This window comes from Tigriopus californicus, chromosome 1 (assembly GCF_007210705.1).
Source record: "Tigriopus californicus strain San Diego chromosome 1, Tcal_SD_v2.1, whole genome shotgun sequence".
NCBI lineage: Eukaryota > Metazoa > Arthropoda > Copepoda > Harpacticoida > Harpacticidae > Tigriopus > Tigriopus californicus.
Window position 1 is genome coordinate 12859393 of NC_081440.1, and position 61553 is coordinate 12920945.

The 61553-nt window shown below is 44.4% G+C and overlaps 7 protein-coding genes and 1 non-coding gene across 13 annotated transcripts; 3 read left to right on the top strand and 5 right to left on the bottom strand.

The window, feature by feature from the left end:
* Positions 1–4306: 4306 nt before the first annotated feature.
* LOC131886658 (protein HEXIM1-like) lies at positions 4307–6384 on the bottom strand. The gene has a single exon (XM_059235058.1). It carries the CDS (start codon positions 5950–5952, stop codon positions 4669–4671), a length of 1284 nt encoding a protein of 427 aa, XP_059091041.1. The 5' UTR covers positions 5953–6384; the 3' UTR covers positions 4307–4668.
* Positions 6385–8646: 2262 nt separating this feature from the next.
* On the top strand, positions 8647–12137 carry LOC131886605 (dynein axonemal assembly factor 5-like). Of its 2 annotated transcripts, none has more exons than XM_059234995.1 (10): positions 8647–9344; positions 9421–9604; positions 9688–9842; positions 9917–10152; positions 10219–10440; positions 10499–10649; positions 10710–11054; positions 11374–11646; positions 11711–11899; positions 11966–12137. In XM_059234995.1, exons 1-10 carry the CDS (start codon positions 8753–8755, stop codon positions 12106–12108), a joined length of 2490 nt encoding a protein of 829 aa, XP_059090978.1. In that variant the 5' UTR covers positions 8647–8752; the 3' UTR covers positions 12109–12137. The 2 variants fall into 2 exon arrangements, with proteins under 2 accessions (XP_059090978.1, XP_059090986.1); XM_059235003.1 differs by having other exon boundaries at positions 8648–9344; positions 10219–10428.
* Positions 12138–12670: 533 nt separating this feature from the next.
* Positions 12671–25304, bottom strand: LOC131886631 (myc box-dependent-interacting protein 1-like). Of its 4 annotated transcripts, none has more exons than XM_059235024.1 (8): positions 24730–25301; positions 17095–17230; positions 16348–16645; positions 15105–15267; positions 14830–14986; positions 14224–14403; positions 13882–14024; positions 12671–13247 (listed from the first exon to the last, which is right to left on the bottom strand). In XM_059235024.1, exons 1-8 carry the CDS (start codon positions 24865–24867, stop codon positions 13164–13166), a joined length of 1299 nt encoding a protein of 432 aa, XP_059091007.1. In that variant the 5' UTR covers positions 24868–25301; the 3' UTR covers positions 12671–13163. The 4 variants fall into 4 exon arrangements, with proteins under 4 accessions (XP_059091007.1, XP_059091015.1, XP_059091023.1 ...); XM_059235032.1 differs by having other exon boundaries at positions 12671–13244; positions 24730–25300; XM_059235040.1 differs by lacking the exon at positions 24730–25301 and adding an exon at positions 21033–21252.
* A 413-nt stretch (positions 25305–25717) lies between these two features.
* Positions 25718–28813, bottom strand: LOC131886622 (uncharacterized). Its single transcript, XM_059235013.1, has 7 exons — positions 28472–28813; positions 28179–28392; positions 27703–27986; positions 27426–27633; positions 27165–27320; positions 26356–27095; positions 25718–26270 (listed from the first exon to the last, which is right to left on the bottom strand). Exons 1-7 carry the CDS (start codon positions 28628–28630, stop codon positions 25917–25919), a joined length of 2115 nt encoding a protein of 704 aa, XP_059090996.1. The 5' UTR covers positions 28631–28813; the 3' UTR covers positions 25718–25916.
* Positions 28814–29576: 763 nt separating this feature from the next.
* On the top strand, positions 29577–30333 carry LOC131877651 (ORM1-like protein 2). Its single transcript, XM_059223398.1, has one exon. The coding sequence runs from the start codon at positions 29697–29699 to the stop codon at positions 30162–30164; it is 468 nt and encodes a 155-aa protein (XP_059079381.1). The 5' UTR covers positions 29577–29696; the 3' UTR covers positions 30165–30333.
* Positions 30334–32474: 2141 nt separating this feature from the next.
* Positions 32475–36540, bottom strand: LOC131877638 (glycogen-binding subunit 76A-like). Of its 2 annotated transcripts, none has more exons than XM_059223387.1 (3): positions 36354–36540; positions 33378–33753; positions 32475–33149 (listed from the first exon to the last, which is right to left on the bottom strand). In XM_059223387.1, the coding sequence occupies exons 2-3, from the start codon at positions 33737–33739 to the stop codon at positions 32591–32593; spliced, it is 921 nt and encodes a 306-aa protein (XP_059079370.1). In that variant the 5' UTR covers positions 33740–33753; positions 36354–36540; the 3' UTR covers positions 32475–32590. The 2 variants fall into 2 exon arrangements, with proteins under 2 accessions (XP_059079370.1, XP_059079361.1); XM_059223378.1 differs by lacking the exon at positions 36354–36540 and adding an exon at positions 34138–34874.
* On the bottom strand, positions 35046–35127 carry Trnal-aag (transfer RNA leucine (anticodon AAG)). Its single transcript has one exon. It is a non-coding gene; the product is annotated as a tRNA-Leu (tRNA).
* A 3935-nt stretch (positions 36541–40475) lies between the features above and the next one.
* Positions 40476–60636, top strand: LOC131893107 (bromodomain adjacent to zinc finger domain protein 2B-like). The gene is made up of 16 exons (XM_059243054.1): positions 40476–40671; positions 50756–50867; positions 51651–51836; positions 51971–52232; positions 52346–52794; positions 52859–53300; positions 53371–53528; positions 53790–53971; positions 54043–54476; positions 54563–54731; positions 54905–55223; positions 55292–57178; positions 57245–57594; positions 57839–58672; positions 59054–59476; positions 59540–60636. The coding sequence occupies exons 2-16, from the start codon at positions 50774–50776 to the stop codon at positions 59672–59674; spliced, it is 6324 nt and encodes a 2107-aa protein (XP_059099037.1). The 5' UTR covers positions 40476–40671; positions 50756–50773; the 3' UTR covers positions 59675–60636.
* The last annotated feature ends 917 nt before the right edge of the window (positions 60637–61553 follow it).

The window sequence follows — 61553 nt, forward strand, 5'->3', positions numbered from 1 at the left end:
ACTACAAAGCTTCGCCCCTTGGATTCACTGTTCTTCCCTCCTTCACAAGATGCTTTGTGCCTGTGGAATGAAAAATAACCACTTCGTTGACCGAACTCCTCACTTTTGACATAAGACCAAGAGCAATAATATGAAGGTCTATGATGGTAATTTCGCAAATTTATTGGTTCAACACAGTGATTGGAGCTCATGGATACCACCATCAAATTAGACTTATTCAGATTGAAAACTTTTAGCGTAGGCACTGCAGTGTCCTGCACATCATTGAGTGAACACATGTCTTTTCATTCCTGAAATTGTGTTTTTTGTCAGTGAGTTGGATAGACCAGCCTCTCTCTTCATCACTGCGACGAAATCACAAGCCCTCAACGTAAGCTGTTCCCTTCTAACTCGTAGAGCCCTCCTTTGCAGTGAAAAAAGAACTGCACAAAGGGAACCATCATGGCAATATCAATTCATGAACATGGACCACTCATTGAAACCGTCAAGCTATCAAGAATTGAGATTTTTCGTGAGAGTAAGATGAAGATTTCTTTCTTGACATTACTCTAATATGTAGAACTCTAACAGCGGTGGAAAAACGGCAGCTTACATACTCGCTGCTAATCCCAAAGTTCTGTCAGGAGATGAAGCTTTTTTAACAACTTCAGGGCTGGAGAGATATTGATTGAAAATTTAATTACATCGAAGCGTCACATACGTCCATATTTGTATAAGGCAAAGTTAAATTCAGCGGGGACCGAAAGTCACTCTCGGATATTTATTTTACTTCACAAGCAGTTGTGATTTGGGATTTGGATTGCGATCTCAATATCAGGCAGCATCTCAGACACATAAAGCCTTTTAAGTAGTTGGTTCTCCTGCTATCGTCCATGTTGTTGATCTCTTGACATCGACGAAGAAACGGGTTTTGGGGGCTAGGGGTTGGTTTGTACATTGCCATGGGGCTCGGTGCTGTTCGAGCACACACTACATAAAAGCTCTCATCTTGAGCTCAACATGGACTTGGAAACAGTGGCGCATATGATGGTTACCGATCAATAGACTAGACGTCAGCCCAATGGTTGGAGTTTCAAACGCATCAAATTACGAGCTTGGCATTCTCTGATATTTAGAAATTGTGGAAAGATCATGTTGGTAAGAGATCTGTGTACTAGATGATGGCAAGAAGTTAAAATAAGAAAGAGTGTCTCTTTATTTGTGTGTTTTTGAGACAAACATTGTTTAAAAATTACAGATTCAAAGCATCTTGTATGGATGAGAGAACATGGTGCGACGTTATTTTTGTCTGTCTTCTTCATCTGTGAAGCCATAGTAACAAGGGAGGCAATCACATGTCAGACTGCATGCTGAATTTTAAAAATAAAGCTCACGTTTGCATTTTTGTGACTCGTCTATTTCAATCGATTTCGATTTTTCCCTGAAGTTTTTTTTGTAGAACATGTTCAATATTGAGTTGACACCTTTAGAGGAGTTGTCTTCTTGACAGAGGAAATTGCTAATTGCAAGCAAGTTTAGAACTATCATTGATTTAGAGAGGGTTTGAATGGTGAATTGGCGATGAGAGTGCTAAATAGAAATGTTTTAGGGGCCATCACCGACGGAAAAGCGAATGAAAAACGGAGAAAGTGATAATTTACAAAGGAGCTTACTTCTTTCGAAAACTTTGTTTCGTATTCAGCACTGAAAAAGCCCTTCAAATGATTTCATTGAAGAATATAATATTTGCGCAAAAGTGACGCGCAGATATTCATAGTTGTTTATCGTACAAGTTCAAGTTCCTCTTCATTGTGAAGTGGGAAAGGTTTGATGTTAAAAGCGAATACAAAAAGAGATATTATGATCAATATAATACTGGATTGGGTACGAATTTGGACCAAAACGCCCTGGAACCAAGAGGCCTCAAAGAAGCCACATCCACTTATAACTTTGGTGGCACAACTGGTCCAACTCCTCGGACTTTTGCTCCATAGGAAAGGAGCGAATGGTGCAACGTTTCTCGTCGAAGATATCAATTTTTAACAGATCATGCGTGGTTCACCATTCGTTTATTGGATCATGCTATATCCATTGAAATCAACAAACATGAAACATCCATTTGATTTGCAATGTTACAAATGAAATGCCTTCGGTCTCAATCGAAAAAAATCAAAGACATCTCAAAGTCGAGTATTGCAAAAGTGTGAGAAAGTCTTCACACACTCAGTATGAATTATTTTGATCAACGATAGAATCAATTTTAGAGAATTCAAATAGTGACTCCGTGTCAGCTGTTCTGTAAGAGACATATCATTACACAAAACTATCAAATTGCACACAAATGTTGGGAAGTCGAGTATACACTACTGAAGTTGCCATGATGTAATCCAGGCAAAAAAGGTTAAACATTGCTATGTTTCCCTGGAGGGCTGCACGTTGTACCGGCTGTGAAAAAGTTATTTAATGTCTAACCAAAAGTTGCGGTTACTTTGAAGTTGATTAACTAAGAACTCATCGGTATATATTGCAAATGTAAAAATACTGCTTTCGAGTATTCATTTGAGACAAAAAACGTGTTAAGCATATGTTCTAAGTCTATACCCATGGTATTTAGCAATGATGACGGTTTAATTAATATTCACAAATATAATTCTTAGATGAGCTACTTCGTAAAACCGTACAATGCGATGACTTTTCTGTACGCAAAAATTGTTGTCGCCGACATTCATGTTAGAGTACCTACTTCAGTGCAAACGGAGGTTAAGCGATTTCTTCTCTCAAAATGATCACATCATTCACGTAAAGAGTGCACTAAAAGAAAGGAGAAGTTTGGACGAGGAGGAAACTCATCAACTTGAGGCTATCACGCATTCTAAACCTATGATGTTGTTAGACACTATCGTAAAGTGTCTTTACCTTTTTAGATTTAGAAAGCCGGCTTTCCGTGTTGTCCGGAAAAACGAGTTGACCCGCCCGTGAATGATATATGACTGAAGTTTGGTCCATCTCTGACTATTATAACTCGTATGTCCAAAGAAACTTATTTGTTATTTAAGGTAATAGAAAACCAATAGTATTCTTTACACATTTTAGGCTCAAAAATATATCAATCGTGATCCGACGAAAATTCTCATGTTGTTCTCATCTTTGGTTTTGGAATAGAACTGCGATCTCTTGTGTTCTTGCATCAACTGCATTCTGATGGGTGCATAGTTTTGAGATACCTTCATGGAGGAAGTTTTTAAACGCCGATCACATTCTTTTCAGAGGCAGTACTTTAGTTAAGAGTTTTTTTTCCAAATTATGCCAAGATAGATCAGTGACGGGACGGAGAGTGAACTTGTTTTGGAAACATGTTTTCAAGTGATGTGTGAAACAAAATGTTCAACTAAAATACATTTAGTTGTTACTGTCGTTGACGTCGTCGTTCTCAATGAAACTCTTCAAGCCGTTTGTGCAAATTGTTCAAATGAAACATAAAAAAGCCCTTTGAAATATGTACGCAACTTCAAATCTGATCAGTGAATTTGATTTTGGCCCAACTGACATCTTTAAGTGAAGGACTAGTTATTGCTTTTCTTTTTGAACGGCCGCTTTTCACCTCTTGCTCTTTACCTCTTCTAAATTTAGGAGTGCCTCACTTTATTCAATTTCTCGTCTACAAGATAAAGTAAAAAATGGAGTTTTTATTGTACTTGCAGACATAAATTGTGAATTATAGGCGGTACTGTAGTACAGTAGAGCGCGGTTTTAAGGACTTTCTTCGACTTCTTTGTTGACTTTAATAATTCTGAAGATGCCCTCACCAATTGAGTCAGTGGATTTTACTAGCTAACTTCCATTTCGTATATTTTTCTTTGATTTGAAGGCTTGGCAATTCAATAAATTTTATGCATTGTACACATGTGCTTGAATCTAAGTATAGTGTCAACTAACCCCATCAGCTAATTTCAATGGATTTTATTAGTAATTGTGTTACGCTATTGACGTCATATAATCATGAAATAGAATTCTCAAAGTTTCATTATGGAAAATTTCTTTTTTTTTTATTCGGGCTTTGTATTTTTCAAAATTGTTGAAATTTATTCTGTATATGTTCTTGTCGGTGGATTTGTAATGCCACATGAGGGCAGGAAGGCATCAAGCCTCACGGTGACGACAAAAATGTGTTTGAGGTGGATCCACTGTGACTGATACAGCATTTGCTTGGTTTGCTTCAACTTGACTCGTAGTATTCGGCCGGGTAAGTGGCTTCAATATCACACTTTGTAGTAGAGATCACAGAAGTGGGGAAAGAGGTTATTGAAGCAAATTCAAACAGCACGGGTTCAAACAGACTTTTATCAGAAAATAATATTTCTTAATCATGAATGCAATGGCCCAGAGAGTGAAGTCCGGGGTTTTGGCATTGGCTTTGTACCAGATTCTCGTTCTCCCAAAAAGAGAGAAAGAAAGAAGTCCATGTGACACAGCACCAAATGGAACACAGCGCTTGGTTTGGGAGACAAAAGGAGGAAATCGGGAGAGGGGAAAATACACAGGGATTTTAAGGGGGTCTTCTTGTTACATTAAGCGGTGGTGATGATAATGATCATAATAAAAATAATAATGATGTTGGGGGTACGTACATGAGTAATTAGTCGAGATTGAAATCATATCATTGGAGAGGAGGACAGCGTTTGGCCTTGGTTATTTGTCGCTTTTATTCTCATCAGTGGTTTGGTCAACGCCGCTGTTGGAAGTTGAGGACACAGCAGGGTGAGGATTGGCATGGTTTCCACTTTGTCCACTCTCGTAACCGGTGTCTTGGGCATTTTCATCCAATTCAGGACTAGATTCCAAAGCGTGATAGCCGGTAGGGGCTTGTTGAGCGACACGATCATCGCCGCCATTGACATCATCGTCATCCGAACTGGAGGACTCGCTGGACGACGAAGACGATGACGAATCGCATGTACTACACGAATCCTCGTCATCGTCGTCGTCCTCAGAGATGGAGCTGGAAGAGCTAACGATGCTCTCCTCACCATCCAGTTCGTCATCTAGGCCCAAAGCCTGTCTGCGTTTTTGTCTGAGTAAGGAGAGGTTTTCCAATCTGAGGTGATGGTTGTCCATTTTAAGAGCCTGGATTTCTTTCTGGAAATTCCGGATCCGATCCATCATTTCCGGCGTGATCTGCATGGCCAGTTGGGCTGCGGCTTCCGCATCGCTCTTCCTGGCCTCTTCTCTTTGCCTGGCTTTGACCAAGCGGTCCTCCAGGATGTCAATCTTGCTCTCCATTTGGATGTACTCGTTGATGAGGTCGGCTTTATTCAACGTGACTAGTCGATCCGCTCGAGCATTGTTATATTCCTTGAGGAACTCATTATTGACGAACTCCTCTTCATCTTCCGGGGAGGAGTAGAAATAGTCCTCGTCCGAGTCCAACGAGAAGCTCGAGTCCCGAGCTCGCGTGATTACCTTGGTGGGTCCATCACATGCATTCGGGTTTCTCAGGAAGCTTTCGGGAGTAACCTTGAGTTTCTTGTCCAAGTACTGAATAGTGTCACCATGATCGTTCATGATGAATTGAGTGGTATTGAATGGGGCGTCCGGTTGGGCAGTCCTCCCCTTGGGGAAAAAGCTCCCTCCAAATCCCGAGTCCTTCTTGTTCTTCTTCCATGTCTTGAACTTCTTCTTACCTCGGCGATGTTGCTTCTTCAAGTTGTCTTTCTTGGGTGCGAAACGTTTCTTCTTCAGTGGCGGCGGCAGGGCGGCTTGCCCACTTTCTTCCGTCTCGTCGTCCGCTAGGAACGGCTTTTGTTCTTCTTCGCCCAATTTGGAACACGGGGTTAGTTTTCGTTTTTTAGCGCGCTTGCTCTTCCGATCATCTCTTCGGGAACCGTGGCCGTCGGGGGCGGGATTTGAATTGGTTCGCTTCAACAGAGGCAATCTTGTGGGCTCTGATCCATTCAACACTTGCACAGAAGTCATTATTCAGCGATGAATGGGGGGTGTCACACATGGGGGCGTGTCAAGGGACGGGATGGGCAGAAAAAGTATGATTCGACGAGAAATCACACTTTCCGGCTTCTGAAGACGTTGACGGTTGCCTTGATCAATTGCCAACGTTGTCTAGGTAGTGTATACTTGTGTACTGTGTACTATTCACTATTGACGTCTGTCCACAGTACGAACCTTCTTTCTCGGCTTGCAGAGTCTAACTGAGGATCCTCGTTGATCAATCCGGGTTACTTTGAACAATCTTATTGCTGTCGATATCGTTGTCGCAGGGCGACTGAACTTCGGAATGAGGTTTTGGGATGAGGAAAGGCGTTTCACAAAATTGGAGATTGCCGTTCCCGGCGTGCCCACATCACCGGCCAACTCAATGCCGACGAAGCTCTCTATGGCGTTGGCCACCACCCCGTCAAGCCTGTTGGGTCTACTCTGTGAGTTCCTGACGGATCGAGGAGAACAAAGCTCCATTCCCGACGCTTTGCGAGGACTTGAGAGGCGCAGTTCGTCCTCTCCGGACGATCGGCGATCATGTACGAGTGAAGCCAGGAAAGAGGGCCAACTCCATACACCCACCGACTAAGAATATTGTCCATTGGAAACTTGTCGATGGCACATGTTCAGAGCTACGCTCTTTGGACACGGATGGAGAATAGATTGTTCGGCAATGTATGTCGACAGGATCAGAGCATTTTATGGATCAAAAATTAATAGGATGTATGAAATTGTTCGGATAGAAGCGGATTCCAGATGGATTCTTGCGTTCCTGATCCATAAGAGTGTAACAGTGGCAAAAGGAACATCGTTGAAAAGAAGAACGCATGGTCGAGGGCGGCAGAACCAAGCAACCAACCAAGCAAACTGCGACGAACTCTGATTTGCCTGGAGGATTCTGGATTGAACGAGCTAGCCCTGGATTCTGGCCCGTGCTCAAATATGGGTTCGATGCTTATATATGGCTTGACAGTCTCACAAAAGTAGGGCGTATAATTCCACTAAAAGGGGGCGAAATGATGTTTAATCCTGCCATAGTTGTGAGATGCTCTAGTGCCATCCGTATCTATGATGTGTACAATCTTCTTTGTTTCTAATGCATTTTGGCCTATTTTGATTTACAATGCCTAAGTCTGATTTTGAACGAACTGTTACTTGTTTTGTGAAGAATGAATGAGGTTGGTTGTTAATCGCCATTCGTTCACTCGGCAAAAATGCCCAAATCCCAAATGCGTCAGATTACCGTTCGTTCTACAGAAGAAAATGCAATGAATTAATGCCATCAGAAAAAAGGACTCTTTTAACTTTTGTGCAAAGGTGTGACGGTTCGTTATGTGTGAGCTTGAAATGTCGGTCTTTACCTTTCCTCTTGTTTACGAGATTATTAACAAGAATTGAAAAAAATACGGGACCAAATATATATCGGTACATACAATCCAGAGACGACTAGAGTATCTAATGAAATTAGTATTCGTAACTTCGTAGTAGTTAGTAATTAGTATTAGTAGCAAAGTAGTAGTTAGTAAAGTAGTATTAGTAATTTCGGTATTTTACAAAAAAAAAAAAAATTCTCTTTTTGTAGATGTCCATCAAGATGTAGATAGATCTTTAAAGATTGGTTAAAAAACGTTTTGTTTGAATCGATCATTTTGATAAGGAATGTCTATTCCGCCCTACAAACTCACATTGTTAGTGTTTGTGGAATCAGAGCAGACCTCTACAGCGAGTTAGATGGCACTACCTCTATATGCCGAAGTTTCGCCTCACAATTGTATTTGAATTAAGTTTACAATCATTGAACCAACTTACTACAATCTCTTTTTTCAATTCTAAGTGACCCTGTTGCCTTTGCCTATCCTATCTAAATGATATTGAAGGCTAACTAATGGCGAAAAACCGTTTTGGACTTTTTGTTCTAATCTTTGCCCTTATTTTATGATGAACCAGGAAAAATGCACGACTTTAAAAATTTCCATTAGATGATAGCCAGGCTGGGGTGGACTCAAAATTGAACGAAAAATAGGGGCCAAAGATCAAATTATGCATGTAGAAATGAAATCAAAATTAGCTATTCCCTATTCTTGCCAATGTTTGTTATTTCTAGAGCGCCATCTTTTCAAGAAATATTAAGAATGATTTTTAACTCGAAAATAGAACAGCCTTCTAATTTGGCTATTTGCTTCCCAGTCGAACGTGAGATAACAACCTTGAGGGAATTGAAAATAAAAGTCCGACCACGGATATCTAGAAATATGGACAGTAAACTGGTTTTCTGATAAGCTTTTCGGGCCAGGGCATCATAGGTTAGTCCCTTCTCAAATATATTGAAGTAAGAAATCTAAATCCTTGCCATTAAAGGCAAGCCAACTTGATGCAATTAATTTTGTAGCGATTCGTTCCAAAGTAATAAATTTATTAAATGGACATACTGCTGACCAAGAGGACTTTGAAGATTCAAATATATGCAGTCTTCACACTATAACTTCCACTACAACTCCTGAGTTTCTAAAGTCAGGTTTTCAACTCCAATCTGGCCAAGTCAATTCATTTCACCAGATCTTTCGATCACATTAATTGCCAATCTGGAATAAAATGAATGGTACAGGCGGCATTAAAGTTTCTCTTCTGCTGTTAGTCCAAATCTCTATAAGTCCGTGGATCGACATAAAACGGCGGAACGTCGCTCAGACATCCAAACAAACCTACTAACGTTTGTGTGATCGATGCCGGAGTCTATGACTCAATCCTAGAATAATCCAGAAACAGAACCATTTCTTGCCACATGGAAGCCTTAGCCCTGCTGGTCGAGGACTTGAACCATACGAACAAGGTTCAAAGGAAGCGAAATCTGATCAAAATCAAGGAGACACTTGAAAAACTAGATGATGATAATCTGGAAGAGCTGTGGAGTCATCATCAGAGGGAGCTATTCAAAACGCTCGAGGATGAGAGCGAGCGATGTCGGGAGATTGGTGGGGAAATCCTTATACTTGTCCTTTCTCGAACTTCCTCCAACCTTGATCCGGGAGCCAATGTGCTGATCCCTAGAATCAAAATATCCATCACGGTCGACCCTTTCGAGCCTTCCGAAGAGGTTCGGCTCATTTTGGTCCAAATCTTGACGCAATTGTCGCAAAAACGGTTCGAAGGACAAATCAGACCCTTTTTAGATGACTTGATGAAAATTCTTCAACAATTGTTGCTGGATGCTTTTCCACAAATCAAGATTCAAGCTAGTCAAGTTATTCAAGATTTATCCAATGCCCTGAACGCCGATTTCCACTTAAACGCTGGATCAGCACTCTTGCCAAATCTGATCAAGAACCTGAATCATCAGCAACAAAAGGTCCGAATCGCTACCATTAAGGCCATAGGTGAGGCTGTCATGTGATCCTCGATTGATTAATATTATTTTTTGCTTTTTCATATCAAGATGCTTTTCCCCCTTAGGATGCGTCTGTCAGCATGGTTCAAGCGAGGATTTCAAGCAAGCGGCTCCACAATTGGCTCAAAGGCTGTTCGATCCAATCCCGGGGGTTCGAATGGCCGTTGGCGAAGTATCCGGATCACTGGCAGTCAATTGGAATTTTAGACATGTTAATGCACCCTTGCTTCTGCCACTTTTGATCACAGGGTGAGTGTTCCACAAATCAGCGGATCTGAAAAGCTTTGGGATCTTGATTCTTCCGAGCAGTTCTAAAAGTATTCCTTGTTCAGACTTGAGGATGAATATCAAGACAACCGGCATCGCGTCCGCGTTTTGTGGGAAATAGCTGGAGAACAATGGTTGAGAGAGGAAGTGGTACGAGATAAACGGATCAAAGAGGCAGTGGACTTTCCCAGCGAAGCCCCTCGTCATTACCCAGCCAATGGTATTTTCAATGAGCAATTCCAATTTTTCACGTTTTTTTGTCGCCCATTGCATGTGTTACATTTCAATTTCCAGTGGAGCGTCGTCCATCATTTGGTTGTCGTTTATGGATCTCGCGGAACTTTTACAAGCTGAAGGAAGCTTTGGCACACGATCTCAAGGATTGGTTGGTCGAAACTAGAGTCAAAACCGCCCAATTGCTATACATCCTCATTCTACATATGGAGAGTGAAATTGTGGCATTTGCTGAGAATGTCTTGAACTTGTTCACAACTGGCATACGTGATATCGAAAGTCCCGTCCAAGACTATGTAAGCCAATTTTCCGATCTTGATGTAGCATTTGTCCAAAAGTGTGTTGAATTATTTCTTTGGCAGATTTGCAGATCAGCCAAGCTTTTCGGGTATTTTGTGCCACCTCGTCATTGGCTCTCCTTGGTCAGTGCCCGAATCCAAGAAGATCCCAATGTTCACGATCTAAGAGTATTATCGTGCATTTTAAGTGGATCGGACCCTGTATTACTCGAAGGGCATCTGGAAGACCTCGGGCTATTTCTGCAGGAAGATAACATTTGTTTAAAGATGGATGTAAGATCAACGGTGAACCATCCCATATCCCATTCCTTTTGAATTCTGTCATACAATGGATTGATTTTAGGATCTGCACCAGAAAGCGATGTTGGACGTCAGTAATTCTCTGATATCCGTGTGCCAACACAAATCTTCGAACATTCAATCCCAATTGTTTAAGATCCTCTTCTGTGTTCATTCCCTCGCTCAAGATGAAGCCCTCAAAGCTAGTGGAAAAGGTGAGCTTGTCTGAGTTTTTACCAAACTAAAACCGACACATCTTAAAGCTTCCTTTTTAGAGTTTCTTGTTCATCTGGCCTCGTTATTTGGTCATGATTCACTCCAGACCTTAATTAAATTGGAAATGGGACCATTGCTGAAACAATTCAGGAGCAATTGTTCCAATTGGGGATCGACTTCATATGAACTGACCATGTTCACCCATCTTCTGGCTGAAGCTCAAAGTAACTCTGGATACTACACTGAAGATATCCTGGCCATTTTTAAAACAACCTTAAAGGATGACAACCTGCCCGAGATGAAATCACGGATCCTTCTTTGTCTGGCCAAGCAAATGAAGAACTGTCAAGAGACATTGAATTCTCAGAAGCAGTTTCAAAACTATTCAAAAACCGTCATTACAAGTGAGTTTCTCAAATGTGTTAACATATCAACATCGCAGTCAATGAGTAAGGCAACTTATCAAATGTGAAAAACTTTATGGCAGGCCTAGTAAAAGTGGGTTTACCTCGGAATTTGTCATAAGATACATTTTGCTATGTTGCAAATATTTATCATGTTTTTGATATTTATAAGATTATTAGTTCAGGGCCAAAGAAGTCACCAATTGAAAAGGAATCTAGTGTTCAATCAGTGGGACGATCATCATGAAAAAATGCTGAATTGCAAGAGTATTTTTTAAAACATAATGCGTTATTATTTGAAGTAAGTCTTCTTTTTCAGCCTTGGTCCTACCTCATTTGGAGTGGCATGCTGGACAAAAGGCTCAAGCCGTTCGACTTGGGGCTATTTCAGTACTGTGGAGTATTTTCGTCTCCAAAGTGGTCGATCATACACGTTTGGAACCTATTTTGAGCTCGATCTTACTCCATATGAACAAACTGGTTGAGGACAACTCCGACCAAATCCGTAGTTTGGTGTTGAAAGCCTTTTACGAATTGTTGGACATCTTTGGCCGACAGTTTCCCGAGGACAACCTTCTCAAAACTCTTTCAAGTAAGAGCGTGTTTGTGTTCATCTTTTGCTGAGAAATGAGAGGCTGACTCAATCTTTGTTTCAGTTATTGATGAGCGACTAAATGATGTTTCGGATGAAGTCCGATTGATCGCGTTGGAGGTACTCCAAAAGGGTTCAGAGAGTTTCCAAGAAACCCAAAGTCAAAAGTTGTTGGAATATCTGAGTCATCTGATACCAAAGTTGCTGATTCATATGGATGACGACAATGCGAAGATACGTGGTGCATCTTTGGGTACGTTTTGAACCAAGGTAGTAGAGACATTGATGAGTCTCATTTGAACTTGTTATCCTCTTTTAGATTCACTGAAGCTTCTTTGCCGACGCTTTTCAGTTCCTGTGAAGTCGGTTGTGGCTGAAAAATCTGCTCAACACAAGCATCAAATGGAAGTTACTACTCTTTTAGAACATTTGTCGTCATTAAGCATGAATAATGATGTCTAAGACTACAACAAGGGAACCCTCGAATTGAACTTTCAGAATTCATTCTTATTTGACGTGGGGTGGATAGAATTCATGACTAAAGAGAGACGAAAGTGATATGAATGGTACGAAAATGTTTTTTTAAACTTTGAGCTTTGATTCATTTCAATGCAATAGAAATATTTTTTTTTGGGTACTCATCTAAGATATGGTTGATTATGAGATGCCCGAACGTTACTTCAAAAGTAGGGACTGAACTTTCAAATCCATTATCATGCAAAAACGACTTGAATGAATTATGCTTTTTTTATTATAGAAATGTTCTTGTCCTGTTCTTTTGTAGTAGTATGTAGAAATAACGGGATGTTAACAGAACGAGTACTTGCATCCAAAGACTTTTTATACTTGAGTTAGGCGAGATTAGTCGGGGTTTTAGGATAACAGGAGCGATGAGGGGGAAGTAGGCTCAGGGTGGGCAATAAGATCTTTTATCATTTAGGCATTCGCAAGGTTGACCAACCTAATTGCATCTACTATAAAAGTATAAAATGCCAATGACTTGAGGAAAGGTTCGAAATTGGGGTGTTGGTTGTTCTCTGTTCTTATTTCATCACGAACGGACATCAGCAAGGTTAATAAATTATGAATGACTTAGATTGGCATGATTGACGACAAATAATCGCGTCATTGCTACATTCCTGGGAAAGAGATCTTCGAGATCTCTCAAAACCCATTCCACGACATGACTGGTCGATTTGTTCTTGGCACATTTGATTGGTTGATCGATGGAAAGGCTGGTTTTGATTTCTTGAAAGTTAAGAGCTTGAACAAATGGGCGGGGCAAGGCGGGACGAATCCAGGAGTCAGATCGAAATTCAACCTTGACACTCTCCTCTTCCTCCTCAGTATGTACAAAAGGTTTCTTGTTCATAGCTTGAATGGATATAGGGCAACATGGGATTGGGAGTGGAAAGGGATTTAATGATGATGATGAGGATGGATGTGGTGTTGGTGGTAACATGACGGTCAAACTAATCAGCTCTTGAGTTTCTTCCTCCGAGATTAAGATTTGGCCTTTAAATGGGCCGCGTGAAATTGGCCGGGAACATACCCTTTTCGCCTGTGCTCTCCTTGATGCCAGTCAGCCAACCCTCCTCCTGCAACAAGTGGTAAAAGAATGTGAGTATTTTCATTGAACATCTCCAAAAGCAAGATCAGGACAAATGACGGAAAAACATACAGTCCAATTAAATGAGAGAGAGTTGACCATTTGTATTTTAGTATAATATCTATTGAAAGCAAAATTGGTTTTGTTTGCTTGGTCATATGCTTTGGCATCCCATTTTACTCAAGTGATGAATTGTTCGACATGATTGGAGAGGTACATATAAGCGCTTCTTGGTTGACATGTCTTAGTTTTCGCTCTTCTAAGAAACCATAGAAAATCTGGTCCAAGTTTCCCATTTGTATCCTAATTCAGGCTTGCCTAATTGCAAATAAGTGTTATACAGGGGTTGGGGAAAAATGCGGTGGAGCGGCATATTTTTTATGAAACATATGTCTTCTGCAAATATCATTCATCCTTTAAACGAAAGGTATGCGTGTTCAGGACCTAGAGAGTGAATCTCATGAAGCAATTGGAGCTCTCACTTAGAGCATCATGAATCCCCAAAGGAAATTAATTGCAATTATGGTATTTGAAAGTGCAATCAAGACTAAAAGCAAGATACTATTTAGGTTCAATCGCCCGAGTTTTGGCCTTACCCTGTATAAAAGTATACAGTAGCTTCTCACCTGTTCCTCCGGGTCCTCGTATGGGATCACTTGTATGACTTCTCCCACATCAAAATTGAGCTCATCTCCATCCTCAGCTTGGTATTTGTAACTAGCCTTCACCTTGTACAGCACTCCCGAGGGCAGATTGTCCGTGGAAGCTCCTGTCAAACAAGTAAAGAAAATAATCTTTTATTAGCCATAGTCTCTCAGGGCCTCCGTGCAACGGGCTGAACATCAAGTTTACTTGGTAAAGTTACCACACACAATTGTTTGGATGGACACATTTACAATAGCAAACGGGCTTGAATCTAACCATCGGCCATGCGTTGATTTTTATGGACGGATTAATTCGGTACCTACCCACTGGGATGTCATAGGTGTCTTGATTGGAGTACCTATTGTTGTTGGAGCTTCCTGCAGCCCCTCCTCCACCTCCTCCATTGGAAGCGTTCTCGACTTTTTCATATTCTTGCTGATGGAAAGTGCTCGAACCCACGCGTTTAGATGAAGAAGACAAGGAGGACGAATTTCCGTTGATGGCTAGAAGGTTAGAAAAATCAGGCCTCGATGGAGAGATGGAAAGACATCACCAGGATCACAACGAAGGTCGCAACAATGGACTTGAGACAGGTTGGACATTTCAGAAAGAGCGAGCAGAGCAGAGCAAGGCAAACCAAAAGAGATCGGGATGATGACCTTGATCACGGGTCTAATCAGTTAGATTCGATCATGACACCCCAAACCTTGACCAAATTATGGGAAGCTAATCTGATTTCACAGAGACATCTTGCAAAAACACAGGTTAGTTTTGCTTGCAGACTAGCAGCATTCGACAAAGCCAAGCTATGAACTGTTCTTCAACTCCATGATATTGATAAGCCAAGTAATTTGGAAAGATTGGACAGAATTTCCTGCCCCTCACTAGCCTTTGAATAGGCCCCCTGAAGAGCTAATTAGTCCAATTACCTTTCGGAGGCGATGAGAGACTGTTCGAGGTCGGGCTTGAGTTGAATGAGGTGGGTGAGGCGAGGGGCAAAGGCTTGGGCAGAACCTTCCGGGGCAACGTGCCTCTTTGCACCTCCTTGGCGAGTTTGTCGATGATGGCTTCCAATTCACTGAACACCTGCAAGGCAAGGAGCGGCTCAAGTTCAACAAGAGGTGCCCTCCATACAAGTCTGCTCTCTCTTGGGGGCTCATGGACTTGTCTGAGCTTGGACGATCTGACGGTGAGGGTGACTTACTTTGGATGTCTCCGTATGGAACACTTCCTCGGCTGCGAATAACGTTTGCATGTTGGTCACTAGGAATAACGCTCTGGAGTCGTAAAGTGCGGGCAGTTCATCGTGCAGTTCCGAATTCAAGATCTCGTAAGTCCGTTTGGCTAGTTCCATCTGTTCCTTTGCTCTGCAAAAAACGAATGGGAACATTTTGGTGTTCGATTCTACGAATTGACATCGTTCAAGCTAGGGTTTGTCTTGTGGATTTGAGACGAGCATTGAGCTGAGAATCCAAACGATTTGGACTCAATGTCCAATCCAAAGTCTACGTAGATAGACAGACCCTTTTTGGCTCGTTGGGACTACTTTTCTTCACCCACGCTAAAAGAAATTGTCTGTAACTGCTACTTCATAAATGGCAGACCACACCTGTACAGGGATTGAATCAGATTTTTGATCACGTCCTGGAGACCAAATTGTTTCTGCGAATGAATCAACAAAGAAACCTATGCTAATGAAAGAAACTGAAGATAATCTAATAAAAGGGTGATATTCCGAATTGCTAAGTTTGACTACGGACTTCTAGAGATGTGGACTGCAACCCGAGGCAAACATTTTTATCTCCTAAACCGTTCGCTTTATTCTAAATAAGCACTTGAAATAACCACAAAATCTTATTGAATAGATGAAATCACAACATAAGTAGTAAACACAACATAAAATTTGAATTTTTAGGCCTGCTCTTGGTCAGCTACATAAGCTTTTAGCAATATAACTTGGAAACAAGCCACTTTTTAAGTAAATGATGTAAAAATGACCTGCCTTTAATTGAAGAGAACTACCTTGTTTATTTTTTATTTTTTGCTTTTTTTTTGAAAGGTGCCTCAGAGTTGTTCAGACTCGTTCACAGTCCATATTTCTAGAAGTTCGTGGTTTGGCCTAGGGTAACAAGAACGATGAAACTTGCACTCTTGAAAAATCAATTTAAGCTAACACGGGTTTTGAAAAATAAACTCATTTATTTTGCTGGCCTGCGAAATTTGTCGTGGTCTTTACGTTTTGCGTATATACCTCTCAATCAACCATCGAAATATACCTCCACAAACAAGCTCTCAAAAAATTCTCAATGCCATTCCCCCTTCCCATAATATTGATTAGGACTCTCTTCTCAATATATCAATTCATTAATCCCCCTAAATTACCTGATTCGTGATGCCCACATTTAAAAAGACAATATAAATGGTAAATACACAGGATTGGATCTCACCTCGCGAATTTTCCCTCATTTCTGCCCGCACTGTTCTGCATGGACTGAATCACGTGTCGTTCCTTGTCGTAATCGATTAATTTCCGTCCTCGCTTGTCAATCTTCTTCCTCATCTCCGGAAACTGTCCCTGGTAGGTGTTCAATGGGATCAGCACCTGGTCACTCAGTTTATGGGCCAAATCCGCCCACAACATCTCCTGGTTCTGACTTTGCACATACAGAAGGTCGTGACCGGTCCATTGAGATTCGTACACCTCAGCCAAGGTCTCCATGAGATTCTTGTTGGCATTTTGCATGGCTGAAAACCAACAAACGAAACATTTGAACCATTAGACTCACTCGATCGTCCCACTCCAGGACCCAGGAATGTGAGCATGTAAGCATATTCGGAAATGAAGTCATTTCCATGAAGCGGAAGAGCAAGGGAAAACAAAATGCCGAAGATCTGTTTCGATCCCCAACACGTGTGGAAAGGTGAGTCTTCAAATGTCAGAGGAGATGTGCAAAGGCAGTTCATTAGTTATTGCTGTTGCTTCTGTTTTTCTGTGAAAGTGCAATATAAGAAAGTATTTGCAATGCAATTAAAAGGTACTTGGACATTTTACCAAGTTCTCACATATCTTGTATCAGATCCAGAAGAAGTGAAAGTTGGCAAATTCTACCGTACGCGTGGATCAGCGTGAGAGCTATTCACACTTTCGACACACCCTGTTAGCGATATGCGATTTTCATAATTATTACTATTACCTTTGATACATCTTATGTAGTTGCTAATGTCCTTATGGAGACGATTGGCATGGGCTTGCTGGAGATTGAAGTTCTGGAGATGTTCTTCAAAGATATCATCAGTGGTCTTGTCCGCTTTGCCCAGGTTTTGCAGAAGCTGAAAGGGAACGCAAGATTGGTGAGAAAAGAGAAGTCATCATTGAAAATCAATTATAAGCCTCTTCATCTGAACAAGCATCTTCAGCATAGCCTTGAAGAAGGCAGGGAATGAGGAAAAGTAAAAAGTAGGAGGGGAATGATGAGATGGCAAAACCCCGCCTTACTTCCAGAACGAGAACTAATGTGAGTCTAATTTCTGGCATTCCACGGCCTGGTGAATTTCGCAAATCTCGCAACTTTGAAGAAGGTGAGAATTTAGACTATAATGTATTCGGGGTGGTGAATGATTTGCCATTTGAGCCAACCAAAACGAGTAGCCAGAGTAATCTGTCATTAATCCAATCCGTTGAACAATATTTTTTGGAAAGCAGACTCCATGCGATCGATCAATGATCCTTTCAGAGAAATGAGATGATAATCGACATAACCTTACGAATAGCTTGCAAGTGGGCAGATCTAATCTTACAGGGTGGCAGGTAATAACGGCAATTAATTAGTTCGGTATTTAAGAACAAAGCTCGAGAGCAATGCCCGTGTTATGCTACCAAGGTAAGTAAACAATCATCCAAAAAAGAAGTTCTTAGCTTATCACTCGATGTGGCCTCTAAACTCGACCACGATCGGTCTGGGAGGACGCCACACTAAGTTAAACTCGCTCGTCGTGATTGTTGATATTTTCCTGACCAAACGCAACTTATGGTGGCTTGCGGAATCTTCGATAACGGAAAATGAGCATAATCTGTTTGTAAGGAAGCTTGACAGATGACCAAGCTTCAATATTTTTGCGTGAAATTTTTATTTGAATGTTTGATTGCTTCGTTTTCGAACGGTGTAAGTGAAATTGCCATTAATTCTGGACACCCGTTACAATTTCTCGTAGCTTAGTAGCTTATGAAACATCAAAATAAATTGTGAAGTACAAATTCAACTAAAGGTCGGTTAGAAAGCATGCTTGGTTTGCTTGTTTTTTACGGGCTTTTCTTACCGCTACAGGGAATGTAATCCCCAGTACTATTAAAATGAAAGCTTAAAATTCGTCTATTTTTTACCTTTTAATCCTTATATGATATTTGGTCTAACATCGAATTTGAGTTGGTAGACCGAGCTAGTCCTTGAACAAATTTTTAGATAGCATTCCAGATCAACCCTAAATTCAAGTCTGACTTTAAAGATGCAACCGGATCAACAAGGCCTACGTATTCCTTACGAATATTAGAGGGAAGCAAATTAAACAATGAAGGAGCACAAGAAAGAAGAGAGTTGGACTTCATTGTTTTAACTAGCCTGGATTCTCGAGGGCTTGAAGGTGTTCTCAAAATGCACATTAAGCCTCTACGGTCTCTAGAATTGACCCTAAATCCTGGGTTGGGACAAGGCTCATGGATACTTTTAAGAATGTACAGTATCAGATACCTTTCGTACCTTCTCTGAACATTGTACAGTTTAAATCAAGTTTTGAACTATTTCGGTGATTTTTGGGCGAAATAGCTTTTGTACTACTATTTAGTATTTACCTTAAAATCACCTACAACCGAGGATTTTGGGGAGGAATTGAAGGATTTTCTTTATTTCGGGGGAAACTTGAGAAATCAACACTTCCAAATGATATCTTAGATATATCCTGAAATTAACCGAGGGGCGAAAAATTTAAGAATACCTTTTAATCCTCGCATGCTCGGTATTTTTCAATTTTCAGCGAGTTCCTTCATTTAGACCATATTTAGACATCTGACATTAATGTATTATTGAAGGTGAATATCATCCTTTTCATTGGATTATACCGTAACTTATTTGTTGCATTAATGGTTAAGACTGCAATCGAAATAAAAAGTCTTCAAGGATTCCTTTTTCAGGGTCATTTGATTTGTCCTGCAATATATTTTGAACTCAGAAAGCCTCAAAATACTCGCAAGGCCTCAAAATGCGCACCTGAAATTAAAACTCAAGGCATAGGTCGGGTTTGACATTTCACATTGTTCACGTACGTTGATCTAACTGTATGATGATACTTCTCAATCGAATGAGGAATACGAAAATGAAGAGAGAATATTCAGTCAATGTTTGCCTCGTGAAACCACAAGAATACTTGAATAATCAAACGCACTGAAGTTTTTAAATTGTTTCTACGTTTTCACAACTTATTGAGGCTAAAAATGACAGCTTTAAAAGCTATTTGGAACAAAATCATGACTTATTTTCCTGACCCTTGCCCATTACTCATACAACAACCAAAGTTTACAGGCACATTTACGTATTTTTAGATCGTTTATCAGTTTATGTGTCTATTTTCTGACTAGTTACTTTAGTGTTAATGTTTTTTTGGTATTGAGGTTCGAATTCAAAGATGACGCAATATTAAATGCTTTTGTCTCGAACGAGTTCATTGTGGTGGGAGCGAGGATGGGACAGCTTCTGTCGTCAAAAATCGACTCAGTACGTACCAAGCTTTACTCTTAAGTCGTGATTTTATGATTGTAGCCCACTGCAATCTCATTGAAAGAAGTGAGCGACCAGCCAATTCTACATAGCAGAGCCCAACAGAGACCCCTAAATCGTTTCGGTTGAAGAAATCGCTGCTCTTCCTAAAAGGCCATAACACGATATGGTCTTTTGTCTTCTGAGAAGCCAATAAGAGCTGTTCGTTCCTGAGAGTGTTACCTCCTACGCAATGAGAGGCTGGAGAATTTACTCGAGGCGATAAGCTTTAATAATATTTCTCATTCACTCGAAATTGCTTGGAAAACTGATGAATTAGAAGATCGATTGAAACTTGATCAATTTGGGGCTTAATCGGTTCGAGTTCTATTTTCCACAACAGAAAGGTGGCAATAACTTTCGCTGCAGTATTTGAACCAAAATAGAGATTATTTAACAAAGCTAGAGTTGAATGCGCAAATGAATAATTCGTAGATGGCCAATGCTTTTCCTCGTTACTAACTTACCAAGTGTAGAAAAATAAACCAAAACAACATGTGCACTAACCATATCATAGCAGTGAAACAAAACACAGCAGAAAAATTCTGTCAATTTGGTATTACAATAATAGACATAAGTTTGGATGTTTTTCAAACTATGAAAAATGAATTTCTCATGAAGGTTTAAGTATATGCGGTCGCGACAGATACAAGTACCAAGTGAGTGGTATTGTATTGTTGGTACGATGTTTTCTCTTTATCTCATCGAGGAGCAAAGTCAACTAGCTAGACACCCACTCAAAATATCGACGAAGTTCAATCATTGTCCATCAAGGGCGTTGAACCGTTCAAGCTAAGAAAACACTTCATTGTCTTGCAAGTCTTTTCCTTAATGCAATTGTGACCTTCAGTTAAGCTTCATTTGGAAGGGGCATAAGATACAGTATTCTAGGACAAATTGTGAAACCTAATTGTTGAAGTTATTCTTCATATTCATTTTCATTCTTACGAGATATATTTTTTTGCTGAAACATCACAGTGTATTGAACTCGTTTGGTGGTCTGAAACACCCTGTGTTGCCTCAAAAGGAACACACCCTTATACAGACATCCCCTTTTCTGTCCATACCGTTTGTTTGACTGGAGAGTGTTATCCTGATTTTAATCCAAAATTAATCCCCTCCCCTTTAAACTTGAACTATCGCTTGGCAATTTATTCGCTACAATCAGACGAGTCAGCATAGTCCATGTCATAAAACACCTTTTTTTCATTGAGAGGTCCAATCGACCCGAACAAATTGCGAACATTTCTCAAAACAGCAACGAACCCGAACATCGTTTCTCAACGAGCACTGCACCAATAACGGTAAAACGTCGAGCCACGAACCTTCTGGTAGATCCTTTCCACATGTTGCTGACCAACTTTGGGCTTCATGATATTCCAACGAAAGGGCCCTCAAGTACACAACAAACTCGACGAATGAGTGGGCAAAAGCAACCACGATTAACTTGTCACCGAGCAACTAACTCTCAGAAGAGATTCGGTCTTGACTCTTCGAGAGCAAAAACACGACTGAAGAACGAACGAGCTCTTCGTATTCCAAGACACGCACGCGTGGGCTAAAATAGACGTAGTCAAACTGAACGGGGTGCTTCAGGGAGGGATGAGATGGTCTAAGAGGCTCTCAAATCACTGAGACACCATGTGCTATATTTTTCTCAAGAACACCTCTTCGTAATCGACAAAACAGAGTGCGCGGAATGAGATTGGGACAGGTTCCACACATTCTTTTGGCTAACCGTGGCCTATCACCATGTCATTAGAAGCTTGTTCCACGCAAATCTTCGGGTCTGGTCAAAAGGATTCGATTTCAAAATGGATATTGTGTCATAAGCCAATGCATTAAACCTCAAGACTTGGTCAAGCACACATGCACAGATGGTGTGAGAGCGAGAAGGGCCCTTTGTGGGTACATAATGGATTTGCGTGTATGATTAATGACTCGATTTCCCAACTTGGACATGAGTCCATGACGGACATCCTCTTTTTAGGACGGTCATGGTGCATTATTTACTATGGGAAATGGAAGACCGAAATGACAATGTTTGCCTGCAGTTGAAGCGAAACACATCGAACTGGGTCAAGAGGTGAGAATATTGGCATGTGTTCAAAGAAGCTCACAGTCGAGTCTATCAATCCCTTATTTCGGAAGGCTTGATGCCTGCTCGGAACATTAACAGTCACGACTTTGAAGCAACTCTCGTTCCAGTTATCATTGTTGCTATTGTTGTTATCTTGGGCGCAAAAGAGACCAAATCATCTGTCCTATGAACAAATTTGTGAAGAGACAATGGGTCTATTCATCAAAAGTTTCATGATTCATGATCGATAGGTCTTTCTCGCATGGCGACATGAAGTCGCTTTTCGACGGAACAAAAAAAGTAATGTCGGAAGGCATAATTCGGATTCACTTTCGTACCTTTGCATTGACGATTTGTCGATGCTGCTATGGGGAAAGTTTCCGGGAATAATCTCTATCACCGATCTGCAGGTGCGACGGCAACGCAAATTGGCCTTTGTGATATTACATTTTTTGAACCAATGATCAACCCCTTATAACGTTCAGAATGATGCTTAAAACAATCCAAGTCGATTGGTTCATGGTGTCATGCTAATCAATTCTTAGCGCATTCCAACATTCTCGGTCTCCAGGGAGTTCAAATAATGGCTGTTTTAGACTGTCTTGAGAGGCCCCCTTTAAATCACTTAGGAGTGGTTTATTAATCGACATTCGCTCATCCTATTCGTTCCCGTCTCAGGTGCAATATCACCAACTCATTCCCTGGCATTCCGATGTCCTAAATCTCCCATTGACGATTTACTCTGAAACGAAGGGCGAAGTGATTGAACAACAAAAGTCCGAATTCATCGGTGAATTTCTCGTCAGGCGCGATTTTGGCCTCCATCCAAACTTCCCGTGTCCATCCAAGTTCTATCTCTCATCGGCATTTTTCCTTCCTTCCCTGCCTCCCTCCCTCTCCCTCACACTTCATTCTATCCTTTCGAACTGAGCAATTTTCGAAACGCTCCATGTTTCTCCCCATTTGTTTTGAATCATCTGCATGGTTTTGAAGTAAAGTTCAACATGACTTTTTGGCAACATGTGAGCACTCCTCTTCATTTTCCAGACTGACGAAGACCTCCTTCATGGGGCTTCAGGAGCTTCAGTCATTCTCCTGATGGGGCGGGGATCATCCACCTGAGTGTATGTATAAAACCGATCGAGCAACACATGTTCAAAAATTGTTCTCTTTCCATACCTTCCCAACAAATGCATGACGTCATTTTTGTCTTGGGTGTACGTATATTCAGAAAAGGCCCAAACTGGTTTAAAGCCATCCCTTAGGTGGGTTGATGACTCTTCTTTAAGGCATGAGCAAACCAATGGAACCTCTGGCATAGAAAAATTCCAATCAAGGAAAGTCACCTTGGACGCTCACCGTAAAATGAGTGTGATGAGTTTGACATTGTCATTTACTTTGCAAGTGGAAACGTCTCAAAATGAGATCAGATAATTGATAAGATCATCTTGAGTTTCTTTTTGAAATTTGAGCTATGACGATGAATAGCACAAGCTCTTATTCAAGGTCGAAATGAAAGGTCTATCCCCAATGCAGGTACAAATCGTATATCAGAAGAATTTGCCCCCCACCCCCCGGTCCATTGCCTTCTGTTTCAAGTCCTGTTCTTTTTTTCAGCCAGTTTTGGCCTCTTTTTTTTCTCCCACTCATTTCATTCATTTCGGCACTTTGTGTCCCTCAATTCCTGCCTTCCACATTTCTAGCCTTCGTCAAACCCCATTTTGTTGCCAGACTTGGGCATGTTGCTGTTGCCCACATTGAAATAAGGAGAGTGGAGTAGAGGGGGAATGAATTTGGGGTGTAGATTGTAGCAAAACTGCACATGGCGGCAACAAGGCGAACCTTAACCTCAATCCCGTTCAAACAGCAGCAAATCTGAATCAGTTGAGCGTCTCATAAGAACTTGCGATTTGCCTTCCTGGCCAAAATGACCCATTCAGCGTGAAGGGCATTACTGCATGCTTTTTTGCAGGATCTCTAATACTGTCCTAGTTTGTTCCTCCCACGCCTCAAGCTACCCATTGCTCTCTAATCCGTAATGGCCGTGGAGGAAAGCCGTCAGGTGGAAAAGGATGAACAAACTGAAGCAGGGCCAAGACCCTAAATTTGCAACTAAGACTACTGACAAGGGTGTCCAATAGAACGGGGGGCAGTCTGTCCTTATTTTTTTCACTCTTCTGGATCATCGCCAGGACACAGCCTCGGGATGCCCAATCTACGTTCAACGAGGTCTTTGCATGTTGGGCCAGAGCGAAAGGCGTAGTACAGAAGTAGTCCGTCTAATACGGGATGATCTGCCGAAATTTGTGCCTGTTGAGGGGGAGGTGGAACATGTGGGCTGATATGATTGCCCAATGTGAACCTCGCCTTTGGTTATTTGTGAAACAACCTGGCGAAAACGAATTTGCATTGCAGCCAGCCGTTTCCTGGACTTGGTCTCAGCCACAGGAATGTTGTTCTAGATTTTGTATGGATTCCAAATGGAAATTCCGGACTCTTTCTTATCCATTGCTTTAGGCCAATCAGAGCAGCCATACAATAAAAAGGCGAGAGAACACATTTTTTTCGACCAACGGGCTAGCGTGTACAGTATACTATGTATTTGCATGGTCCTATGGGTATGCTTGGTAAATAATTGCTTTGACTAGTGTCAGGGCATTAAAATGCGACCCAAAATTCTTGGACATTGTTGTGAAAAAAAAAAAGCTTATTTCAACATCACCATCAAAACACAATTATAGCCCGCAGTTCAACATGTCCAAATGGGGACCTCCGCCAGTTTGCCAATTTTGGGCCTTACTTCTTCCTGCTTCACCACCGAACTCTTGACACATGTGTGGCGAGTGCCCCAAATTCGACCCTGGTCAATGGCTTGAAATAGCTAGAAATTGCACAGCACCGCTCACTACGAGGACAAATCTCCCATGGGAGGAATGAATTACCTTTTCTTTGGCTCTTCCGGCTTGTTTTTGCACTAATTTGGCGATTCCTCTGGCCTCAGCCATGATTTGATCTGTTATGATTGAACCACCTGAATTGGTACCGTGGACCTGAACGGCGTTGGCGGACTGCTCCGGCATGGACGTCTCCTGAATCCTGGGTCCTCTCTCGCCCTGAAGTCTACGAGTGGCACGTACAGCGCCCTCAGTCAAGAGTCCGTCAGAACAGGTCTTTTGGACGCCAGAGCGTACTTGTAGCAGATGACAGAGTCCTCCTGCCTAAAAGCGAGCGGCTAGGAAACACATTCCAAGCTAGGCAAAGAGCCCTCTAGCGCCACGAGGTCCCCGAATTCGACGAGGAGTGAGTGGCACTTCACACTGGCACCAAATGGGAGTCCCTTCAGCAATGACGATCTCAAGTACCACCACCACCACAAAGTTTGGGTTGAAGTTGGATTCGGACTTAACCCAAACCGAGCAGGGATGATGATGATGACGACGAGGATGAGGACTCCCACCTTTTTCTTGTCTCTTGCTCCAGGAGGCAAGAACGACTGAGTAAAAGATCACTTAGCCGACGTGAATGTGATACTCGATTTGAAGTCGACAAAGGAGAAGTGAGAAGCGAGCAAGGAACGGGGAACGGGGAACAGGGAAAGAACACAGAAACAAGGGAGTTGAGAGGGAGGGAGAAAGAGAGAGGGACGGATTCGTTCGAACTCTCGCTCTGACCAGATCCAAAGACAAGAATTGTACGGACAATTCTTGGGCGTGCTAGTAATTGTACACTTGCCAGATTTCAAGGGGAAAATATCAGTGCCTTGCTCGGTTCTCGGTTTCCCCCTGGCGCTTTTTGAACTCGAGAGGTTCACGTTGACGGACTAGATGGCGACAAAAGGAATTATCTAGTTTCCGTTGGAACACACGCCGCCAGAGCTTTTGCAATAATCGAAAACTGATGGGAATGATGCTCATGCGCGTAAAGTCCATCAACAAGTTACTATCGTTTATTGTTCATAATAACATGATTAGAAATGAACCACATCCTATTAACAAGGACGCATAACCTGAAGGAAATGTGATGAAACAAACTACAATTCTGAAAACTGTTCTGACAATCGCGCAATCAACTCAAATCTATTAAAACAGTCGCTCCTCCTCTTGGATCCATGTCATAGTCTATGGGTGTTTTACACGTGTGCCCGGATCATCCGGCGGTAAAGAACGTAGATAAAGTATACCAACAACGACAAGGTGACCGTGACCACATTGATCTTGGCCAGAATCCTACCTCCAATCACTGTGGTCACGTCTGGAATGAGTTTAAACACGATTCGCTTCCACGTGGACGTCTCCACCTCGTCCTCAGGACTTGGACTTGAGATCGACAATGGGAGAAAAAAGAATGGAATCAGACTCATGAGGATCACGATGGCAAAGTCCATGAAATCGACCACGCGAGCAAGGGCAAACTGCTCCATATTGTTGTTGTCCAACATAGCACCAAACGGGAGATATCGTAGAATGGGAAAATTGTGCTGGATCTGGAAGGAGTCGTCCCAAGTTGAAGAATACATTGATGGGGGGAAAAAAAAAGCAAGGCTAATTTCATAGGTTGATATCACTTACCAAAAGGAAATTGCCACAAGCCGCAGCCATGATACAGATCATGCCGGCAATGTAATAAAAAGTGGCGTCTTGAACCGACCCACTGGACTCGGGGATCAAATTGTAGTTGGAAACAACTTTGCTCTCATCTGGGTTCTCTCCACTTCCCGAGACTCCATCGTCACTCTCGATCTCTTCATCCGGAAGATCTTCTTGAAGAATCACCTTGGCGAACTGCTTGAGGATGTTTACCCCGGATTTCTCGGTCACCAATCGTGTTTGGGGGCCTGGACCGACATCCCCTCCCGCGGGGCGGAACCTCTCCAATTGTGCCAATCGTTTTCGCACACTTTCAAATCGATTCCGCTCGGCCTTTTTCTCCTCGTTAAGATTATCGTAGTTTCTAAGTGACTCCTCCAGCATAGTTTTCGCATACTCTAGTCCTGAAGAGGTATCGTCGGCTAACCGTTTGTGCAAATCCTCGATGATTTCATCATTTAGTACGCCATCCAAGTCGTTCAATTCCTTTTTGATATCTGTTGGCCCCATGGGTAAAGCGGGCTGTTGGAGCACGGGCCCATGAATGGGCTCTCCCAGAGGCGAGCGCCCATGGAGAACCGCCAAAAACAGGGGCGCAATTTCGAACGCACCCAAAAGGAAGACAAACAGTAGCAGATTAACGAGGTTCCCCATAAACACGGGAGGGATATAGTAGGGCAGCTGAGTGAATAGGCGATGAAGGCGCTCTTGGCACGTTGGATCTGGAGAAAAATAGAAATGATGGTTATTGGATACAAACCATTGCAAAAATAAGATCAGCACTAATGCACCTTGAAAACGATTGCCACCCATTGCTCTGCCTGCAAATAGGTTCCGCCAACCTGGACGCCACGGCAGCGGCAAAGTGTACACGTTTGTGCTTTTCTCGAAGGCTTGTCGCTTCGAGAATAATTCCAAATGTTGGGACAGGATCTCTGCGCCAATGTCTGGATCAAGAAAAGGTAATAAATCGGTACATGAGGATAATAATATGCTAATGACACTCGTAATGACCCTCATGAATCTTTAGAATCCACCACCTACTGCCTTACCTTTGTTGGGTTCACAATAGGATATGCGGGTGCGGCAGAGAGGACAAAGCGTTTTCATGGCGTTTTTGCTTCCTATGCGCCTCAAGCAAGGTTCACAAAAAACATGGCAGCACGGATTGGTGTTGTAAGGTATATGTAGCAAGTCCAAGCACACCGGACATATCAGGTGATCCTCAATCTCGCCCAATTCCGGCTCCGCATTCAATATCTAACATCGACCAAGAAATATTCATCATCGGAAAACTTGTGAATTGAGTGACCTGTATTTTGATTCTACCTCCATGAGCTTTTGATTGGCCTCCTTTTCAATTTGATCCTTCTTGTCCTTGGCCTTTTTTCTCCGCAACACGTTCAGCTTCTTTCGTTCCTTGCGGGTCATGGGTCGGATTGTCTCATTGGGACTCAATTCTAACACGCCACTGGTGGACCTGGGCGACGATTCGGGCGATGAAGTAACTGAATGCGCCGCGGACGCGGACATAGACGCATTGGATGAGGAGGACGACGAGGCCGGTGTAAGCTCCTCCGAAAACGACGAGGCTGAACTGCTGGATTCCCAATCTACAATCAGTGGAACCTGGGGCTATAATGGCATGATTTTTCGGTGGCATCAAGGGAGCCTCAACACTTGGAATAAATGCATTTGGGGGCGGGTCCCAGGGGTTATCGTTTGTTTTTATTGTATTGTCAACCACTTTACTAAGGTTAAGGGTGGCTGTGTGTGGGGTCATCCGGGTGGGAGAGATGAGCTACCTGGATCACTGGGCGCGGCATCGGTTTCGAGACCGCCGTGGGCTGAAGTCTCATCACGGGTGCTTCGGAGTAGCTCAGCCAGGTCCAGTTTCACATGCAGATCGACTTGACTCTTGACCAGGTGTACGATATGCTGGCTGCCGCCCAAGAAGTTGAACGCCCCCAATCGGGCCTGGCAATGCGGGCAATTAAACTTGCCCTTGGTCCAGCCGCTCTACAAACAGATTTAGATTGGAAGAGTATAAAAATATCATTGAATAAAATACACCTCCGGTTTCCTCTATCAAAAATACCTCATCAATCTTGTTCTGGATCCAAATGGGATAGGTGCCTTCACCCGTTTCGGGCACCGCAATCACGGGCTCGTCCACGGGCTTGACTTGAATCTCGGGTAAGATTTGGCGACAGGCTCCGCATTTGACGGGCACTGAGGGCACGACAGTATCCGTCATCGAACCGGATCGAACAACGACAATGACCAATGGCAAAATGGGTGCGAAGGGATCCCTCAAATGGCCTGCATATGGCACAGGATGCGGGCGAGGCCAGCCTGGATCCAGGAAGTGTTTGATTTGGGAACAGATGAATGGAGGTCGTCCTCAAACACAGCGAGGAGGAGAGCACACACACACACACGTCCAGCCAGCTAGTTAGCACTTACTAGATCACCCCTCATACATACCGTACATACCCTTCCAGCCAAGTGAGTGGTACCTAGTTTGCCGTATATTTCGCTAGAGGGCAACTGATGCCAGATTAGTAGGGAAATGCCCCCACTGTAAATACGCGTCACAAGGAGATATGTCTGGAATAAACAGCTGACGAGTGAGTACGAGATGGACCAATTTCAGTCAGGCGGCCGGAGTCAGTCAGCCTCAAATTGAACTACTAAAAGAATGTTCAGCAGCCAAGAAAGGACGAAGCGACAGAGAGGAGAGGAGAGACCGAAGAGGCCAGCTGAATGAAGGCAAGTGGACCAAGACAAAGCTGCCCCAGCGAAAGGGGACACACAGGTTGACGGATCCCGCCATGACGTGGGATATCTACCACGGATTGGCCTATGTTGTTGGGGGGGCTTTTAGTACGTGCTTTTATATACTCCATGGGTTTGACTGACTAGAAGACCAGTACTGGAAAGTAATCCTCATTAATAGAAAACGTCAGCTTGATCAAAAAATCAATTCCAGCTTGAAATTAATGTACTGTCCCATGCCCCATTGGCCAATAAGATACGGACGACAATAATTGTCCCAATTCACTTATACAATTGACGGATGATGTCTATGCCGGTGACCGAGCTTGGATCAAAGCCGAATCTGGCGTTGAAGTACGCATCTTATGTTCAAGCCTCGCCACCCTGGAATAGTCAGCTGATTCGCCCAGACAAAACAAACCCCAATAGGCTCTGTATCTAGCTAGTATCTGCACATCTGCACATATCAGAGTCCGACCCAGATCAAGTTTATAGACTTATGTAGTACTTGTCTTGAAAGTGTTGTCCCCTCCCCACCGTTGCTCATGATGATGCCCGGCGGCCATGGGAATGAAAATCCCAACACCAACTACATGAATGGGCGAGGATTCTGGATTTTCTATCTCTTGGTCTTGGGCGGGGTGCACATTATCTTGTTGAGCGTGCCGGTCAGCCTATTTTCCGTAGCCTGGGTCTGGACCCTCACTCACGTGGGACACAATGCCATACAGTTCTGGTTCCTCCACTGGATGAAGTCCCACCCGTGGATCACCTTTGATCAGGGCTCGAACCGCCGGCTGACCCATTGGGAGCAGATTGACCACGGGGTCCAGTACACGCCCACGCGTAAATTCTTGACTATTCTCCCCATCATGCTCTACATCTTGGCCAGCGGGTACACTCGCTATGACAAGATTCACTTTGCTATCAACACCCTGAGTCTGGCCTCGGTCCTGATCCCCAAATTACCTTGGTTCCACAAAGTCAGATTGTTTGGGATCAACAAATACTGAAGCCACCATCCGTCGTTTCCTGAACCTTTCTTCCGCCATGTTGTGATAGTGCAGAGTACATTTAACTATACAAACACATAAATATACCCTCGTCTTCCGCTACGGACTTACATTCAGATATGATCAACTACGTAGATGACCTCATTCACTCTTTGTCTATGATTCTAGAGCATGGACCCCTCGACCCCACCCCAACTGATTCGGCGAGAGATTCGGCGATTGGAGCGAAAGCTTTGGAAACGAAAAAGTCGAGCCCAAGTACGCGGCCAGACCAAGGCAAAAGTGTTTGACCATCCTGGTTCGAACATTAAGAATGCCAAAGATATGGACTTGAAACTCGGAGATAACGGTCCAGACGATCTGGATCGAACCATTATTCCCTCTTCTCAAACTTTCCCATCAGAATGTCTTCGAGCGAAAGTGTTCACCATGTCGCGAAAGAGGCGTCGAAACGACAGAGATCCACGAGATAAAAGTAGACAAGATGATTGCCAACAATTTAGACGGGATGTTCCTCTACATTTTAACTTTCCCATTGAACAATTTGGCGTGAAAAAAGATGACCAACCCATCAAGATAAAGCAGAAAGACCATAGAGTGGAAAATGCCATGGATTCATCTTTATTGTCTCAAAGCATTTTGGCCTCGTGTCCAAAACGTCTAAAGAAAACCTAGGCGAAACATAGTATTTTTAATCAATTTATATCATGACGAGCCAGTATTGATATCATTAGAAATGAGATTATATTGAATCCTGCCTTTTACAGAGCAGGTTTGTGACATCATAGACTAAGCTTTAAAATGGTAGGGTGAACATTTGGCTAGGGAACCATAGAGCAAAAAAACCATTGTTGTATTGCTTGAACCACTGGAGTCAGGACGGGGATGCTTGGGTGGAGCATTGGCTTTCAGAATTGAGTACGCAGATTACGGTCTTCATTTGAAACTGTTCAGGTTTTCAAAAACTACACGCTTCAAATTTCATTTAATTGAATCACTCTATCATAAGTTATGATGCCCTCTAATAAATTACATAAAAACTCTTTGCAGAATGACTGGACTCTTGTGATAATTGCTGGAATGCAATGACGTTCCAACGGAAAAGAAAAAATATATCATCGGTTCTGCTTCAAATCTTGCTGTATTTTGACAACAGGTCACATACCCAAATTTTCCTTATTTTTTTCATTCGATTGGTTAGTGTTGATGCCAAAGCACTTGAAGTTATAATTTTGCTCGTAATGATTGTCCCATTTATCCTCCAAATCGGGATCCCAGGATCGCCTGGGATTCTTGAAACAAATGGCGAAACTGATTTCCTGTCCCGGTTCCAAATCTTGGCAATTGATGCTTAGCCAATGGGGACTGGACGGTCCCACCGATCTGATCGGTGCCAGGCTAATACTGCCCTCATAGGGAGGAAGTACTTGGTCTTGGTAAGTTTGCCAGCGGTCCTTTGTGAAGCGAACCACAATGGTTTTGCTGGGTACGATATCCAATACCCATACGATCCCAACGGCTCTCATGTCCCTAGTGGTCGTTGAATAATCGAGGCAAAGTTCATTCCTCATGAGTAGGGTCGAAAATTCCAGGTCCTTGTAGGGTTCAAACATCTTCTTGAGCCTTTTCGATCGTAGGCCCCTCGGGTCTTCAACTCTTCGAAATTCACCCGTCGTCATGTCGAAGAAGTTGCAATCATCTCTGGGTAAGGCAGCCTCGGTCATGATCAGCTCCGTCTCGTTACTGATTTCCGACGGTGTCACGGTTACTTTAAACCGTCTCATCATGGACACGGTGGTGGACACGATATCCAACTCGGGCGGAGTGGGTGGACTCTCGCTTCGAGCGGGGATGTGGCGAATCAGAGCCAGATGGTTGCCAATGCTGTCGGCAAAGCGTACATTTTTGACGGGTGATCCACCCGATCGGAAGGCCGTCTTAAGTGGAATCTCGATGAAGGAGCCATCACTCTTGGATCGCTTTAATGTGATACCGACCGGTTGTATTGGAGGGCACTCGGAGAGGGTTCTTTGAACGTAAGGTGTGGCAGCCCGACGAATGCGGAAACTTTGATCGCCATGACGGAATACGTCGAGAAGATCCTGAACGTGTATGCTTTCAAATGATTCAGGCGAACTGGAACCGGAATCACTGCGATCCGAATTCGAATTCAGGGTCTCCTCACGAGATTGGGTCTTGTCCATGTTGCTTAAGACTGCCTCCAAGTCCTTCCGCGACTCACAGTGAACTGATGTCCGACAATTATCTTAGAGCGTTAATCAAATGTTCGAAATGCGTTAGGCAAAAGGCAACGTGTAAATAGAATAGTTTAATTTTATCTGGAACACGGGCATGATCGGTATGAATAGGAAACTATGAACGCTAATCAATCCCAGCGGTAGGAGGTCTTATGGTTGTCTAAAATGTCATCCAAACGACATGCAAATCCCGTTATCGTCCTCGGTCTCCGTCTTCTCTGTGGACGTACACAAGATCTTGTAATTTTGGCCATGATTGTTATCCCAGAACTGCTGACCGACACAATGATATCGAACGGCAAATATCAGGGACTGCCCTACATCCAAAGGGGTGTAGAGCTTGAATTGGAATTTGTCGGAGAGACGGTCGTGAGACCCGTTCACGTAGGACGCTCGGTAGTCCATCATATTCCGCCAGTCGTTCATCGTCCAACGAATATAGACGGCCTTATGGTAGTCCATGTTGAGAACACGAACAATCCCGCGAATCGACAAGCTGTCCGTGTCCATGTATGCGTTTTCCAGACTCACTTTGTAGTGTTGAAGTCGCTCAAGGAAGTCGGGTGCCGAGCCAGGTTGGCGGAATAACGGGGTGAGGGTGCGGACAAAGATTCGGGGCCCGCTAATATTTGACGTCACTGGACTTCCAGATTTGATGAAGAGGTCGTCAATTTTGGCATCGTACAATTTGACGGTGACCAGGTCCAGTCCGAGTGCATCAGCAAACCTGGAATGGGATCCATACATTAGACAGGTGGAACACAATTAAGGCTGTCAAATCAATTCCACAACAAATGCTCATTGTAATAGACCCTGGAATATAGGTTGGGAAAGAACAATGCAAAAGACCCTGTCATTCCACAATACACAAGGTTTCCTGGGCACAAGAAATAGATTTCCCGCCCAATTAATCCCCCCAAATCTCTAAATCTGTCTAGACAAGAGCTCGTCGTACCGGACTTTTTTCAGATCATTGCTCCCTTTCATCTTGGAAAGGCTGGAAAGCGCTCCAAACGAATGATGTCGATCCCGGACCCGACCCGACATGATGATAACACTCTCCTTGGAACTGCTCGAGGAGGATTCGTCACTGTCACGGTCCTCGCTATCACTTATGTCCAGGCTTCCGATCCCAGAGGATCCGATGTCTTCAGTGTCGTGAGAAAGTCCGGGCCCATGCCGCAGTTTCCCATCTACGGCGCTTCCGTTTGCATTACCGGGCAAGGATTTGTGAAGAACCACGCCATTGTTGGGAGAGACTGCGGAAGGTGGCTTGTCCATCTTTGACGAGGTCTTACGTTTTTTAGTTCCACACATGATGGTCCAATGCTCTAGAAATGAAAATAAAAACAACAACTTCCATTCTTGGACAAATCAAGACCGATTTAGTCCGAGGGGATCGTCCAAGACTTGACCATCGGCGCCGAATTGACCAAGTCTCGTGATAAAAAGCAGTCATTCTTCGTAACTAGCTAAGTACTCGAGATAAAAAATGAGCTCAATTTGACACACTCTCTTTGAAATGTTTTGCCACAAATTGCTCATTAAGCTTAAGGGAATCCGCTTCAATTTTAAGTCTGTATGTTAGACTACGTCTCTAACCAAGCCAATTCCGTATGATATACTAAGCCTACCAATGTAATGTGGTAAGTGCAAAACAGAGAAAAGGACCCCTTGACTGCTATTGAATCTGACATGTGGAATAACTCACTCACCTATTAGAGATATATCGTATTTTCAGTTTTGGCACACTTCCCTCTGGATGAAAGACTTTTTGATATAAAACCACGGTCGTCAAAAAAGTTGCATTTCGTAGCGATCCAGTCGGAGTACTCCGTGTGACTTTCATCTGTCCTTTGCAGGAAAACGCACGAAGAGAACAAATGGAACAGATCGGCTTCCTTTCTACGCCGAGAGTGGGCCTTAAGATACCGCCAAGACCAAGGGCTGCCAAGGCCGAGAAGGAACAAAACTCGAGGGGCAGAGAGAGGGCAATCAATGAAGAAGGCCACTCATATGAAAGGTTCCGAATCCCCGTGCAATATGAGGGAAATGCAAAAAGATGCAGTCTACGCGGGCTCTCATTCACAACTGATCCGAGAATCTGCTCCTCGATTTTGACCTTAAGAATTTCGGGTGATTGTTTAGCCGGCATGCCCCAATGCACTCTGGCCGCCCTTCAGAGAAGTTGAAAAAAAAATGAGATCTTGAGGTCCGTCTCTGGGCAGAAAGCTACTATACTATACTACTATTACTATGAGAAGGAACGAGCAATCCTTTATATGTCCTCTGGCGAGGCCTAGGAACACTAGATGTATTTCCGTGGGAACAACTCCAATCACTTCCTCGGGAGTTGATCTTTTTCCGAGACAATATAATTTTTTTTTAACGAGACACTCGAAAAATGTGGAGAGGCAGGCACAACTATCAACGACGAATGTTCTACAGCATGAAAAAAAAAACCTGTTTGTGACAAGCAAAGATTTCGTGAGATTTCTCCATAGCTCTGAGACGATCATTCAAATCAATGATGAACCTCTCTCTAGGCATTCAGTCGCCAGATCGAAATCTGGATGGAACTATCTAGGAGGCTAGAGGAAAGAAAATGAACAAAACAATCCCTTGGCAGCGGTGGGATTCGAACCCACGCCTCCGAGGAGACTGGTGCCTTAAACCAGCGCCTTAGACCGCTCGGCCACGCTACCCTCTTGGGTCAGGCGGGTCATGTGGACTAAATTTTAAACATCTTGAATTAAATTCTTTCTTGTTTGCTTTAGTTTGCCTTATATTTCCATCCAGGCCACGGGGTTGTATTTTCAAACTTGAAGATGACACCCAATAAATGCAACAGAGTGCGAATCTAGACGGGGCATGTATTCTACCTTCGCTAGAGGCGAATATTCCACATCGGAGCATAACATCTTAGTGACGTGAAATTAAGTCTATTTTCAAATATAAAACTTCGAATAAAAGTAAGGTCAATATTTTTCAAAAACGCTGACAATACAGTCGGACATTTAGCCTGTATGGGGTTTCCACAGTTAGTTTCGTTTAATGAATAGGCAATGATTTTCGAAAAACACTAATGTTTCCAAAGTGTCGAAATAGGTGAACAAATGAAATGAAATTGTGACAATTCGGCGATATCTCGATCAATGAGATTAAGCTTCAGCTATATCTTAAACTAAATGAATATCGCCTTTCATCAACATTTTTGAAGAAATTAGGAAGATCAACTTTGGTACGAACCATAAATCAGAAATTGGATAAAATGGGGTTTCCCCATGGATGAGTTATCTCTTCAATAGAGTAATTTAATAAACTGAAATGGGAAAATTCATTTAACAAAGGCATTTTTCTAATTGAAAATTGGGGGAAATGAATGGTTTAAGGAGTATTGCAAGTTGATGCCACTCTTTAGACAAACAAAGACACACGTGCACATTGTACCGGTGTAAAAATGGCAGAGAGCATATCAAATCGAACATCAAATCTAATACCACTTGTCTCGTCTTTCTTTAATTAATTTTATCGCTTTCATAATTTGACGTCATTACAACAATATTGGAGGGAAATCCAAACCAATTTTGCATTTGTTTTAAAATCTTTTCTATGCCTTAACTATCAGAAAGTGGGGATCATCATTGTCAGGTTAACGCTCCTAAAAAATAATAGGATATCTTGCCCAAAATATAACCGAAGGTATTAGCTCAGTGCATGCTAAAATATTAAGATGCTAATGCCATCTATTAACGCTGAACGAATAAGAAGTGCCCATTTGTGCAAGTGAAACGACATAACGAGCTAGTTCGATGGACTTTGTGGCAAAATGTGACAATAATCTTCCCCCTTGGCAAACATTTCAACGAATTGAACGCATTGGAGGGAAAGGTCTAGAATCAGGGACATTAAAGGATCAGGTACTACTAACCTTAAGGCCATTAAGAATCTTGGCCAGTGTAGTAGACAAACTCGGCACATTTCTTTGGAATTAATGCTGGCTTCCTACACAGTTACTTGTTTGCCAAATGCAGTGATAGTAACCCTAACACCACAATTTTGAGACATAGTTGACACTGAAATTATTTTGGTTCCACTAAGAGTTTGTTTTCCAAGAACCAACATCATAAAGCATTCGTCAAGAATATAGGCTCACAGTAAGCTCGACAGACAGGTTTTTAGAGTGTGTGGGTGACAGCTGAAAGACTATAAGTGTGTGGTTTCTAATTGTAGAGGCGCTGCCTTTAGTTGGCTGAAGCAAAATTACTCAAGGCTACCGATTAAGGGGCATGCAGTACAATGCTAAAACTAACCTGTTATAACCCTTCTTTTCTTTTCCTTCAATGCTAACATGTCACACACAATCAGGGTTGACAGGTCTTTAATGAGCCAACAGGCCAAAATATGAATGATTTGAGGTTAGATGAGGCCAGTCCCTGTGTCAGGTTGCTAGAAGGTAGATCTATCGGAATACTAGATGTTTCGATGCCAACTTTCAGGTTCAACACATTTTATGAGTATGCCAAATCTTTTCAAGTTCAACGTTATGATAAGCGAAAAAACAAAAAGTGAACTTCAAGTCAAGTTAACGCATCTTGAAACAGAACTCTCCAACTAGTTGGAACTCACATTGGCTTGAGTTCGATAGCATGACAAAAATTTCATCAAAAAGGATATAACATTCATCAATTCTGACCAGTAAGGTGACACAGCACCAAACAAGATTAGAACCAAAGACGTGCGTTGAAAATTGTCAAAAATGGTTTCTTACAGTAAATGTCATTTTCAGCTAGATATCAGGTCGAAAATGATTGGATTTTGAATGATGACTGAGCACCTCGACCCAACAGATAACTTGCCCCAACAGGGAAATTAATGGAAGACAGCCCAACCCAATTCGGCTCAGGACAACTCAACCCAGCAAAAAACCTGACCCAACGGAAAAAACTGGTCATGACATATTTGCTAAAAAATATGTTGCATGAGCGAAATCAAAATTTTGTTTTTATACCAAAGGCATGGTTTGGTGTTAGTTGGTCATAAATGAATATTTATAAAAGTTAGTTTCTTGCTTATCAAGGACCTGAAAGTCCGCGAGACATCTTATTCTATTGACTCATTGAAGTGGGAAAGGAAGATGCCGTCATCATCAAATTTTGAGAGATCACTCCTACTTTTGAGGCTTCATATCTCTTTGCTGAGGGATTAAATTGAAGGTTCAGTTCTTTTATCCATTAAAGGAATGGTTCATGCAGGTAGGTATTTTTATAAACTGTCTAAGTTTCACTCATCAACATGCATAAAAACTAATTTTTGAAGAAAAAAAGCCGTTTTGCGGCTGATTTTTTTGTATTTTAGGATTTCGTATTTTTGCAATAAACTTTTTGAAACCTTAGAAACTGTTATTGTCCAATATTGAGATTTATATTTTGGATTTTTAGTACCTCTACTGTTTTGAAAAGTGCCCCAATGACCTCCCAAAATTTGTGCTGCTCTTCATTGTGCAGCTGCTACTTTAATGTGTCAATTAAATTATGAAGGATTTCATGGTTGTATCCATCCTTAAAACCTTGCAGAAAAATAAGCAAAGTCCTTGTTTTCTTGTGCTTCCCTAGTACTGAGAATGGTTGTACTGAGTCAAATTTTACTGCTGGGCTGAGTCGTCTTCTAGGTAGGTTGAGTTGGCCTTTGGGTCGAGTTATCCACTAGGGCAAGTTTTCCGTCATGTAGTCCACTAGGTTGAGTTGTCTTACGCTTTGAATGTGTTGATCACTTTACTATTGAACTGAAAAGTTTCAGACGCTGATTTGACAATCAAACGAGACCTGGTTGTACCCAAGAAGTTCAGTGAGAAATGAAATTCATATGAAAGTATGTCTTTGGATTAGTTCCTTTCGAAATGCTATCTTTTACCTTTTGTTGGCAGCCCTTAAGAACTTGACGGTCAGTAACAAGGTGACAAGGTGCCCAAATCGTGGTAAATAAGATACATGACAATGTACAAATGCGTTGATATGTTGATGGCGAAGGGCCATTGGCCTATTTAGGGCATAGTTTCAAGAATTTTGATACAAAATATTGATTAGGTTAGTTTCCTCGTTCAGGAAACGAAACCCACTCAATCATAAAGCCTTTAACAGGGCGGTAGGTTCTTTCTGACTCCTCTCGCAACCTCCCTTTCATATCTCACTTTGTTTTTATTTCCGGATTCTTGAACAAATCCAACTTGATCAACTTGCAATTCATTTTCATGGTCGATCCTGGAGGCATTTAAAACGCATCGAAAGAAATCCGATTGCTCCCATTTTGACGAAATAATATCACCCTTCATGTCTACTTTTAGGCATTTACTCCAGATATGATTTGAGGTAGCATCTACTAATGTACATACATATGTTCATCACTCGATTCCTTTCATCGCCTTGAACTTTTTCGGGGCCAATTCTTGATCGGTCCCCATCAACAAACCACAGAATAATGAATGTCAATTTCATAAAGCACGGACATCCCCGTCAACCAACTCATAACGTGGCTGCTAACACATGTATTTCTCGTCTCCTCAGATGTGTGAGCTTCTCCAAGTGAATGATCCGGAATCATCATCGTCGGACATTGCGACGAACTTGAACCAGAACTCGGACCGGACTCCTAAAATCCCAAAGAAGCAGAACATAGTACGTACATACTCCTCCATAGGAAACCCAGAGAACACACCACGGCCACAGGAAGAAGGGATTGAAAAAAAAAAAAGGTTTTTCCTATCCATCCATGTACGTTCCTCCGTCCGTCCTTCCGTCCGTCCGTTTTTTCCCCTGACGAATTCTGCACCCACCCGATCGAAGCAAGCAGGGACCTCATTTCAAGGGAGACGACCGACCGCGGCGACAGCTTCGCCGGATGAGACAAGTCAGAGGCCAGAGGCGCCTGAGGAGCGCCTGGTCGAACGGGGCCCTCTCGTGCCGGGTTCTTGGGTTCATGTTTTGCCGGTTCATGCACAGCCCAACCTGTTTGCGCCGTCGAGCCGGGTCCATCCTCGGGGAACAAAGGAAATCAGGGGTGCGGAGGTGCGGAGGTGCGGACGTCGACACGGTCGACACGGTCGACACGCAGACGACTAAGGCGACTAGAGCGATGGAGGGAGGACGGCTGGCGGCCTCGGGGGCCCTCAGGATGATTTGGATGATGCAGTGGAGGGAGGACGACAGGAACGAACGGCGCCGACACTCCTTCGTTCTTTGGAGACGAGTCACTCAGAGTGCTTTTGCAGTTGGATTAGGAAAGACTCAAGTTGTGCTAAGGAAGGTCTACAAAGAAGCTATTGAAGTGCCACCTCCTTCTTCTTCTCGTCCTCCTCAGTCTCATTCCCCCGTTTCCTTGCTTTTCGGTGCCTCTCTCTGTGTTCTCTCTCTCTCTCTCGGTCTTTCTCCATGAGGGTCTCTCATTCCCTTCTTGGCCAGTTGGAAAAACAACTCCTGATTTCGGGATGAGACTTTCGAATTAACCCTTGGATCCCGCGTTCCACGTTCAAAGACCGGTGTTTAGTGTCCGACTAGTGTGTTTGTCTGGTGTCATGTCCTCGACGACAACGCTGTGCATGACCTTTCTGGGCTCTCAAATGTGCGGGCAATGACGGCTGGCCGTGTCCTATTGGCATGTCAATACTACCAGAAGTTGCCCCGTGTTCCAGTGAAGTGATCAGAACCAAAATTAGCCTTGAACTTGAGTGGCGATCGTCACGTCATTGCGTTTGAAGTGTCAATACATCGTGAGTAAAAGAAAATCGACGCACTCGGTCGGTGCATCGTGGTCCATCCAGAGAATTGTGATCAGTGGGTGAATGAGTCTGGTGATTCCTGTCTTGGAAGTTCTGGCCACACAAATCCAGGAAGGTTGACCTTCTGAAACCGTACGGGAATAGCGACAGTACATCTGTTTTTCATTCCCAGTCACCATCAGCACCCCAAAACGGGCCAGGCATAGCCTAGGACTCTCTCTTACTCACTCACTCACTCACTCACTCACACACTCACATTTGCTCGTCAACGACGAACTTACGAGACGTCGTCGTCATCATTGTGGAAGAAGAAGAAGAAGAAGACTTCTTCCCAAGTCATGAATCGCCTTGAGTATCTCCTTCATCAGAACCCAGTGAAGGTGCAGTAGTTCAACAACTCGACAAGCCTTTGCCACCCTAATCATCGCAATCTTCATCCGTCACATGAACACATCGGAAGTTGGGCTTGAAAAAGGTAAGCCAGCAAGATATGTCAAATTGTATTTGTTGTCATCCGAGGAACAACACGTTTCCCCATGTTTCGTTCTCATGAGTCTTGATCGTCCAACGAGACTAAGGGGTTCAGTTTGAACCTCATCTGGATTCATATATTTGTCAGGCGACGAAGGAGCTGAACTAGAAAGAGAAGCGAAGGCAAAGGAGAAGGTGAATGAAGGCTCTCTTTGTGAGTATTCACCGCTGCCATGATCGTGCCTAGTATGCAGGTATAAATTGGTAGGCCAAGAGCAAAGCTCGAGCCTCTGCTTGCACTGGAAGGAAAAGGAGCTCCAGAATGATGATGATGAATCCTATCTTCTGGCTAGCCCCTTCAAACCACAGATGATGATGATGATGATGATGATGGCGATGCCTCCCCCCCCCCTTCACAAACCTGCACCATTTCTGAACGAATAAAGTAGAGCTACTTTTTTCCCTCTCATTCTTTCTTTCTCTCTTTCTCTCTCATGTTATGAAGCTGAACAAGATTTGGTGTGTGTGTTCTGCAGAATGTTGTGGCAGAACGCCGAGGATGATGCCTCTCCGAGAAAGAAGCCTTCCCATATACACAACGCACAAACTCATATATAGTAAATGTATATATACTAGGAAAGGGCAATGAAGAAGAGGCCATGTTGATGCATGGCTAGTACACTAATATATATGCTGCATGCACTAGTACGGAACGAAGGTACCGAAACACTCACACGTTTCGGAAAGACACAGAGAGAGCCGAGACAGAGATAGATAGAGAGAGAGAGAGAGAGCTGAAACTGGAGGTAGAGTGGGAGTGAGTGAATGGTGAATACGTACAACGTATATGCAAAGCTTTTTCGGCAACAAGACAGCTGTGGAGAAGCTTCAAGTTCCTCGGAGCACCTCTGTTTATGATGAGACAAATGTGTGCTTGACGGGTGAGTTTGGAGCGGTATCCATCGTCTTAGTTCATTTGAGTCTCCTGGTGCTGGCTAGAAGTCTCTGTATACCAGAACGACAGAACGAGTTCTGATGGCTCGGCCCTGGAGAGTTGCCATTCACTCGAACCTTCCTCGCATCCTCCTCCTCATCAGCTGGATCTGTGGATCTATGGGTCTGTGGATCTATGGGTCTGTGGATCTATGGGTCTGTGGATCTATGGGTCTATGGATCTTTGGATCTTTTGTACCGGCAACAAGACTGGCATTGACGGTTAGGCGAGGATAAAAGGGCCCTTTCGAGTTTTTCCAACTGGCAACAAATATGTTCATCATGTTTACCCTTGGCCAGAGGAAAAACTACCCTCTCGTGGCCGTTTACCCTGAGCTTGGTTTTTCTACACGTTCAAGAAGAGACGAGAGGATAGGAGAGGGCTCTGTATTGTCTAATGTGAGTGAGGGAAGAGCATGGGTATGGTATAGTTGATCATCATGGTTGGTTGCCAGGACTCCAAGCGGAATTGGGGAGATGGGGGGCGACTTTTGTGCCTCGTTCGTTCGACTCATTCCTGCTCCTCAAAAACCCCTCTTGCCAAACGCTCGGATACCAAGTAGAAGTCCGACGACTACTTCCACCACCACCGAGTTCCGAGTACTGACAGCTCAGTCAGCAGCGCTCGATGGAGACCTCGTAACCACTGCACCACGACTACGACTACCACCATCAGTACTACTCCTACTACTTCTACTACCACATCGTCTATTACTATTGTATACAGGGGACGTGTGAGTGAGTGAGTGAGTGAGTGTACCAATGATCCCTAAGCTGCTGCTGCCGTAGCTGCTGCGAGCATTCCTACTCCTGCTGCTCCTGCTGCTCCTCCTCCTACTCCTGGGCTCTTACGGCTCTTACGGCTCTTACTCTTGGACGATATAGCTATGGGCTCAGGAAGCGATGGATGTTGACGGCAGAGGCAGATGCTGACTGGAACTTGGTTGTGCTTCAACTTCTAGCACCACATCCAATCCAACCCAACCCAAGCCAACTAAACCATGGATGGTGGTTCTCGACATTGAAGCAGTTGAAGCGTTTCTTCTGCCCCCGCTTATCAGGACCTAGGTCGAAATGGTGTCCATCTTGTTGGCCAGGGTAAACAACAAATCCGAGCACATTGTCTTTGGACTACTTGCACCATTTGAGTCATTCATGAATGATGGACGACAATAAAGCCATGGACATGGCTCGTTAATGGATCGAAGGTGTATCCTCGTCCAAATTTCAGATTGCGTCATCCGCTTTTCCTCTTTGAATTTTCCCTCTCCTCCGGGAGTCATTCGTTTCTATACAATTCGGGAGATAATTTTTCCCTGCTCACTTCTTACGCCAAAGAAATCTCTTACGGCTCGAACTATGTTCAACCTCGGGAGGGCGCCTTGAACTTGTTCCATCCGACATCAAATTTTGATTCTTTTGCCCCCTTTCGTGAATGCAAGTGTAAGCTCCATTCGTGTTCTTCGTGTTCCCCCTTCCAACAGCGATCGAAGCTCCTTTTCGTTCTTCTTCTTCGTCTTCTTGTGCACACAGTCTTCTTCACCCGAAGCCATTCTTCGTGTCTCTCATCTCCTCCTGGGTCCACACTATTTCTACAGTATGTGTTATACTTCGACGTACGACCCTACACACTGTACGTAGCTTCTAGCAGAGTCTTCTACGACTCTTCTACGGTAGAAGTAGTAGTAGTAGTAGTACTCGTCGTTGAAGTAATAGACGTGGTGGTGGTGGTGGAGAAGAACTCCTACACAGTCTCTATCTTGCAAAAGCGTCCAAATGCAAGCCAGCAGCTATGTACTAGTCCTCAGACACATTGCCTTCTCATTCGTTTTCGTGGCTGTCGACGACGTCCTCCTCCTCCTCCTCCTTCTTCCCCTGGTCTCTCGTTCCCGTAGTACTTGCCTCGTCTTCTTCTTCTTCTTCTTCTTTTCCTCCTTCTCCTCCTTCTCCTGCTCCTCTTCTTTCTCGTCTATCCGACAACTCGAGTGAAAGAAGCTGAAGTTTCCCTTCCCTGTTTTGCCCTTCTTTGGTGGTTCCCTCCATCCATCCATCCACCATCTCCAACATCCATCCAGAGGTTCCGTGGCCAAAGTAGACATACTACAGAGTCAAAGCCAACGAATGAACCAACGAACCAACGAACGAACAACCAACCGAATGAGCGAACCACCACCACCACTAGCACCACTAGAGCACCACTAGCACCGTCACCCAACGGCATCGCGACCAGTTCCATCCACATAGCCCAAACTGGAAGAGGAAAAAGTGGTTGAGAGATGGAAGCAATGCCTCCTTTGGCAGTGGTGCTGGTGGTACTTCATCCAACATCATCTCCTTTCCCTCCCTTAGCAGCAACATTGGCCAAAAACTCCTCCACGAGAAAGAATGGATCCTTTTTCCAGCCAAAGGTTCCTCGGAAGCGAAGCTTTCAGTCCCTTGGAAGCGACAAGCCTCCAGAGCCTGATTTGAATTGCACGGATGAGCCCTTCGATTGGATAAATGAAGGCATCTTTGACTGTCTATTGACGCATTTAGTCGCGTCATTTCATTCATTCGTTCGATGACCCTGTTTTCTTCCGTCTCAGACTTACGTAACTGACGCAAACATTCTGAATGTCAAGGTCGGGCTCATTAAAACTCACTTTGGTTTCCTTTGAGCACGTGTGGACCATTAATCGAATGCTGCAGGTCTTATGCAAGGGTTTTTCGAACTAGGCCTGCCTCCCTTGGGAACCTCGCCGGTAGATGCTTTCCTCGAACCCAATCTGACCATGGAAAGAAGGCCCAGGGTCCGCTAATGGCATGCGGTGTTGTTAATTGAGTGCAAATTGTTACTCACCAAGTGGAGGCAGACTGTTCCCGATGCAATTGTTATCAGTTGAGTTTTCAAGTGCCCGCCCAATAATCACGCTTGTCTGGTTATCAGATCGTACTCCCGTGGGCGGTGATGAAAATGAATGTATTTTTCCCACAATTGCAGTTGCATTCTGCCCCCTTTCCACTCCATGACACGGCGGCTGTGCCCCGTCATTAATCACTCCATACGCACATTTAAATCCCATTTACTAGATGTAATTTCGGTGACCTTAAATTCTGAGCTTGGCCTTCGTCTCTAGCTCGTAATGAGGATTCCGTCGGTAGGTGAACGGTTTCTGTGCGTTTCCTAGGAAGGATTTTGTGACGGGTTTGAGATTGCCTCTTGGATCCCGATGTTTCAACGTGCAAGTGAGAAAGCGCAGGCGCCCTAAGAGTGGCTATCCTAACCCAGGCTACCAAGTACCACATTAGTACTTTTATATACGGGAGTGTGTATGAGTGCCTGTGTGTGTGTGTGTGCCTACCAGTTGAGGACGCCAAGAACGGCGCTCGAAAGGCGCCGAGGGATTTGGCGTCCTCATTTGCGCGATCGTTCGTCCGCCCCTGTTTGCGTGGAAAACGAGGCTGGACCGACTGGAAGTGGAGGACGAACCCGGTAAAGAGAACGGCCAAAGTATGTAGGGTGACGTCACAGACGCTGAGATAGTCAGGCGTCCATGGATTCGAGGAGTAGTTCGTTCGGGGTTGTTGGTTGTTCTTCATTGCTAAAGGCGGAGTGGCAGTAATGGTGGGGATCGTCGACTTGGAGGCAGAGGTTAGAGCTTCGACAGTACACTACCGCATGCATTGCAGAGTCTCCGGCGCCTCCCGCCTTCATTCTTTCCCTCTCGTCCTGCCTCTTCTCATCATAGTGTGTTCGTTCGTTCGGTCTTTCGCTCGTTCTTTCGTTCGATCCAGTTGGGTTAAAAACTACCGAATGTCGACACACTACATACACACGGTTCGGATGAGACGACAACTGCTTCACTTTTGGCAGCAAAGTGTTCTGGGGAATCGCACAATCCTGCGACAGTGACAAAGCGTGTTGGTGGTTCCAAAGGCATCAAATTGGATTGCGTACAACCAAAAAAGCAACACCTTTAAGACATTTCCCGAAGAGTTGGATGGATCTTGCTGAAGTGCAATCCTCTCTTTGCTCTTGCCCCTTTGTCTAAGTGGCGTGTGGCCCTTTCCTGAAGCCTTTGGCGAGACTAGAACAATCGGTTTCGGTTTCCTTGACGGTGAGTCAACCTCCCTCCCGAGTTCTCTAGTCTGAACCTCGCTCGCACACATCGGCTTACTACATTACTCATACAGGACTGATGTGGTCAAGGTGTGGAATTCAAGGATTTCGTCAGGTGTGACAGATTTTGAGACTACTCCTATTGTTTCCCCTCATCAATTCCCCACTCGAAGTCAACTTTTCAACAAGTTCAACAGGTCCCACAAGGATAGCCTCGAGAGATTGTGAGGCCAGAATTTTGTGATAGTGACGTGCCCTTCTTGTCCTGGATTGTCCGGACTTGAATTCTGAATGTGATGTGTATGATTCAGTGATAGCTGGCTCACCAAAGGAGTGTTTTGTTGTGCGTGCAAAGGTAAGTCGTAGGTTCACATTGACTTCATCCTGAAACCGATGAACAGAAGAAGTGAGATCTCGAGAGAGAGAGAGAGAGAGAGAGAAAAAAAAAGCTATCCGCCTCAGGAATCTTCTTCTTGTTCATCTTGTTGTTCTGTTCGTCTTTGGCTTCGCTAGCTTCACTATCGTCGTCGTCTTACTCGTCAATTCGAGTTTGCATGCATGGCTGTTAACCGGAATATGTGTACAGTGAACGAGTGCAGCTACAACAGCAACATCTTCTCGCAGTGAAGATTGGAGATCCCTTTTGCTCCAATGAAAATGTGCTCAAGAGCTTCTTCACTCTCTGCATGTACTCACTCACTCACTCACTCTCTCGTTCGTGGACGGAGAGTGAGCGATGAAATGAAAGAACCTAGCAATGCCACAGACACAGAATGTTGTACACTATACGTACAACACGAAAACAACATGCTTGTACATGCTGGATAGTTGGTACGGACAGACGGAGAAATGGAGATAGAGGATGATGCTTCCATGACGAGTTTCCGAGGCGAAGCGGTCCCTTGGCTCCAAAGATTTGAGCTCCGGCAGATGTTGTTGATCTCCATGTGAAATCATTTGTCCTCTTCGGCGGAGACAAAGCCTTTTGAGATCATGAATGTCATCAGTTTTGGCTAGGCCTCCTCGGGTCATTGATGCCAGCGGCGTCGTGGCTTCGCACTGGACAAACTTACCGTGTGTATGTACTGCAGTATGTCGGATGGTAGGTAGGAAGGCCAATTGGTGGTCCAACAATAGCCGGCAACCTTTTTCTTTCGTTCATCCCTTCCTTGAAAAGAAAGTAGTGGTGGTGGTGGTAGTGGTATTTGGAGTCGTCGGGACGAACTTGAACAAAAAGGAACACCAGGGACGTTCGTTGTTCATCCTTCTCCACGACTGGCTGCGATGTTCCACGTTACTCAGCTCTGTGTATGGTGGAAGAAGTTGGGAATTGTAGTAGTAGTAGTAGTAGAAGTAGTAGTGGTGGTGGTGGCAGTTTCAGTGGTAGTAGTTGCTGTAGTATGGAGCTGAGGCACCAAGTCTTCTTTTTTCCCTCCCCAACATCGATATCGAGCACCGAGACGCTCGTTTTCTCAGAGGTCTTTGTGCACTGTACGGTCTGTATTCTGCCAACCACTACCACTCCTTCTACTTCACCCACCACTACCGCCACCACTACCGCCAAGCACCACATTATATGGACGAGGCTCTCAGACGGTAGGAAAAAGAGGAATTTCTGTTCTCAGTCTTGGTTCTTCTTCGTCCTCTGAAGACTCAAACTTGGTTGCCTGGTTCTCGTTCTGGTTCTTCTCTCCTATTCCTTAGTCCAACATGGACAGCACTTCTTCACGACGACCACCAATGTACTTCTTCTGCCGCTTCTCCTCCTCCTTCCTCGACCATTCTGGCCCTACAATCACCACCACCACCACCACTACCAACCACCACCTCCTCCACGTCTACTTACTTCAATCCTACCATCTCCGAGTGCACCGTGTATATTTTGAGACGGTTGGTGAATGGTTCATCATCCCACCACCCAACCTCCAGCTCCCACTGTGTTATGGAAAGATAGAAGATGGGACTGGGTGTTGCCATTCATCCAGGTCATTTGATTTGACATTGGGCCTCGCTAGATCATTGGAATATGGCGAATCGACTATCCCTCTCCTTCGCCCCATCCCTCCCTCTGCTTCCCTCCATTCTGTGAACGAAGGAAAAAACATGGAAACGATTGAACAGGAATCTTGCTATCATAGTTTTGAGTGGCATTTCCCGTCATTTCCTACGGGCTCCTCTGCACGTACGGGTTTAGTCAGCGTAATGTCCCCTTTGTCATAAAAAGACGACGCTTTGGCTCATGATGCTACTTTCCTGCCTTCTTCCAAGTTCTGATCCCGTCGCTGGAAAAAGAGTCAGATTTTTCTCAGGCTCACACTTTGAGATTCTAGCCTCCATGAAACCGTGCAATGCCTGTCATGCTGGAAAGTTTCTTGTGGAACAGGGACAAACAGAGAAAGAGAGAGAGAGAGAGAGAAAGAAAGAATGAAAACGAGTGGAAGGTTACGTCTTGAAATTAGTCAAAACGAGCTAGCAGAATTCCCCGTTGAGAAAGCATGTGTGAACGAAAGGCTCCTCTGTCCTCAAGTGCAACGAAATCGAGCCTCCAATACGTAGGGATGTGTATCTGGGAACGGTTATTCCGTACATTGTCAGATAGGTAGGGGACTTCTGTAACACCTGCATATTTTGAACTTTGGCGAGAGACGAAGGCAGAAGCTTCCCCTCCTTCTATTCCTGCTCCTCTTCACTTGACTATCTTTTTTTTCTGGCGCCTCTCCTTAGTTCAATGCTGAATGTCGCTTCGTCGTTGAACGACCCAACTCTCTCTACAGTACACACTAACTCCGAAATGTTGGACTGAATTAGTGCTGTGGTGCCTCCAGAGGCTTGGGTACGTTCCGTTGTCGAGGTACTCACTCACATGCATAGCACACACAGAGTGCGTGCAGTTGCTGTTGGTGGTAGTAGTAATAGTGAAAAAAGTCTCTCCGCAGGACGAATCCCTGGTACATAGTATATAGTGTAGTAGGTACACATTCGTAATACTTGAATGCTCTCTCGTTACCTTGCTTGCTCTGGCTCGTCTCGGTTCTCGTGGATCACCGAATCCGAAAATTGTAATATTCTCGTTCTTGGTTTACGGCGATTCTCCAAAGTATGATAGGTCACCTCCTGAGTGAGGCAGAATAACAAAATGATAATAATAGCACTTTCCTTGAGGTTGTTTTCCCCCCCTCAAGTCTTCTCTTCTTCTATGAGGTGGTGGGTAAGGAGATCCTGAATTTATTATGATTTCGATTCGACCGATTAGCACACGCTCCAAATCCGGCCTACTTGCATACCCAGACACATGGTTTGAGTGGCTCTGTAATTGTGAGTGTGTGTAATTTTAAAACATCACAATTCAAATGCAGAATGGATCAATTGGGAGGGGGGGGGGCTGGATTTTTGCTCTTGAAGAATCGAGCACACTTGGAAAGTGATGGAAGAAGGAAAATCAGGAGACTAGATAGAGGGAAGGGAAGGAAAAGGAAGGAAAGAAGGAGGAGAGTCTTGCTCAGAACTGATGCCGTGGATTGGAAACTAGATGGAGACTGCACAATGTACGTACGCTATACTACACATTCACAGCGAGTAGGAAAGAGAAAGAACGAACGAACGAACGACAGAACGAAAGAGGGCCAGATAGAAGCCAGAGGAGACAGCCAGTGATGAACCAAAAGCCCACACCACCACCACCACCACCACCACCATTGGCAGTCCCGAGCTGACGTGAACAATTTCTACGTTTTCTCTCCCCCTTGTTGTGAGGGCAGACATCTGAGATAGAGGCGACATTAGAAGTTGCCTCTGGCCCAAACAGAGCATACCCGTTGCCAGCCAATGGGTGGGGATACTATTTGCTTGGCTACTTATTGTACTCCTACTCTAGTCGATCTACGACCAATGTTGGAAGCCATCCCCGAACCAAAGACAAAAGTGGACAAGTTTCAAGAGATGCCATCCATCCATCCATCCATATGGTTGGACGGTAAAATTGTTGAGGCAGATTGAACATAACCTGTTTACGATCCCTTATTCTTCGCGTACCTGTGTGTAAGGAATTCTAATGATTGCTAGGGGCTTCTTGCGAAAAATTGCTTCCACACCATGAACAATTCGGTCGCTTGACATACTAGCTTTGGCTTGATTGTCAAGAGTCAAGGTGGGAACTGGGAACTGGCCGGCTTTCCCAAGACACCATTACTCAGTTGGATAAAATATGGGCTCTATTATTCTCGTTCGGTCTTCGTGTGGCTTTTGGGTGTCATTACTACATACATAGAGTACTACATGCCTCACACGGACCCTGTACTTGTATAGAACAGCCGCCACACCAGCGTCTTTTCACACATTGATTTTTTTCCCGACGACTCGCCTCCTATCATTGTACGTACATACATACAACCGTATATCCTGGCATATACCCCAACATAATCATCCACCATCACCACCACCACCACCAACTGAACTGTCCTAAAGAGACCCCGAGTACTTGCTCTAGCACATTGTGCAAAGTCGTAGCTCGAGGAGTGTAGAAATAGCAGTTGTACGTACGTCGGACTGAGAGGCTGTGACTTGTGACTGAGTCGTTGTTCGCGTAGTATATTCTTCTGAGTTCTGGTGGTGGTGCGGTGTGGGGGGGGTTCGAAAAAGTTCAGCTGAAGCTCCAGTTTCAAACCTGGTCGATTGGCGGACAAAGAGGGACAGGGAAGGCATGATCTGAATGAAATTCGTGTAATCAGCTTATGGATAGCTAGCTCCCAGGCTTGACAAGCTCCCAATGTCCTAAAGATTGAATCCTCGGGAAGAAGCGAGGGCCAGTTGGTCAAAACGAGACAAGTTCGGAAATAAAGCTGAGATTAAACAGTTGGCGATGCCCTCATGGGTCTAATTATCCGATGCTAGCGAAGGAAGGTGACTAACGGAGCAACCAATCAACCAACCATGAATTTGTTGTGTGATCCCATGTGTGCCCAGCAGGTGCATTAATAAGTCGTCCTTTCTTTTCCAGATGACATTTTGAGGCACGATGTCTGATTCAACCAAAGACAACAACGAGAGCAATGGAAAAAATGCCGCTTCATCCTCCTCTCCGGCTCCATTCGATCCAGCCACATTGCTGTGTAAGTTTCATGGAGGATATTACCGTAGCAATAGATAAAATGATAATCCCCCAACAAGTAAGCACCCAGTGAAGTTCAGCCTTGGAATTTCTCATGTTGAAGCTCGGCCAAATATTGGAAAAAGACATGAACCCTGTGTTCCTCCTCCAAACGAAACTTGGTCCACAAGCGATTGTTTGAGAGGAGAGAAGGGAGAAGGACCACATACTCACTAGTAGAACGCTTCATACACGCACACTTGTGCACTCATACACCGAGGAGGCTTCATTCGTTCTTTCTCCAACGTTGGCTGGGCTGCCTGGTTTGGACACATACTTTTTTTCATTTCAAGTAGAAAGAAGAGCCTTTTTGGGAGGGAGAGAAAGAGAGAGAGGGTAGTTACGGCTATTCACTGGGAGGTTGCTGCCTTTCGTGTGCAGACGTCCACGGGACTTGGCGGGGGCGACGGCGAAGGACACTGGGAGCAATGTTTCCCATGGTCTTGGTATATGTATGCACAATCCTTGGATCGGATAAGTCTTGAGGGGTTGTAATTTTCTGAACGTGGCATGAGTTTTCGCCGATTATAATTCGGAGGCCTCTTCCGTCACTGCATGATGAATACATGGTGTGGGACGGAAAAAGAGGGGGACTTTGTGATCATAATAAATTCATGAAGCGCTTCGGAGCCTGGTAAATATCAATTCTTGCTTGTCCCCAGCAGTCCCAATGTTTTCTGGCTAATGTTCTTGCTGTCTTCACGGATCACAATGGTCGCTCACAATTGAGTCGCTTTTGTTACAGCTCTCTACAGCATGCAGTATTCGGGTTTGGGAGCCTTTGGAGGCTTTCCCGGATTTGCCAGTGCGGTCGCGGCATCCACTGCGGCGGCTTCCACTGCAATTTCCTCATCTACTACCACATCACTGGCAGGCAGCACATTAGGCGTGGCTGCTTCCCAAGCCGCATCCTTGGGTATGAACCAAGCAAGTAAGTGAACTCGATAAGCGGCGATATTAGCCGTGGTAGGATGTGATGTATCTACTACGTTCATGTGTTTTTGACCTTTTTCCCCGACGAAAATCTCTAATTCTTCGTCTTCCTTCACTTTGTGCTTGTGGCAGGTGCAGCTTGGTGGACCATGGCCTCTCAGCTGGCGGCGCAGGATTATCTCTCTCGCATCCAAGCGGCCTCACGAGATCCCTCGGCTTACGCTGCACTGGCGGCTCAGGGGGTTCTTCCAAATTACGAGATGCTCTCTCAAGGCAGCAAGAGTAGGAGTAAAGCTGGCAATGGTGGTGGTAGTGGTGCTCAGTCTCCAACACCGAGTGGCAGTGCTGGAAAACAAAAGTCGAGTGGAAGATCGTCTCCCTCGGGATCTGCGAGGTAAGACGGATTTCTTTGTGTGAGCGGTCCAAATAGATTAACGAATGCACTATCCCGTCCATCTGAGGTCCACTTACGTTCGTTGAATACTTATGCCTTCACGTGTCTTTCAGCCCGTCCATGCTGGATTCCCTAAGATTGCCTTCGGATACGGAGATCATCAAGTACACCTCCTCGTCAGCGGGTCCCAAGGTTCCGGGCACTACGAATCGAGGTCGTAAAAAGACCATCTCTTTGGATCCATCCACTAGTCCCCCCACGTCTCTCCCGTCTGGGCTCACTATTGAGCGGAAAAAGCCGGGACGCAAATCTACGAGCAACAATGCCGTCCATGCCGAGGATCGAGTGGAAATTACCAAGATCCCCGTAGCCCCTGGCTCCAATGGATCCTCCGGACTACCCAAAGACTTCTCCTTCCCAAGATCTCACGTGGACGAACCTGCCAGTGTTGGCGATTCCCCATTAAATCTCTCCATGAAGTCCTCTGGATCAGGGGCGCCTTCAGCCAGTGACTTACTCAAGGGCCTGTCGGCCTCCAAAATTCCACCTGAATACTATGCCAGTAAGTCCCAGCATTCGGACAAATCGCTCTTGGGAGCATTGTTTAATTTCGAGCTTTTTCTCAGGTCAAGCATTGAGCGGGGTTTTCCTTGCTGAACAAATACGACAGCAGCAACTTGCGGCAGCTTTAGAATCACGTCTCACTCAAGATCGTAGTGCGGCATCAGCCAATCTCATGCAGACTTTGTTGATCAATAAACTCACAGAGGCGGGCACCGGTGTGACCGCATCTGAAACATCAAAATTGCTGGCAATTGCCGCTGCAGCAGCTGCCAACGGGTCAGATAAGTCGTCTTCGTCGTCCTCCTCGGCCAGGGTCGTGAGTAAGAATGGTCGTGGGTCAAAGAAGTCGCAAGATAAATTCGGAACCGTGGCTGCACTCTTGGCCGCCTCCAAAGAAAGGAATCGTTTGACAGCTGAGGAACTTGAGGCTGCGGAGAAGTCCATGAACTCTAACCCAGAGCTCACCATCGAGCCAATCTTTCGGTCCTTGAAACCTGACACTAGGTATAAATAGACAGCTCAGGTAGCGTGGAGTTTACTGGTTCTCAAGGCGTTATTTATGGTCCCATTTTAGGTTTGACATCTCGGATAATGGCCGTCGTTTTGCTACGGACGTGGTGGATGGGAAGGTACAAATCAAGACCGTGAGTGATTCCCCAGAGATCCGGAACCTCAACGACCAAGGCCATCCGGGAGATTTCAGTGATTCCGAAATGGACGGCAACAACGATGGTATGAAGGGTTCGACGAAGAGTTCTGACAAAAGCAACAAAAAGGCTCCCACTAACCCTAACCGCCCAAATTCTTCGACACCTAAAAATTCCGCTACCTCTGTCAAGAGTATGTTCTAACCAAATTTTGAACGGCAGCACCTTTCTACAGCACGACTTGAATGTGTTGTTTAAGCACTTTGAATCACCCCCCGAAATGGATTTCTGTGTCTTTTGTAAAAGTATGAACATTCGTCTAAGGAATTAATCTGGACTATTCCAGCTTCGAAATCCAATCCTGGTCGTTACGCCACGGTGGAAACCAATGAACTCCGTCTGCCCTTGAAAATGGGTTGGCGAAGGGAAACCATGGTCCGAGAATATTGCAAATCTGGGGTTCGCGGAGATGTCAGTTATTATGCGCCTTGTGGGAAAAAGTTCAAACAGTACCCTGACATCACTAGGGTAAGCCTTCGATGCATAGCAAGGCTCAAATTATAAAAACTGGTAATATGTTCTGTATTGTGTTGTTTCAGTACCTGGAGAGAAAGGGCTGCAAAGACCTTCAAAGAGAGCATTTCAGCTTCAGCACCAGAATTTTTATTGGAGATTTCTTCAAGCCCACTGGCCAGATGATGGAAAATGGCGAAGAGAAGTATATTCAACTCAATGAGGACGACATGATCCGTGATGTGGAAAAAATTCGAAAAGAAAATGGGTGGAAGCCGGTTCGAAGGACAACACCCTCCGAATCCGGATCTAGATCCAAGAAGAAATCGGCCAATGTTGAGGCAAGCAAACCCAACAGTAATGCCGCTCCAATGAGCAACATGGGAAATATTGCGGCTGTTTTGGCCAATCCCAATTTGACTCCGGAGCAACGCATGTTGAAACTTCAGGAGGAACTTCAATTGTCAGGCAACGCCATGAATCATCAAGAACAAGTCAAGCTGCAAAAGGAGGCGTTAAAGTGAGTGCCATATTCTTTTGAGTTCTATACCTTGAATCGAGACTAACTAAACAACGATCTCGTGCTATTATTCACGTTGCTTTCAGGTTCTTGAAGGAGGCTGAAAAGTATGAGAAAATGGAACAAGCCAGGAGGGAAAAGGAAGCCAAGCAACAATTGCTTCTGGCTGAAAAGAAGAAGAAGCAGGAGGAGCTCCTTAGACAGAAAGCCGAAGAGAATTTAAAGAAAGAACAAAGGAGACAGCAAGCCGAATTGGTAAGGACTCTCTGGGTCTGTCGCTTTCTCTCCTTTTCGATTCAGTCATGTCAATCATAATTTTTCCCTTCAAATGGTAAATCAAGATCATTCGTATTGACGGATGTGAAATGCAAGAATCACCCAATTGGCCGGATTTTTTCGACCCACATTCATATTTCTTACTATTCTAGGAACGAGAAAGACGTCGCCAACACATGATCCTGATCAGACAACTCGAAGGGAAAAAGAGAAATGATGAACGGGAAAAACGAAAAGAGGAATTCAGGATCGAAAGGGAAAAAGAGCGGGAACGAAAAGTGGAGCAGAAGAGGATTGAAAACGAGATCCTAACCGAGCTCAGAAAACCCATTGAGGATATGTGTCTCGAAGATCTCAAGCCTTTGCCTGAGCTCAAACGTATCGAAGGGCTGAAATTAAGTGGCGAGGCCTATGCTAATGTCCTCATGGTATATGAGTTCCTGCATAATTTTGGCGGTCGTCTTGGTTTTGGTGAGTTACACCTTTGCCACGATGCAAACCCGAGAGAGACTTAAATTTTTGAGCACACTGTTTTGCAGATACGGAATCCTTGCCCACCTTGTCCGACCTACAAGCGGCTCTCTTGAATGACCCCGAGGCCGAGGAGGAGCTCCTCTCAGTGCTTATTCACTTGGTGGTGTGTGCCATTGATGACCCGGGAATTCCCACACCTCACAAACACTTGACGATCTTAGGCCAGAATCTCAGGGTGGCCGATATTACCAATACGAATGTGTCAGAAATCCTGAAGCTCTACCTCACGGCTCGAGGCCAAGTCGAGGTCAAGCATCTTCACGGCCTTGTTCCACCCGAGACACACTCGGCAAAGGACAGAAACAAAGAGATCCCTTACGATAAGGCCAAGATGGCCGAATTCAATCGCCTGCTCAAGCAGACTCGCGCTTATGAAATGGCCCAGTGGGTGAAAGAGCGACCATTTTTGTGTCTCAATCCTACGGCCAAGTCTGAGATCATGGCCTTTGTGTGCAACGAGTTGCTCTGCAACCGATCTATCATCCACCAAGTGGACATGAACGTCGAAAAGGCCAACAAAGCCAGAAAGATCAAGTTACTCTTGGAGACCAAAGTGAAAAAGTTAAGGTTTCTTTACAACCGGAAATTCAAGACTCAAGTGATCGTGGCTAAATTGGAAGAAGCTGATCAATCCACCAACATGTCCAACACCGGTACCCTTATGGAATCTGAGTGTGCGTCTGAAGCTGCATCCACCATCGGCGAAGACAAAGAGGATGACACCATGTCCATGGTATCCGACAACGATACCACTGTGACGCCGGCCAAGAAAGGGCCTCAAAAAGGCAAAAGAGGGAAGAAGGTCAAGCCAGCTAAGAAGGGCAAGAAGAAATCCCTCCCGCCCCCTCCTCCCCCTAAAGAAGAAGAAGAGGAGGAAGAAGAAGAGGACGACCACCTTAGTGAAGCCGATTTGGCTGACTTGGAGGAAGATGGAGAGGACGATGACAAACTCACCCAAGAAGAGCTCCAGAAAAAAATCGATCGAACTGTTAAGTTGTACATCAAGAAGAAGGAAGAGGCCATCTTCACCAACAACTCGATGAGGGTCACAGACCTTGGTCAAGATCGTTATCGCCGACGATATTGGCACATGGCTCATGCTGGAGGAGTGTATGTTGAGGCAATGGAGTCATGTGAACCTTGGAAATTGCCTCACAAAGGCATGGCTCATGAGAAGAAACGCTGTGATGATACCAGAGACGATAGCGATGAGCCGGTGCCCAAGAAACCGAAATTGGAGTGTCTCTTTGATATCAAGCCCCCGATTCTCCCACTTAATATGGACCAAGTCCAACCCAAACAAGAGATCTGGGAGAGCAAACTGGAGAATGGGGAGACTCGCACCACTCTGAACATTCCAAAAATCCAAGAATCAGACAACGAAAAGGCAAAACGATGGGAGACTGAAGAGGCCCTAAAGAAATTAGGCAGCGAAATCTTGGTAACTCCCAAGATGGATGCCAAGAACGGGGTTGATGAGCCTCGCACACCGATTGTGACGCCAAATGCTGAAAAAGTCAATCTATTCAACCATTCGTCGTCGCAAAACATGACTTTGTCCCCCATGATCTTAAATGGGTCTGTAACAATCACCCCCAAATCCGAGCCCAATTTCTTGACGAGTACTCCACTGATGAATCCTCATTCAGTGGTCAGTCACCATAGTGTGTCTTTTGATCATCCTTGGTTTTCCATTCTTCCTTTGAATAATCCTGCGGACAATTCGGCAAAGTTCTTGGGACTGAAGCAAGAAGGCTTATCCACACTAGACCGGACCAAGGCCTTGCTCCAAGCTCAATGCCCAGTGAATCCTCAGATTGCTCTCCTTGAACTCAAATTGGATCGCTTGCGGAAGGACAACTTCGGCATGGAACGTCAACCTATTCCTGATGGTAAGGCTATTTATATTTATCACCAATTAAAATACACCAATGAATCCGGAATGCTCTATTTGGTAGATGTCAGTCGAGGGTGGTGGCATATCACTGATCCAGAGCAAATCTGTGAGTTGGAGAAAAAGTTTCATCACCGTGGGGCTCGAGAGCAACAACTCCAGCAAAATATGCGCCGGACAATGGATTTCTGCAAAGATCCAGATTTCAACAAAAAGCCTCTAGCTGAAGACGTTGTCATGGACCTTGAGGATGTTGAGATCAACGAGGACATTGAAATGCTTCCTGGTGACATTCCCGCTCCGGATAAACCAGGATCGTGGTCGAAAGAGGTGGCCTTACGAGTCGACAAATATATTCTGGAGCAAGTGGAGGCCTTGGAAGACAAAGTGGCCGCAGCTTCTATGCAGGTGCCGGTAAGAGTCGTTCAGAATATTTTTCATTCTGAAACGACTTTGTGTGCAATTCATGTCACGTTGTTCGCCTCCTCATTTTACCCGCACTTTGTTAGTTAATGTTCCGTTCTTTTTGTTCGAGTACTACATACATCGTTGGGTTTGATTGAATTGCACCAAAGTTATTGTTTCTCTCGTTACCCTCCACGTTATTTTGATTATAGCGAAAAAACATTCCTTACAATCAATAACTTGAATATTTCAGGGTTGGAAGTTGCCGAACCGTCCCGACATCGAGACTCGAAGTTTCCGGCCATCTTGTGAACCTGTTTCCGGTCCAAATGACAAAAGAGCTGATCCCATTGAGGAGGCTCGGCAAAGACTTCTGGAATTGGAGGCCAACATCGAGCGCCGCTATTTGAAAGCTCCGTTGGGAGTGAGCAATTCGGAAGTGTCTTTGGAGACCATCACGTCTTCTGCTAGCAAGCCTCCTCCCACCACTACAGCCCCATCTGCAACGGCTCCCGTGAGTCGTCGAACCACCAACACATCCTTGAATATCAGTAAGGAACTCAGTGAGAATAAGAATTCTGACGATAAAGAGAATGAACATGCCAATGAGGATGACAACGGAGATGAAGGGGAAGAGATGGGAGAGGACGAAGAGGACGAAGACGATTCCCCGCAACAATCCCCAACTAAGAAGTGCAATCTTCCCCGCGGCTTGGTCGTATGGCGAAAAGGAGTGGAAATAGCCAAGACTGCGGCTCAACTAGCTATGGGCTTCTATGTTCTGGAGACTTCGATTGCGTGGCACAAATCCATCATGAAGGCGTATTGTCAACTTTGCCATAGTGGAGACGATGAGGAATCGTTGTTGTTATGTGACGGATGTGACAAAGGGTACCACATGTATTGTTTCAAGCCGGCCATTACCCAAATTCCGTCCGGCGATTGGTATTGCTACGAGTGCATCAACAAGGCCACCGCTAGCAAACACTGTCTTGTGTGCGGAAAGTTGGAGGGAAAAAATCTTGTGCCGTGCACTTCTTGTCCAAGAGCGTACCACACGGAATGCTTATCGCCGGCTTTGTCAAAGGTGAATATGATGCATTTTTCTCCGCATTTTTTTCTGTTCGGTCAAGTTTGCAAAACCCTTGGCTGGATTTTGACTCACCATGAAAATAAAGGTGGTGGTGCGGTTTTGCCGATTTCGCGTGTCGTTGATTCTTGAATCAACTCATGAATTCTTATTATTGCCCTATGGAAACAGATCTTTATGGCTTGTGGATGCTTCCGGAAGGTCAGTCATCGGTTCACTGCTAGATAGACATAGCTTTGGCTGCTTGTCCTCGCCCAAGCCCGATCAATTACCTCTCCAAAATCCTAATCCTCAAACGCTTTTGCTGTTTTTTTAAGACCTTGACTTCCAAGATATGTGTTTTAATATTATTCCTTCTTTTACTTTTTCCCAAATTAGGTTCCTCGTGGCAAATGGCAATGCCCGGGCTGCAATCAAAAGACACCCAAGAAGAAGGTACCCAAGAAGCTTAAGATCATCGTGGGAAATCCGGATGATTCAAACGATTCCAATTCTGTGATCAGCACCACGATTCCTTACAACGCTGAGAAGGAAGAGTCTTTGGACGAGAAACCTCCTCCAGAAAAGAAGGCCAAAAAAGAGCCCAAAGCAAAGAAGAACAAGGAAAAAGACCTCACTCCTTGCAAAACCCTCATCGAAGAATTAGAGGCATCAGATGATTCTTGGCCATTCTTGTTCCCCGTGAACACCAAACAGTTTCCGACCTACAAGAAAATCATCAAAATTCCCATGGACATTGATACCATCAAAAAACGCCTCGAAAACGGAGGCTACAAAACCCGCGAGGAATTTCGGAGTGACCTGCTGTACGGCCAAGGCGTCGAAAACGGAGGCTACAAAACCCGCGAGGAATTTCGGAGTGACGTCCGACAGATCTTTGCCAATTGCGAAGTCTTCAATGAGGACGACTCGCCCGTGGGAAAAGCGGGTCACGCTCTCCGTACACTCTTCGATACCCGTTGGGTCGAACTGATGGGGCAGGAGACCTCCTCCAAGTGACGGGGGTCTCAAGGAACCAAGATCTCTTACGTCACAACTCGACTGATGTGGGCCAATGACAAGGGGAAGCTAACTTGTTATGAACACGCCTAAAATGATTTCAAGCCCACGCCCAAATATGTTTTCACGCAACCTTCTTTTACGTTTGGCGGGAAACCCAAACCGCCGTCCAGATGAAACAAGGAACTCCGCATTTGTTTTACACGAAAGTACAAGAATCCTAATCGCAATTGGAAGTAATTCCACCCACAGAAACGCACAGAATCAAACCTCCCACTAACTAATCCCCGTCTCGATCACTCCAGTCAGCTTTTGAGCATTTAGGGTCGGCCTGTCCGAACCGAAACAGAATTAACCTAATGACTTCAAGATCAGTGGGCTTTCAGCTATGTATGCTCGTCATCAAAAAGTTCACTCAGACGGTGGTATTGGACATTCCTCGCTGCCCCATTGTGTCAAAAAATATTGTCGTTGTCCACGTAAACGGTGTGGTTTTACTATTTGTTAATTTAAATCAGGCAGATCCTGCCTTGGAAGAATTGAAAATGATGTGAGCACCTTGGCTTATAATGATACTAGTTCTTCAAACTTCGACATGTGATGTGATATCTCGCTTTGATGGTACCTTAAGTGGCGTGGTGTCCAAATATGAAGAGCCACCCATACAAGAAACACCACCACCACCACCACCACCACCACCAACCCCGCGTAACTGCACTCTTTTTCTAACGACCATTATCAGTCTTTTTCTCTCTCACACTTAACCATTCATTGTCTGTGTATCCTCCTCGTGCTTCGGTCCATTTTTATGAGATGTACACGAGAAAGAATCCTTTGCAATCGCATTTCTATAGCAGCCAAGAACCGCACTCTGGTGTCCAAAATTGCTCACTACATGTCAATTTTCAACTTGTTTCTCATCTGAAGTTGGAAATGAAAATAAATAGTTAACTGAAAGCACTCTCCTGCTTGAGATTTCACCTCTATACCGTACAGTAGAGACATTGTGGGTAAATGCTCCCAAATTGATTAGAAGCATTGGGAGTCTTCCACGAAAGAGCGATGTCGGATCAAGTCAAGGAGATGTCGGTTTGCAAATAGAACAATCCCAATCCTGAGCACGATCTTGGCGCGCCAAATCCCCAGAAACGGCATGGCCTTCCATTAGAAATCAGGAGCCAAATTCAAGAAGTTTCAGGAAATATCGTGTCGAGCTGACAAGTTTCTGCGTTTCGTGGCGGCAGACATCCAAGTTCAGGACAGGAAGGCATCAATCGGTCTCAATTTGGCTATCATTCCCCTAATGAAGTGTTGATAGGCCAATTCTGGCTTTGTTTCCATTTTTACTAATGGCACCTGTACAAATCTTCTTGAGCTGGACAACCAACGTGTCTGTGTCTCTTTCCAAGCATGCTTACTTGCACCAATTCCATTCGTACCGGGTATGCTGGCATTCAGCATCATTATCGGCGGTTATTTTCTGTCCCCGCCTCTTCTAAACACTTATTTCTCGGGGTCTCTTCGGAGAAGCTAGATAATAATGATCATTTCGTCTCCGTGGCTACCATACGACTCTTGTACCTTGTCCGAGGAAAGATCGACCATGATGGTCGTCGTGTTTATTGTTTGGCACCTTGGCTCTTGATGGTTGTTGGTCGTTTGAAAATCTCATTGTGAAAGAGAAGGCAAAACGAATCGCGTCCAGAAGAACCCGATTATCGCTATTAGGACACGGAGTGAACCAACCAAGTTTCAACAAAAAGGTTTTTCGGTTATGATTCGCTTTTCAGTCCAGTTAACATTACCGATTGTGGGGGCCAGCGAAACTTCACTTTGGGGGAGAGCGGCCGTAAATCTTCGGGTAAAGCCCTCAAACCTT

What these genes read in the sequence shown, in the direction of transcription:
- LOC131886658 (XM_059235058.1), bottom strand. Translation starts at nt 5,952, where the DNA reads ATGACTTCTGTGCAAGTGTTGAATGGATCAGAGCCCACAAGATTGCCT.
- LOC131886605 (XM_059234995.1), top strand. Translation starts at nt 8,753, where the DNA reads ATGGAAGCCTTAGCCCTGCTGGTCGAGGACTTGAACCATACGAACAAG. An exon ending in CGCTACCATTAAGGCCATAG is followed by an intron (nt 9,345 to 9,420) that starts GTGAGGCTGTCA and finishes TTTCCCCCTTAG; the next exon opens with GATGCGTCTGTCAGCATGGT. An exon ending in TTCAAAAACCGTCATTACAA is followed by an intron (nt 11,055 to 11,373) that starts GTGAGTTTCTCA and finishes CTTCTTTTTCAG; the next exon opens with CCTTGGTCCTACCTCATTTG.
- LOC131886631 (XM_059235024.1), bottom strand. Translation starts at nt 24,867, where the DNA reads ATGCCGGAGCAGTCCGCCAACGCCGTTCAGGTCCACGGTACCAATTCA. An exon ending in CTACATAAGATGTATCAAAG is followed by an intron (nt 16,646 to 17,094) that starts GTAATAGTAATA and finishes GTTGGTTTTCAG; the next exon opens with CCATGCAAAATGCCAACAAG. An exon ending in AATGAGGGAAAATTCGCGAG is followed by an intron (nt 15,268 to 16,347) that starts GTGAGATCCAAT and finishes CGTTTTTTGCAG; the next exon opens with AGCAAAGGAACAGATGGAAC.
- LOC131886622 (XM_059235013.1), bottom strand. Translation starts at nt 28,630, where the DNA reads ATGACGGATACTGTCGTGCCCTCAGTGCCCGTCAAATGCGGAGCCTGT. An exon ending in GGGTGGCAATCGTTTTCAAG is followed by an intron (nt 27,096 to 27,164) that starts GTGCATTAGTGC and finishes ATTTTTCTCCAG; the next exon opens with ATCCAACGTGCCAAGAGCGC. An exon ending in CTTGTGGCAATTTCCTTTTG is followed by an intron (nt 26,271 to 26,355) that starts GTAAGTGATATC and finishes GACTCCTTCCAG; the next exon opens with ATCCAGCACAATTTTCCCAT.
- LOC131877651 (XM_059223398.1), top strand. Translation starts at nt 29,697, where the DNA reads ATGATGATGCCCGGCGGCCATGGGAATGAAAATCCCAACACCAACTAC.
- LOC131877638 (XM_059223387.1), bottom strand. Translation starts at nt 33,739, where the DNA reads ATGTGTGGAACTAAAAAACGTAAGACCTCGTCAAAGATGGACAAGCCA. An exon ending in AATGATCTGAAAAAAGTCCG is followed by an intron (nt 33,150 to 33,377) that starts GTACGACGAGCT and finishes ATCCCATTCCAG; the next exon opens with GTTTGCTGATGCACTCGGAC.
- LOC131893107 (XM_059243054.1), top strand. Translation starts at nt 50,774, where the DNA reads ATGTCTGATTCAACCAAAGACAACAACGAGAGCAATGGAAAAAATGCC. An exon ending in TCCTTGAAACCTGACACTAG is followed by an intron (nt 53,301 to 53,370) that starts GTATAAATAGAC and finishes GTCCCATTTTAG; the next exon opens with GTTTGACATCTCGGATAATG. An exon ending in CAGCTTCTATGCAGGTGCCG is followed by an intron (nt 57,595 to 57,838) that starts GTAAGAGTCGTT and finishes TGAATATTTCAG; the next exon opens with GGTTGGAAGTTGCCGAACCG.